This window comes from Cannabis sativa, chromosome 2, assembly GCF_029168945.1.
Source record: "Cannabis sativa cultivar Pink pepper isolate KNU-18-1 chromosome 2, ASM2916894v1, whole genome shotgun sequence".
In the NCBI taxonomy this organism is placed as follows: domain Eukaryota; kingdom Viridiplantae; phylum Streptophyta; class Magnoliopsida; order Rosales; family Cannabaceae; genus Cannabis; species Cannabis sativa.
The window spans coordinates 51,056,374-51,118,234 of NC_083602.1; the positions used below are offsets into that span (position 1 = coordinate 51,056,374).

Here is a 61,861-nt window from a genome sequence, read left to right on the forward strand (position 1 = left end):
CTTTTAGGAGTTAGAGTAGACTTACCCAAAATAATATAATCATATATTATAAAGTTCCGAAAAAAAAAAAACATGGCCGAAAAAAACAAAGAAAAGAGAATAATTATTACTTCTAACCTTTTTCACCATTAAAAGAAAGTAATACATGTACAAGAATTGACCAATTTTTTTCTTTATCCCAAACATCTCTCTGTAATCTTTGTTTTAACCACTTTTAACAGTCTTAAGATTAGGGATTTAAGGCAAGATTATCTTAAAATTTATATTATATTGTTAAGTCAAACCATTAAAATAAAGATACATTATAGATTAGATAGGTGCAGGTGGAGCATTAGAACAATTAGACCACTCCTAACCTAACTCATTGCCACTCCTAGTTTTAAAGTCAAGTTTAAATTAAAAGCTTAAGATCACCAAAGGCAGGCACAGAGTTTAAGGTCGGCCTACTAGAACATAACATTTTTTGCATATAATATTAGATTTGGGTCTATTCAATTCCATTAAATTTTCCCTTAAAAAAAAAAAAAAAAAAAAAAAAAACTCTATTAGATTTTGATAGGTATAAGTGTTACTTTAGTGTAGACAATGCAAGTTAAGACCAGCCAAACCTACCAACTACATTTTAGTTATGGGCCACCACCCCGAATGCCTAGACTCCTCATCTATATTACATGAAAAATCATTTATTTAAGCATGAGTGGTCTATTTTATACATTTTCAAAACCTATTTTCATTTTTCACCATAAATTTTATGATCATAACTTGTGAGCCATGTAGTATGTAGTATGTACCATCATACCATTTAATTATTGCTTCTTTTTTTAATCTAGGCAAACTATACAAATTAAGTTGAGAAAATTAGAGTTAAAAATGTAAAGTTTTTTTCTTATCAAATTGTTAAGTAATTTAGTAAAAATAAGGTATTTTTACAGTATACACCTTTAAAATTAGTATATCGACTCACCCTTTTTTATTTTTAACATTTGAATAGTTTTAATCTCATTTTTTTTAATAGTTATATTGTAGTTACGTAAGATATTTTGTAAATTTTTTAAAAATTAAAAATAATTTACAATATAAATATTAGAGTTCAAATTGTCAATTTCACAAACCTATAGAAAAATAAAAGAGACACACATGCAATACAAGATACTGTTTGAACTTTGTTTTCAGTGCGTTAAGTTATTTTGATTTTTTTAAAAATTTTACCGTGTATCTTAGATAATTACAACGTACACTGTCATATAAAAAAGTTAATATTAAAACTATCTAGTTGTCAAAAACACAAAAGGAGTGTATCAATACACCTATTCTTATGAAGTGTAACATATAATTTCCTAAATGAGGTTATTTTTGGTTAATTAGAATTTTTTTTCCCTGTGACATGCACCAAATTATGCCACCAAAATTTTCAAGACGTTAAAAATTCTTACCGAACGGATGAGATTGTTGGATTCAAGGACTTCTGCAATTTTGTTCAATTTTACTAACACAACAATTATTTATGTACTAAATTGTACCCTTTAAATTTTAATATTTATCTAATTATACCTCTAAATTTTAACATGTACTAAATTCTAATTAACTATTTGTTTAGATGGGGAGGAAGTATTGACTTGTGGTCCTTCATAGTAGGGCTACTAATTAAATTACATTGCACAAAATGTGACACCTTGTATAAATGAAATAAATTACTTGAACTAAATGTTTACCCTAGTAAAAACTCATACACTTATTAATTATGTCCCACACCTAAGATTACTTTACTTCTTCAATGATTTTATCACTTTCTAAACCAAACATATAAACTATGTATAGAGCATATATATTTTATATATTTACTAATTTTTTCATATTGGTGTACTGGTTTTTGTTAGAGAAAATAAATATTTAACATTTTTTTATGGAATTAAATATGTTACATACTTACATAGCCAAACATGCATACAGAAGAAAAGCATTGCCCCTTTTTTTCTTATCTTCACACAATAAATACAGAAATAAATAAATAAATAAATCCCCAACTACGCTACACGTGGCAGGCCCTCATTGGGTGACATGGTTTAGCCCCCACCGGTAACCCTTTAATTGGGCCATAATTCCTCAACCGTATCATTAATATCACCTCCTTCTTACGTAAAAACCCATCTCTTTCTTCACGTAATTACCATTTTCCCGATTATTTTGTATAGCTAAAAACATTTTTATATTATTATGTGTCATAAAAATAAAAATAAAATATAAAAATCAATATAACGAGGAATTACTTCATGTAGATATGTGATTTTTATATAAAGTGATATATAGAATTTAATTGCAATTTAAGATGTTTTATTGGTTGCTACGTGAATTTTTTGTAAAAGTAAAAAAAAAAATAAAGATTTTTTCATTTTTATACTTCAAAATAGTTTTTTTTATTATTATTTTTACAGAATTCTACATAGAAACTCCTATTCCAACTAATGGATCAACTTAAATCGCAACAAAAAATTGTATAGAAACCCACATAGAAATGGATAAACTACTTTAGAAATTTAAACCGTAAATTTAAAAAAAAAAGTTAAAAAAATAGTATATGGAGTAATTTCCTAAAAAAAAACCCTTATAATATTAAATATAAAAATGAGTATTTTTAATATTTGAATAATTTTAATTTCATTTTATGTATATGATGATGTTGTATATTGAAGTTATTTAAGATAATTGTAAAATTTTAAGAAATTTAAAATTATTTACAATATAAAAAATAAGATTAAAATTTTTTATTTCATATACTTCAAAGTAAAATAAGAGCGTGTGTAACAAATAGTTTGAATTTTATTTGCGATAAATTAAATCATTTTTATTATTTTACCAAAAATTATATAATATCTTAAATAACTGCAATAAATCTATTTTAGGAGAGAGGATCATATAATTTTCTATCACTTTTCACTTTTATTAATTTATTTTTAAATTATTACTATTTGCTTTAGCTGAGAAATTGGAATATAGCTATTTTACACCCACCTAAATACCATTATGCATAGTTGTGTTCCTTTAATTTAATTATTAGAATAATTATCTTTTTTACCCTTGTACTTATGACACTATATTATTATGCCCCTTAATCTATTCAGCTTGTTACAAATAGTCCTTGTATAATTTTATATGCATACATTTACTCCTTCTGTTTATTTTGTTTAAAAATACCGTTTGTATTGATGATGTGGTATTATAATAAAGGATAGAATAGTAATTTCATCTTTTTTAGAGGGAAAATTGACTATGAGGTGGCATAATAACTGACAATGAAAGATGATTAAAAAATGATTTCATAACCTTTTAAAAAAAATTTAATAAAAATAATTTTATTAAAATAATTCCAATCGTTTTTTAGCAGTTCAAATTAGAAAAAGGTGTAAAATTAGGATTCTACAGTATTTGAAGAGATGAATATCACTAGAAAGAACATGGGATTTTTGGAAAATTAAGGTAATGATATTCTATTTTTTGGGATGTTATTTTTCATTTTTTTTTCCTGTGATTGTAATTTTTATGACTTGTAATTTATTTTTTTAATGGTATATAATTTTTCAACTACTATCTATGTATAATGCCACATTATTAATTTAACAGTCAACTTTAGTCAATTTAACAGAATTAGATAGAAAGATTATACTATTCCAACTGATATATTTTAGGGGGTATTTTTAACTACACTTATAGATTAAGGGGCATAATAGTATAGTGTCATAAGTACATGGACTAAAAAAGCTAATTATTCTAATTATTATTGAATGATTGAAGTATGCCCCTAAATTGTTATCATTACTAAATTGTGACTTCAAATTTTAGAAAGAGAGAAATACGATTTAGTAATTATAATAATTTGAAGAATTTAAAGATCTTATGTTTTTATTTACACTTTTGTGAATTTTATTTTACATTTTTACTTATTTTTTCAGAAAAAGAAAAATATTATTTTCGTGTTGCTTTTCCAATAACTTCAAAAAAATATCAACAATGTCAAAACAACCATTTTTCAAAAACAACAGAAAAACAACACCCTATACTTTTATAAAAATAAAATAAAATTTGTAAAAAAAAAAAAACAGCTAAAGTCCATAAAAATGTAAAAGTTTTACTATTTTTGTATGTTTACGAAATAATCCATTTTTTTATTGTATTTATACGACCACTAAACATTTTTTTCATCAATATATAATTTGAAGTTTAAATTTTAACTTTACCAAAAAAGTTTAAATTTTAAAAATACAGTTTGCTGTTAAATTATAGAATGATTTTCTTTAGCAAAAAACCCCTAAACTCCATTCCAAAGAGTAAAAACTCTCAAAAACGAAGAAGAGTTAGATGTCATTGAAGATTCATGGCATCAGTCACGAGAGATTGTGTTGTTGAATACAATTTGAATGATTTGACCACAAAATGTAATAAGATTATGAACAACAATATTAACTGACCTAAAATAATAAAAAAAATGGCATTTAAAAAAAAATTAATTATTAAGTTTTCTCTCTGAACTTTGACATATACTAAATTATGTCCTTTGAACTTTTTTGGCCGTTAAAAATTCTCCGAGATTGTTAAATTTAAGGATTTTTATCTAATTTTATTTAATTTTACTATTTCAAGTACTAAATCATGCTTCCAAGACTTTGATATCTACTAAATCATGTCCCTCAAACTTTTATATTGTATTAAATTATACATCCTGAATTTTCATTCATATTAGAATTTTTTCACTAAAATTAGATAAAAGTCTTTAAATTTAACAATCTTAATAGTTCGGGAATTTTTTAACGGCCAAAAAAATTCAAGGGCATAATTTAATACATGTTAAAGTTCGAGGAAAAAAATTACTAATTAACCTTAAAAAAAACTGGCATTTGTAGTTCTTTCATTTTGTACAGACTATTTGATGATTATACACTTTTTGATAAATTATAGTGAGGACAAAAATTTTATTTATTTTAAAAATAAATAATAATAATAATAATAATAATAATAATAATAATAACAATAAATACAGGTGTGAGAAAGATAGTTAGTTGAACAGTGAGCTGAAAAAAAAGAAAAAGACACAATGAATTACAATGGCATTTGTGAAATTTTGATGAAAAACAAGGGTAGTTTCGAAAGGCAAGTTTTGAAATTTTTGAGGAAATAGAAGGGCAAATATTTGGCATCACAACTATATATGAACCCCACTTACACACCTCTATAGGCCATCACCACCACCACCATCAAAATCCTTTGTTGAGATTTTATATTCAAAGAAAGGAAAATGTCACTAGTAACAGAAGAGATCAGAGCCAAAGCTGAGGTATACCGTGGAGATGAAATCTGTCAAGAAAAATCAAAGGAATTGCTAAATGAGATATTCCTTCCAAATGGGTTGTTGCCATTGAAGGACATTGAGGAGTGTGGTTATGTGAGAGAGACTGGTTTTGTTTGGTTAAAGCAGAAAAAGAGTGTTACCCATAAATTTGACAAGATTGGGAAATTGGTTTCTTATGCTAATGAAGTTACAGCCATTGCTGAGCCACACAGGATCAAAAAGCTAACTGGGGTCAAAACCAAAGAGCTTTTGGTTTGGATTACACTCAGTGATATCTATGTGGATAACCCTCCAACTGAGAAGATCACTTTCAAGACCCCTTCAGGCCTTTCTAGGAGTTTTCCTGTCTCTGCTTTTCAGGTTGAAGAAGAACCCAAGAAAGAAGCAAAGGACAACAAAGATGTCAAGGAGAGCACTAAGGATGTCAATGGAGGAGCTGTGGCTTCTCTTCAGGTCAAAGAGGTTTAGGGATTCTCTTCAAGATGAGGACTTGTAGAAAGGAAAATTAAAATCCTATTACCCAAATCTTTGTTGTCTGTTCCATTGGTTTTTCTGTTTTGTTTTTCCATGTTTTTTCTACTTCAAGTTCTACTGCTTTCAAGTCCCTTTTACTAGTGTTTTTTTTTCTTTTTTTCTCTTTCTTTACTTATAATGAAATAAAAGTTTAGTGCTTTATGTTATGACACAATTAAAGAACTGAACTTTTGTTTAATGGGTTATTTAGAGACAAGACAGAGATATTGATTTACAGAGATTTTAAAGCAAAAATTAATGTGTCTACTTTACTAATTAGATGTTTGGATCAAAAGGGTAAATATATAAACATCATGGGAACTTTAGAAGTTGTCATTGGTTTGGATTAGATTAATAGAAAGAATCATTTATCATCATCTTCAATCACTTTCCAATTTACACCAATTTTTGGGTTATGGGAATACTTACTGAACCTTGAAATGATGTCTCAACTGGATGCATTTAATCACTGCATTGCTGGAAACAACCCAGTACAGAAAGTCAAAATGGTACAAAAAAAGAAAGTACAGACTAGTGTAGAGTGTCTATGTTGTAAGACAGATGATATTTAATTTCTTGTATATAGGTAGGTAGCAGGAGTTCTAATTAAGATCTTATTGCAATTTTTTTTTTCTCAATTTTAATGTCTCAAAACATATTTCTAGATATTTTTTTGTCAATTGCATATTATAGTTATAATATTAAAATTATAATTTTTTTTTAAAATTCTAAATAATTATAGAAACACATTATTTTCTTAAAAAAAATTCAAAAAATAAAATAAAGAGATTATTATAAGTATAACGTAAATTGCTATAAAAAGTAAAGAGATTATTTTACAAATACATAAAAACAATAAAAGATTACAAAAATACGGTTGTAATTTTAAATATTTTTATAATTTTTTTAATTTTATTTATTGAAAATACAATATGTTGATGTATTTTATATTGTACTCTTGTTAATTTATTATTGATTTTTTTGTTATTTTTTAGCTGTTTTGATGATATTTTCCTGTTATTTTCATGTAATTTTTTTATTATTTTAACATTGTTTTTATAAAATACTGTAAAAATATATAAAATAAAATTAAACGTAAAAATATAGAAAAATAATATATTATATAATAATTCTAAAAATAAATTAAAAATTATATTCCACCGGAAATTAAAATTAGCATTCTACCAATTATTATTAGGTAGATAACCCATTTAACAGAATAACTTCTTTTTTTTAGGTGAACAAGTAAACCTATAAAGATCTTAACTTTAATGCAAATAAATCAGATAAAGCCAAAGAGTTTAACAATGAAGGCTATTTCTCAATCTATTCATTCAAATTTTGTTATCCCAAATGGTAAAAATTGTGCCTGAGAAAAACTATCAAGTAAGAAAAAGAAAAGCTGGGATTGTATTGAACTTACTTAACCTCGAAATAAGTAACAATTAAGCCAGAAATTTACAGGCATATAAACATGGTTGAAATTGAAAAAGCAAAGAAGCTGTGATCTGAACTCTGTTTTCTTCATCAATAGTAAGTAGAGTTAATGGCTTCAATCAAAACGACAAGTTCAACCGCAATTTTGTAGTAATTTGGTTTGGCCATCAAAACTTTAATGCCTGTCAAGGACAAGTGTTAGAATCCTGGTAATGTACAATACAATTGGAAAAACTTAACTCATAAGAAAGACATTTAAAGCTTGTTTTGTTTTTGGTCAAAGAATATGATATCCTTTTACATCTTTACTACCCCACAATGATTTGCTTTGAGAGGTTTTTAGTTGGCAGTTGAAGCTCTAGTTAAAGCTCTTACTTGTTTATCACATTTTTCACAAATTTCACTGCTCACACTTCTGGATTTGATGTCAGTAAATTATAAATTAGCTCCTTAAGGCTATTCCCAAACCTTCTACAGATTTCTTTCCATTTTTTATTCTTCTTGAAACTATTTGAGGACCAAAATAATAAAGTCTATAGTACATGTGGTCATAGTAGGGCCTAGTAGTTTCACATTCTTCTTATAAAGACTTCTAAATTCCAATCCTTCTTTTTCTAATATATATACACAAAAAAAAGTTCTACAATAAACCCTCTAAAGTGATATTTCAGTAGATTTTCTATCTATTTCGATGGCATTAGAGTTTTTTAAGCCATTTTTTTTCATGATATTTTAATTATTTAGGATCTCTTGTAAATTTTTAAAAAAAAATCTAATTTTTTATAATGTTAAAACTAAGATTCAAATATTTTGTTACACGTGTTACCATTTTTTTCTTATACGTGTGGTAAGTAACTGTTTGAACCTTATTTTTGACACTATAAACTATTTCGAATTTTTTAAAAATTTATAAGAAATCTTAAATAACTACAACATACACAATGGTGAAAAAGAATTAAACTATATAAGAGTCTACCTAAATACTCATTTAGAATAAGGGTATACTGCAGAATAAAAAAGTAATCACTTGAATCTTGTGGAAGCAAACCACATGTTTCACCATATATTCATGACTTTACTCAAATAAGTTATATAACTTTCCACATTGCTTTATTCATGAAAAAACCTTTACATATATATAAATATTTTCATATGATTCATTCCCAGCAGAGCAAGCAAGCCAAGTGTTATAAATTAATAGTTGTAAGAAAACAACTTAATATACAAAAGCCTTGCCTAGCCTCACTTGAAGAATTATTCTGCTTACAAATATAGAATACATACCTGAAAAGTCACAAGCCATTTACCATTAATCCATTCCTGATGAGGCCTCAATTCAGAGTGATGAAATTGCATTTCCTCCTTAGTACTCTTAAAGTAGACAAAATATCTTGAGTTTGTATCAATCTTCGAAATCACACCAACCCACCAGCCATCATTGTAAAAAGCATCAACCTCTTCAAACAACCGAAAACAACCATCCCTTAAAGTTTCTGGTGGAGAAGGTCTAATATGGATTTTATCTATCTCTTCTCTCAGAAACTCTTTGTCATCATCTGTCCTCAAGTTCTGGTACTCCACAAGAAACTTGTCTTCCCCTATTGGTTCAACAATGGTTGCTGTGAACCAAGCACCTTGGAAACCATCTTCATCACTGTTCACCTCAATTATAGTCCCCTTCTCAAACCCAAGCGTTTCTTCCTTTGTTTCTTCAGTAGAATTTATCTCCATTTCAATTTGCATTTTCTGTATACATGAGAAACTAAGCTTGTAAAAGCTAAGCAAGACAATGCAGAAGATGACACTCCCATCATATATATTTGAATGAATGAACAGAGCAAAGATAATAAAGAACAAAATGTGAGTTTGCTATAAGAAAATTTCTTACTATTGTAAGTCAAAAGATATCTGTGGGAAAATAATCTAACTAACAATGTTAATCAAGAACTTAACAGCTAAAGGATTATTCAAGTTAGTAAGAACACAAATTAAACAGAGAAATATACTGGTTCAAGACCATAGATCAATGCAATCCATGGACTTATTCCAGTTTGGGAACACTATCTCTTCTAAGTATTGATTGAGCAATAATCTTTGTACACCACAGTCCAGCAGGAACAACAGCTCTCATAGATTCACTCAAGTGTATCTTTCCTCAAACTCGAAACCGAGCTAGCATATTCATCAACATATGGAGCTCCATACAAAACCCAAGAAAAACCTCTCACTCTTTCTTTGTACCCTCTCAGTTTGCTCTTCTCTTCTCTCTTGTCTCGAAAAGTAGATGAAGTTGGCTATGTATTAGGCGTATGATTTGAAATCCCAGTAGGAAGGAAAGTTTGTTGAAGTTGATTGAAAAACCAACTGTCCTAACGGATTTGGTGGGTTGGATTTATAGGAACTAATACCACAATTTCAAATGATTTTGTCCTCATCTAAGAAGAATATTTTGTTTTGTTCTTGTTCCCCTATACACAAACAAAATGCATCAAACTTCCTAAACACAATGAACCAATCGTTCTCATGTAGAAAATAGTGACATTTGGGAAAAGAAGCCAACATGCGAAAATACAGGAGAGAAAATGTCCAAACTTTAAAGGTAAAGAAAAGTTCCAAACTTGTAAAAACAGAGACAGAGTTGAGTATAAGAGTTAAACCCCATTACGAAAAGCGAAAGCTTTTCAAACCTGTTGTTCATCTTCTTTGTTTTCAACCAACTGTGGAGTCCAAATCCCATCGACCCACTTGCGGTGGAGCCTCATACTCTCCTTGGCAAACTCCATTTCCTCCTTATAATCACCAAAGAACACTCGAAACCTCCCATTTCCCAAGTCCCTTGTCACCGTAGCCTCCCACCACCCATCATCGTGGTACACGTCGACCTCTTCCCCAATCGTGCAAACCCATTTGGTGTCCGGCGGAAGCGCCGGCCGGAGCTGAGCTAAACGCACCACTTCCCTCAAGGGTTGGAACCCATTTGGCGATTCTTCAACCAGGGTTTTGTATTCGACCAAGTATGAGTCAGAAGCTTGGGAACTCACTATGGAACCCAAGTAGAAGGATCCTCGGAAACCTGGCTCCTTGGAGCTGATCTCGACGGCGGAACCGGGAGTAAAGATGCTGTTTTTAGAGGTAGAGATTGGTTCGAGTATAGGCTTTCGAGGCATTTTGGATTTTCTTTCGAGGTTTTAGAAGGGTTTTTTGAGTATTTGACTCTCTAGTCTTTCAAGTCTTAAATTGCATTGGAAAGATTCCTCTTTTCTTTATATCCTTGGGGAATGAGTAAGAGAGGAAAACCATCAAGATATCCCAAGGACCAAAAATCAAATCTTTAATGTCACACACTTACATAATTATATATGTATATGGCTTGTACTATAAGTTTTTTGCCTTATTTTGCTTGAATTGATCCCATTACTCCATTAGTTTATCTAAAAATCAAATCTTTATCTATGAGTTTGGTCCATCTGAGACACCTTTCTTCAGCCATAAAATCTACTCTGAATCACAAGACAACTATAAATGTATCAATCTTAGAGACACACTTGAACAAATGCCAAAATTTCAAGCAATTCAAGCAAGTACTTTCTCAAATGGTCTTGACTGGGTTCATCAAAGACACATTTGCAGCAAGTAGGCTTCTCAAGTTCTCAACTGAGTTACCCTTTATTCATGTTGATTACTCCCTCTATATATTCAATCTCATTGAGAACTCAAATGGGTTCATTTGGAATACTATGATGAGAGCTTATGTACAGAGAAACTGTCCTCAAAAGGCTCTGTTTATGTACAAATCTATGTTGGAGGAAAACATGGGTCCTGATTACTACACATACCCACTTCTGGTTCATGCTTGTGCTGTTCGGTTATCTCAAATTGAAGGGAAACAGATGCATAGTCATGTCTTCAAAATGGGTTTTGATTTAGATGTTTATGTTCAGAACACATTGATTAACATGTATGCTGTTTGTGAAAATATGGCTGATGCAAGGAAGCTGTTTGATGAAAGTCCTTGCTTAGATTTAGTAACATGGAATTCAATATTAGGAGGCTATGTTCAAACGGCCAATGTAGTTGAGGCTAGTTATATCTATGATCGTATGCCAGTAAAGAACACAATCGCTTCAAGCTCAATGATTGCGATGTTTGGTAAGGCAGGTTTGGTAACCGAGGCTTGTCATTTGTTCGATGATATGCCTGAGAAAGACATGGCTTCGTGGAGCGCTGTCATTTCTTGTTATGAACAGAATGAGATGTTCAATGAGGCTTTGGCTATGTTTACGAAAATGAATGCTAATGGAATTAAGTTGGATGAAGTTGTGGTGATTACTGTTCTTTCTGCTTGTACAAACTTGTTGATCGTCCAGACAGGGAAAATGGTCCATGGTTTGGTCGAGAAAATTGGAATCGAAACTTATGTTAACCTGCAAAATGCTTTGATTCACATGTACTCGAGTTGCGGTGAAATAATGGCTGCTCAGAATTTGTTTAATGCAGCTCATCTTTTGAATCAGATAACTTGGAACACCATGCTATCTGGGTACTTAAGATGTGGTTTAGTTGACAATGCCAAGGCATTATTTGATTCCATGCCAGAGAAAGATGTCATCTCATGGAGTGCAATGATATCAGGCTATGCTCAACATGACTGCTTCTCTGAGACTCTGGCGTTATTCCAGGAAATGCAGAGGTTTGGAGTCAAGCCTGATGAGACCACTTTGGTAAGTGTTATCTCAGCTTGTACTCACTTGGCTGCCCTGGATTTGGGAAAATGGATTCATGCCTATATAAGGAAAAACAGTTTAAAGGTCAATCCCATATTGGGCACAACCCTTATAGACATGTACGTGAAATGTGGCTGTGTAGATAATGCAATGGAAGTTTTTCAGGGGATGCCAGAGAAGGGAATTTCCACTTGGAATGCCCTCATTCTTGGATTGGCTATGAATGGGTTGGTAGAGAAGTCACTGCACATGTTTTCAGAGATGAAATCATGTGAGGTAGCACCTAATGAGATCACTTTTGTTGCTGTTCTTGGGGCATGCCGACACATGGGCTTGGTTGAGGAGGGGCGTCGCCATTTCAATTCCATGATTCAAGAACACAAGGTAGAACCCAATGTTAAGCATTATGGCTGTATGGTTGATCTTTTAGGACGTGCAGGTATGCTGAAAGAGGCCGAGGAACTGATCAAAAGTATGCCTATGACACCAGATGTTTCGACTTGGGGTGCCTTACTTGGGGCTTGTAAGAAACATGGAAACCATGAGATGGGGGAGAGGATTGGAAGAATGCTCATTGAGCTTCAGCCAGATCATGATGGTTTCCATGTGTTGTTGTCGAACATATGTGCTTCAAGAGGAAACTGGGATGATGTTCTTGATGTCAGGGGAACAATGATGCGTCGTGGGGTGGTGAAGACCCCGGGTTGTAGCATTATTGAAGCAAATGGTATAGTTCACGAGTTTCTTGCCGGGGACAAAACACACCCCATGATACAAGAGATTGAGAAAAAGTTGGATGAAATGGCGACGAGATTGAAGATGGAAGGTTATGCACCAGAGACTAATGAGGTTTCACTCGACATTGATGAAGAAGAAAAGGAAACTGCTCTTTTAAAACACAGCGAAAAGCTTGCCATTGCCTTTGGACTTATCAGTACCAGTCCTCCAACACCAATAAGGATAATGAAGAATCTGAGAATATGCAATGACTGTCATACAGCAGCGAAGTTAATCTCGAAAGCATATAATCGCGTGATTGTGGTGAGGGATCGACATCGTTTTCATCATTTCAACAATGGTTCTTGTTCTTGCCTGGAGTATTGGTAGTAGAAGATAAGATGTAAGCTAAATGGCCAACTCTTGGAATCAAAACATCATATTGTAAAGATTTGGAAATTACTTTGTTATTTTGAATCTTTAATATTGAGTTAGCAATTATTTGAATTAAGGTCCAAATATGATAAGTACCTGCTACCTGCTGTTGATAGCTTCTCCCACAGTAACAATATCACAGCAACAACAATTAAGAAGAACAATTAAAATGCAACAGATGGATAGAGAAGTAGTGAGCTGTTATTGATCAAATGGAAATAGAGATTATATCTCTTACAACAGAAAGGAAATTATAAGTGTTCACTCTTACAATGGTAGAGAGCAAGAGCCCTCTACTGATGCAAGATTTTACTCTCAAATTGCATAACTAACTCTCAGCCACACCCAAACACTAAAAGGCAGCTCACTTGATACAAAATTACTGAAAAGCCCTCAGCCCACTAACTTAATTGCGTTTACCCCTTCTCACATAGGTAAATCTCACCTTAGGCTTCGGGTGTCCATCATTACCCCCCCCTAAATCTCTAACCTTGTCCTCAAGGTTGAAAGCAGGAAACTGAGCTTGGATGGTGTCAAAATCTTCCCATGTCGCTTCAAACAAAGGCAAGTCCTTCCAGCGAATCAACACTTCAATGGGGGCCCCTTGGGATGATGGCCGCTGACGCACATTCAACAACTCAGCTGGTTCCACCACCAACTCCAAATCCGCAGTCAAAGTAGGTGGAATAGTTGGTGAAGAGTGTGCTGTGCCAACTGTCGCACGAAGTTGAGAGACATGGAACACCGGATGCACAGCAGATGACACGGGAAGGTCCAAACGATACGCCACTGGTCCCACTCGCTGCAGAATCGTAAAAGGACCGTAGAAACGAGCAGCCAGCTTCTCGTTTTTGCGGATGGCAAGAGATTTCTGTCGATAAGGGCGGAGTTTAAGGAAGACATGGTCGCCAACGGCAAATTCCACGTGCCGACGCGACGAATCAGCCGCGGCCTTCATTTTGTGTTGAGCACGCAACAGATGCATCTTGAAATCATCCAGAAACCCATCCCTTTCTTCCAAATACTGCTCCACAGCTAACACAGCAGTAGACCCATCTGAGTAACGGATCAAGGGTGGAGGGTCACGTCCATAGAGTACCCGAAAAGGTGTACAACCCAAGGAAGAATGGTAAGTGGTGTTATACCAATATTCAGCCCAAGACAACCATTTAGCCCAAGCCTTAGGCCTATCCGAAGCGAAGCAACGAAGATACGTTTCCAAACAACGATTGACCACTTCCGATTGGCCATCCGTTTGGGGGTGGTAAGCAGTGCTATGTCTCAGCTGAGTGCCCTGAAGGCGAAACAGTTCAGCCCAAAAATGGCTCAGAAAGACCCGATCCCGATCCGAGACAATGGTACGAGGAAGGCCATGAAGCTTGACAACCTCTCGGATAAAGTGTTCGGCGACCGTACGAGCTGTAAATGGATGTTTGAGGGGAATGAAATGGCTATACTTGCTCAGCCGATCCACCACCACAAGTATTGTGTCGACACCCTCCGACTTGGGTAAGCCTTCAATGAAATCCATAGTCAAATCTTCCCATACTTGAGCGGGTAATTCCAATGGCTGCAGTAACCCCCCTGGTGACATAGCAAGATGCTTGTTTCGTTGGCAAATGTCACAAGCGCGGACAAAGTCCCCCACGCGAGCCTTCATGCCCACCCAATACACATCCCCACGCAGACGAAGGTAAGTGCGGTACTCTCCGGAATGACCACCCACGGGAGAGCTATGATACTCTTGCAAGAAATGCGGAATTAAAGAAGATGTAGCTGCCAAGACCAACCGGTTGCGATACAACAACCGACCCTTTGTCAAAGTGAATCCCGGCACTTCTTTCCCTTGTTCTAAATCTGCCACAACACGTGAGAGGAAAGGATCTTGACTGTTTTCTTGTTCAACCACTGCCCAATCCAGCCAAGTCGAGGTAGTGAGCACACAACACTCCCTAGCCTGCACCCGAGACAAGGCATCAGCAGCCCGGTTGCCCACCCCAGGCCGGTACTGAATGTCAAAATCATACCCTAACAGTTTCACCAACCACTTCTGATGTTCCGGAGTCACCAATCGTTGTTCAAGCAGAAACTTCAAACTCTGTTGATCGGTTCGAACAATGAAGCGACGCCCCAATAAGTAAGGCCGCCACTTGAGGATCGCCAACACGATGGCCATCAATTCCTTCTCATAAATGGATTTAAGCTGAGCACGGGGTTTCAAAATCTGACTGAAGTATGCGATAGGACGACCCTCTTGCATTAAAACAGCCCCTAACCCGTACCCTGAAGCATCCGCTTCCACCACAAAGGGCTTGCGAAAATCAGGCAAAGCAAGGACAGGTACCGTGGTCATGGCGGTCTTCAACGCATGAAAGGCTTCAGTGGCAGCTGTGGACCAGTGGAAGTTGTCCTTCTTCAGTTGGTCCGTTAGTGGCCGAGCAATACTCCCATAGTCTTTGACGAACTTGCGGTAATACCCTGTAAGACCAAGAAATCCGCGTAACTCCTTGAGCGTAGTTGGCACGGGCCAAGATAACATAGCCTGGATCTTGGAGTTATCCACGGCTACTCCGTGTCCACTTACAATATGACCCAAATATTCAATTTGCCGCTGTCCAAACGAGCACTTCTTGAGATTTGCAAAGAACTCGTGGTCAAGGAGGAGTTGTAAAACCATCTCGAGGTGCTGCAAGTGAGTCGTCTCATCAGGACTATACACCAGAATATCGTCAAAGAACACTAACACGCACTCGCGGAGCAATGGCTTGAAAATGGCATTCATCTGAGATTGAAAGGTCGCGGGGGCGTTGGTGAGTCCAAACGGCATAACCAAAAACTCATAGTGGCCTTCGTGGGTACGAAACGCAGTTTTGTGGACATCCTCGGGCCGAACCCGGATTTGATGGTAACCCGATCTCAAGTCCAATTTTGAGAACACTTGAGCGCCATGAAGCTCATCTAACAACTCATCAATCACCGGTATAGGGAACTTGTCCGGTATTGTCTCTCGATTCAAAGCCCGGTAATCCACGCAAAACCTCCAACTACCATCTTTTTTCTTCACTAGTAAGACCGGGCTCGAGAATGGGCTGTTACTATCTTGACAAATGCCGGCTGCCAACATTTCCGTTACCAATCGCTCTATCTCTCCTTTTTGGAAGTGTGGGTAACGGTAAGGTCTCACACTCACGGGTGCTGCATCGGGGCGCAAGTTGATGGTGTGATCGTGTTGGCGTGAAGGTGGTAGCTTCGTGGGCACCTCAAACACCTTGGAGTACCGTGCCAATAACGAAGAAATGTCCTCATTGTAGTGTATCTCTGTTGCCACCACTGCCGCAATGCCGAGTTCAATCAACACTCGTTTTTCAGTTCGCAAAATCCCAAGCATAGCCTTCAATGACACCGGTATCTTATGAAGAGAAGGATCTCCTTGCAACACAATTTTTTGACCGCCCACCATGAACTCCATTTTATGATCTTGCCAATAATGAGTAGTTTTTTTCAAAGTTTCCAGCCATTGTACCCCCAATATTACATCCGTGCTTCCCAATGGCAGAGGAAGAAAATCTTCCCTTATGTAAATACTTTGCAGCTCTAACGGAACCGAGCGACACACCCCAGCCCCTTTTACCGCCCGTCCGCTTCCCATTTGTACCCCATAAGCCTCGCTCGTAGATTGGCAGTTTCAATTTGGTCGCCAACTCAGTGGTGATGAAATTGTGAGTGGCGCCACTATCAATTAAAACCACCACCTCTTGCCCGTTGATGCAACCCAAGAGTTTCATGGTCTTTGGTGATGTCAACCCAGCCACCGAATTCAAGGAGACCTCCACTATCTGAGCTTCAGCCGCCTCCATTGATGGTGTATCGAGGGCGTTGGGAGTCCAATCTTCCGGTGGGTCTTCTATCGGCTCATCTTGTACCACAATCACTTGTAACTCAGCTGATTTACATTCATGCCCCCTATACCACCGTTCATCACACTTATAACACACACCTCGGTTTCTTTTTTCCCTCAGTTCCGCCTCTGTATACTTCTTGAATCGAGTGGGTGAAGTTGAAGATTGAGTGGACTTGTAGCTGGAACTAGACGAAGCTGGGGAAAGAGGAGATGACATGTGAGGTTGCACGTGAGTCCCTTTAGTGGCTTCAGAGTTGAAAAATGAGTTGATGGGTCTTATTGGGCCTGGGCTAGACTTACTCGGCCCAATCCGTGAGTTACGGACTAAAGCTTGGTTGGCTTCAATGGACTCAGCCAGCTCCATTGCCTTGATCAACCCATTGGGCTCCAAGAGGCGTAGTGGGCCTTGCACCTCCATCTTCAAACCATTAACAAAGGCAGCAAGCAATGCCTGATCGGACATCTGCCCCATGGATGCCGCCAAAGCTTCAAACCGGCGTCGATACTCCTGCACCGAAGTCGCCTGCTGCTGTAGTTGGAAAAAACGGTCATACACCGTCCCTTCGTGCGCCGGTCGGAACCTGCGAATCACCATCTCCTTTAATTCTTCCCACGAGTTAATGGGCTGCCTAGAATTTTCCCACCGAAACCATCGAAGGGCTGCCCCTTCTAAGCACAACACCGCCGCCTCGAGTTGCTCCGTTGGGTTTAATCGTTGGAGACCGAAGTATCGATCGGCTCTGAACGTCCACTCATCGGGGTCGTCGCCGGAGAAGACGGGCAACTCAATTTTCCTGGCTGTGAACTCCGAACGGCGTACCCAATCTCCCTCTCTATTGTTTGAAGCGACTGCTGCCGGAGAAGGAGGCCGTTCGTTGATGGATCTCCGGCCCGTACTCGGCGTTGGTCCCTGGGTTTCACGGAGGGATAGCATCTCATCTGAGATTTTTGCTTGACCGTTCAAACACATCCGCACCTGCTCCGCCAACCCCGATATCGTCCGATCTTTACCCATTTGGCTATTCTTGATCTCTCCTAGGATGGATTTGATACTGCTCATATCTGTCTTCAAACTGTTCATATCTAGCTTCAAACTTCCCACATCCGCCTCTATTCCATCAATTCTTTTTTCCATCCTCGTCGACGGCATCCACCAGTGACCGGTGCTCTGATACCAATTGATAAGTACCTGCTACCTGCTGTTGATAGCTTCTCCCACAGTAACAATATCACAGCAACAACAATTAAGAAGAACAATTAAAATGCAACAGATGGATAGAGAAGTAGTGAGCTGTTATTGATCAAATGGAAATAGAGATTATATCTCTTACAACAGAAAGGAAATTATAAGTGTTCACTCTTACAATGGTAGAGAGCAAGAGCCCTCTACTGATGCAAGATTTTACTCTCAAATTGCATAACTAACTCTCAGCCACACCCAAACACTAAAAGGCAGCTCACTTGATACAAAATTACTGAAAAGCCCTCAGCCCACTAACTTAATTGCGTTTACCCCTTCTCACATAGGTAAATCTCACCTTAGGCTTCGGGTGTCCATCAATTATTTGGAAATTACTTTGTTATTTTGAATCTTTAATATTGAGTTAGCAATTATTTGAATTAAGGTCCAAATACCATTTTCATGGAGTCTAGCAAGTTCATCCACAAACCATGATTGTATATAGTTAAACAGATCAATAATAAAATAGCAAGAAAACCAACTTGCTTGTTTTTATTATCACTTTGGTTAACAAATTAAATCAATAGGGTAAGCAGATATTATACATTTAGAATGAATCTTGAAATGTACAAATAATCATTCTGGTTATGCATATGTATTTCTACCTTCAATTCCTTCTTGTTTGTTTTCCTTTAAATCTAACCAATACTCTAAACCCCCTTCTCAACAAAAGATGCATTATTTTTCCTATTCTTCACATTATCCTCTTTGTATAGTGAAAAAAATACTCTTCTGTTCCTAGTTGGTCCACCTTCATGCATTTTGCAAAGATGTTGACAAGAATAAAATGCCTTTTCGGTCTTCAATACCAGCTTCCTTCTTCAAGTTCCATCTTGTAGGTCATGTATTAAGCAATCTAAATTGGGTTCATACTCTGTCTCTCTCATCTGTTGAATCAACAATTCCAAAATTGCATACACCCTCTTTGTATGAGACCCTATTTTATCTCCAACAACAAAACTATACACCTGGTTTCTTACCTCAATCCAACTCCTCCCTGCTTCTTTCTTGTTCCCCATACCTCTAATCAAGTTCATTGTCTTTGCATATTCCCTCCACTTACCATCAGCAGCGTAAATTATCGATAGCAACACATAGGCCTCCACCGTATTTGGCTTCAAATCCAATATTTCGGTAGCAGCCAATTTTCCCAAATGTGGAAGCTTGTGTGCTTTACAAGCTCCAAGAAGAGCACCCCAGACAGACTCATTAGGCTTTATAGGCATATTTTGAATTAATTCATAAGCCTCAGCAACTCGGCCAGAACGGCCAAGCAAATCAACCACACATCCATAAATCTCCTGATCTGGAGTAACATTATAATCACTTGTCATTGTATGGAAATACCTCAAGCCTTCTTCAACAAGGCCAGCATGACTACAGGCACTCAAAACTGCCATAAACACTATTTGATCAGGTCTAATTCCTGATGTTACCATCTCATCAAACAATTCAACAGCTTCTTTTCCAAATCCATGGGATCCATATCCAATCATCATGGAAGTCCAGGAGACTAAATTCTTATCACACATTTCGTCAAAAACTTTGCGCGAGTCAGCTATGTTTCCACATTTCGCATACATGTCAATAAGGGCATTAGTTACTTCCAGATTCTGGTTAAAACCTCGCCGAAAAATCCCACCATGAACCTGTTGTCCACAGGCCAAAACAGCTAAGTCGGCACAACCAGCTGCTACACTGCTAAATGTGAAGCAATTTGGACTAAAGCCTTGTGATTCCATCTGTGAAAACAAATATAGACATTCACTTGAATCTATTCTTTGATATCCGGCAATCAAAGTGTTCCAAGTAATCAAATTCTTTTCACTCATTTCAAGAAAGCATTGGTTAGCCTCTGGCAAACAAGTAAACCTACAATACATATCTAGTATTGAGTTCATCACAGCAAGATTGGATTCAAACCCACATTTGATCACGGCCGCCTGTATTTGCCTCCCAGAAGTACGCGAGCCAATCGAAGCGCAAGCTCTAACTGCAATTGAAAAGCTAAAGGGGTTCAGTTCTGCATCCTCCTGCTAGCCAAGATATTCAAGAAATTCATTAACATGGCAGAAAGCTCCCAAATTCAGTAACACAACTTGAATTCAAGTGATCATTCAATCAAACGTTAGAGATTGTAACAGTCATTTACCTGTAGCATTTGCTGGAAAACTCGAAGCCCCATATAACCATCACCTCTGTGAGTGAAACCAGTGATCAAAGTAGTCCAGGAAACAGCATTTTTCACACATAAATCCCGAAAAACCTGACACGCATCGTCCATGGTAGCACAACAAGTAGCATACATATCCATGACTGCATTTTCCACGTAAATGCTTCCTTCCATACCAAGCTTAATAGCCAAACCATGCACTAAAGCCCCACATGAAAGAGACTTCATTCCCTTACAAGCTTTGAAAACACTGGTGAAAGTAAAAGCATTTGGGGTGACTTCATTCTTTACCATCTCAGAAAACAAAACCCATGATTGGGTATGGTGATTGCAAGAAGTGTAGCCTTCCACCATGGCAGTCCATGCAACCACGTCTCTGTGAGGCATTTCATCGAACACCAAGCGTGCATCTTTGACCAAGCCTTGGTCTAAGTAGGATTTCATTAGATTGGTGGCCAAGATTGATGGTGCTTTGGGCAAGAAGGGTGTGTTTGGTTGGGTTATGGGGTTTTGTAAGGAGCTTCGAACCATGTGTGGGATTGAATGGAAATGAGCTTTGGACATTATGAGTTTTTTAGTGCTCATTTCATTTCAATATTTCATAATCAAAGTTCTGTACCTCTTCTTATTTTATTTTATTTTTTATTTTTCAAATGACAGACCATCAAAGTTACTTGAATTTGGTTTTCAAACGACAATATTATGGAATAAACGACATATATTAAAATGATTCTTTTTTATCATTTTGAACTATGGAAGTTCACATAAATGATTAATTAAAAGTTTTAGAAACAAGGAAACTAAAAAGACTTTTCCATTTTCTTTCAAATCTCTCCAACTAGTAATTAATCTCACCATTAGCCATTGCTTGATTTTTTAGCCTGACTAGGGTTTGCCAGCAGTTTCTTAGCCTTACACTATGGCTCTGGTCGAGTCGTGTTGATTCCCACACTATTTTTAGGATTGTTGCTATCCTTCTGTCTATGAGTTATTTTCTTCTCCATCTTCTTTGTTTAGAGGTATGTCTTAGAGATTTGAGTTGTTCATTAGCTTTGGATTGAATCTTCACTGGTGTTGATTTTCTTATTTTTATTTGCTATGTTTATTTTTTTGTTTTTAATAATGATGTTGTTTCACCACCTTGCTATTGTTATAGTAGTAGGGCTTTTAACATTCATGGTAGAGAATTTTAGTCTTGTTTTTTTTTTTGGACGTTTTTAGTCTTGTTTCTTTTTGGGACATTGGTAAAATATCAATTAGCTCAAGGTGTGTATGTGTTAGTAGCATAATTATCTTTCAAATATGGAAGATTCTCAGATTGTCATTGGCTTCATAGTTTATTATGCGATTGTTAGTTATGTTTGTTATCGCTATGATTAGTCATTTGTTTGCTTCTTTTTATTCTAAATTAAATAATATTGTTGTTTTGCTTAATTTTTATTGCAAAATCTTTAATGTCATGTTCATTTGGATTAGAGATCTAATATTTTTCATATTTTCTTTGATGTTTCAATACCATTATTGTTATATTAATTGAAAGTGATATTGGGTATTCATTCATATTTCGTAAACAAATTTATCTTTGAGATATCATGTTGCCCACTAATGAATTGTTAATAGGGTAAATTGCGGTATAAATACCTAGTGTTTTAGATTTTATACACTTAAATACCTAATGTTTATTTTTGGAGGCAAAAATACTTAATATTACAATTCTCTTACACCGTTACTACCACTTCCGTAAATATAGACACGTGGAGGGCACAAATGCATTACATTTATTTATTTTATTTTAAAATTTAATATTTTTAATATCAAAAACTAAATACTACTTGTTTAAAAAAAAAAATAAGAGAGATACAATACTAAATTACCATAGCTGAGTGAACCAGTGCAGTATATGGAACATGATTATTGAATTGAAGTGTCAATATCATGTGAAAATTGTTATGAGAACTGGTTTTTTTTTCTTTTTTTGAAACAAGTAGCATTTAATTTCTGATATTAAAAATATTAAGTTTTAAAATAAAATAAAAATAAATGTAATGCATCTGAACCCTTCACGCGTCCATATTTATGAGTTAACGGAAGTGGTAGTAACAGTGTAAGAGAATTGTAACATTAGGTATTTTTGCCTCCAAAAATAAACATTAGGTATTTAAATATATAAAATCTGAAACATTAAGTATTTATGCCGCAATTTACCCTTGTTCAAATATATACATTATCCTATTTTTAGGATTATAAATTATTCAAAAATTTTAATTTTTCTTACAAATAGTTTTATATAAAAAAAAATAAAAACAAAAATAAACTCCTAAAGGATGTACTATATGACTTATCTTATTTTTAATTTTTTGAAATTTTAAATTAGATTAAATTTTTAAAAAATTATTTTTTAAATATAAAAATGAAATTTCATATAAAAAAAGGTTATTTTTTTCTTTCTTTTTGAATAATTTAAATTTACTTATGGAAAAAATAATTTTTATGAAGGAGATTATAAAAATATTCATTTAGTACATTGTGTTTTTATAAAAAAAAAAAATATATATTTGTTACCTTATATTTTTAATAATATTTATCTCATATTTTTAAATTGTACATATTTAGTATCCTAGTAAAATTTAATTAATACAATTTAATCAATTTAACCAAATTGTAATCAACTAATTAAATTTGAATTCAAAATTCATAAAATTTTAGACAGCTAAATTGTATTGATAAAATTTTATGAAAAAAAAATTAATTTAGAATACTAAATATATATAATTTTCAAATACAAGCTACCAAATAAATATTATTAAGAGTAAATATTATTTTGGACCCCGTGTTTTACAAAAGTTACAGATTGGACTCTCTGTTTTGTTAAATGACAAAATTGATCCTGTATTTTCTAAAATGGTACAAATAGGAAATAGGATCCCTTCTCTTCTCTTCTCTTCTCTCTCTTTCTCTGTCTGCGTCTGGAAAGAGAAAGAACGAAACGCACCGTATTGGTCAAACTAAGAAAGGGGTTGAGTTGAGTGTGCCGTTACATTTTCCAATATATATTTTTATATTTTTTCATAAATGAGAACCTGTAGTTCGCGCCGTCATTTTTCACATCAAAATTAGTGGATTAAAACTCTTAGGAGAATTCTACCATTCTAACTTAAAAAAAGAGTATACTGATATTGTTAGGTTTTATGCCCTAAATAAAACTCTTTACAATCTGATTAGTTATCAATATAAGAAATTTGAAGTGATTGATGTTTGCATGAATTTTACATGCTAATGGTTTAATATGTTTAATATGTTTATTACATTCATACACACAAAATCAGTTAAATCCAGATCATATGTTTATTCACAATTACAGTATCGTCAACACAGTGGAATGTGATTGTGATCATATGAATCAAAAGTTTTGGTCCCTGTTTCATCAGTGTTATTGGATTTACACTAATGTGATAATCAGCGATGATGTGTACTTACACTTGGAGTAAGTGTTATGTTCTTTCCAGGACATTAGTAAAGTATACTAGTTTCGAATGTATGGAGTATACATTGGACTGGACCGATATTGCAACTAAGTTAAGATATTACAAACTTACCGTTATACATATCTTTCCAAGTCAATATCAGTAGTTGATCTTAAGATTGAAAAGAATCTAAATCCTGATATGCTTGGGCTCAACTCAGGAGTGATATTCATGTTCTTTGATTTATTAGTTAAGCCTACTTTTGGGTCAGGGTGATACGTATATTTTGGGAACATGATAGTATGATTGAGTGGGAGTGCTGAACATAAATATGGAATCTATAGCTTCTACTGGTGTATAGAAGTTAAGTGATGATTCCCTTCGAGCTTAGCAAATAGAAGTAAATGGATGAGCTCTTGTTTAACTGACTAATTATTAGATCACTAAACACCATTTACAGGTAGCTAAGTGTTTTAAGTGGGCAAAATACATTGAGGGTGAGAACGGTAAAGAAATCCCATCTCGATGTAAATCATCTATATAGAGGATCTTTAAATCACAATAAGATTATAACAATGGTTAAATGAGATAGTATATTGGTATCGTGAAACATACAATATGCTCTATATAAGTCTGAGAGTGCAATTCTAAGTTCTAAGAGTGGATTCAACGAAGAATTAATAAGTAGGAATTTACTTGGTAAATTTGGTTCACTTATTGGAAGCTCAGCATATAGATCCATGGTCCTCATTCTAGTTGAGAACATTCTGCTTGTAAGACTCATTAATTGATTCGTGATTGATCAATTATAATTCTAAAGTTAAACTATGTCTGATTTTATGAATTTTCACTAAGCAGGGGTGAAATTGTAAGGAAAAGAGTTTTCTAGGTTTATTTATTTATTAATAGACTTTATATGTCTAATTAATAATTAAATTAAATGACAATATTATTTAATAATGTATTTTAATTATTAAATAATTAGTTTTGGCATTTAAAAGGTTAGAATTGGAAAATTGGCATTTTTGAGAAAATAGAGATAAAATTTGATAAAATTGCAAAATTAAGTGGGGCCCATTACAACACCTATGGCCGGCCACTTATAAGGCTTTTTCAAATTATTATTTTTATTATTTTAATGCCAAATAATTCTAAACTTAAACCTAGTAAGTTGCCTATAAATAGAAAGTGATGGCTCAGTCAAAACACAAGTTTTCAATAAGCCTTTCTGACAGAAATTTCTCTCTTCAGAAAACTGAGCCTTCCTCACTCTCTACCTTGGCCGAAACCTCTCTCCCTCTTTTCCTTCATCTTTTTCGTGACCCTAGTGAAAGAGTAAGTGCCCACACACAGCAAAGAAGTTAAAGAACTCAATCATAGATTGGAAGACTGTGAAGGATCAAAGCTTGAAGAAGAAGGAGATTCGGGCTCAGATCTTGATTATACTCTGCTACAGAAAGGAATCAAGGGTTAGAGATCTGAGTGGAAGGAGACATTTATTCCGCTGCATCAATGTAAGGTTTTCTTAACTTTATATGTGTTTATTTTATCGTTTTAGAAAGTTCATATTTAGGATGTTAATAAACATACTTGTGAGTAGATCTAAGATCCTGGTAAAATAATTCCCAAAAACTGGCCTCAGAGCCATGGTAATTGATTTACTTGCATGTAATTTGGACTTTAAAACGATTGTTTGTATGTTCTTTGGATGGTATCATGTTGTATTGAGTGTTATTTGATGATTGATTGATGATTATGAAATTTTCGTGAAAAATAATTGTTATTTCGGTTCTGGAATTATTTTTATTGGATAGTATGGAAAAAATTGAGCAAGTTAGCCTTTTACAGAACTCAATTTGGATTTTATTTGAATTAGTTATGATTTTTTGAAGATTTGACAAAATCGGGGCTGTGCTGATAGTTTCCTGCGATCGCAGAACTGTCAGTACAGTTTCGAATTTTTTCAATTTTCTTCAATTTTTCATATTTTTTCATGGAATTAACTTCCAATTTTTTGTATGGTTTTATATATATACTATTACTATTCCTAATTCAATTCTAATTATCGTTTTGAATTAATTTAATTTTTTTTAATTTAATTCAAGATATTAGTGTAATTTGAATTTGAATAGAACTAGTATTTATCTTTTTGCTTAAAAATCTATCTTATTTTTAAATTTGATTATTTTTTTTTAAATTTAAGGTCAGATTTTTTTTAGATATTTAAAATATCTTTTAAGATATTTATAATATCTTTTAAGATATTTAAAAATATCTTATCTTTTAGGATATTTATAATATTTTTTAAGATATTTAAAAATATCCTATCTTTTAAGATATTTTAAAAATATCTTATCTATTAAGATTTTTTAAATCTTTTTAGACATTTTGACCTTATTTAAATTTAAAATAAGATATTTATAATCATGTAATTTTAAATAGATATAAGATATTTTGCTAATTTTTTAAATTTTGTTATTTTATTTATTTAAATTAAATTTAAAATCTGAAAAGATATTTAATTTATCTTTTCTAATTTTTATTTAATTTTTATTTTTAAAATAACATTTAATTTTTAAAAGTAGTTAGCAAATTTTGAAATGATATTTAGGTTGGTTGAAACCTAATTTTTCAAATAGTAGGTTTAATTTTAAATATTTATTTAAAAAAAAATAATAATAATAATTTCGAAATTTTAAATTTATTTTATTTTCGAAATTAATTTAATTTTTTTTTATTTTTCGAAATTAATTAAAATATTTTTTTTTAATTATTTATTTTTTTTTTGAAATTATTTATTTAAAATTAAATAAATCCTACTTCCAACTATCCAGCTAACCTTGTTGCAGGAGTATGTGTTTTTAGCTTGTGTGTAAGTTTTAAAAACCTATTATTACTTGATTGCAAATAGCCATGGTTACTTATTGCCAGATCTAATGATCTGATGGCTCCCTTGGTCAAGTAAATAATTTGTAACAGGTAAATTTTACAATCTTCTTTCATCTGTGTATGACCTAGCAACATGATAGGATCCATCCAAAGTGTGCCTGTGTGAGCCTATATGTTTATTTTATTTTAATATAGATACATATAGGTTGTTGCTAAATAAAATGTCACACCATGATAGATTTTATTTAGGTCCATTTAGTTATTGGACCTATTCAATTAATAACAGTTATTCATTTTAAGGTTAAATTCCTCTCTTTTGGGCCTTAGAGTTGGGTGCCATAGAAGTGGGTACGACATACTGAACCCAGCACCCCCTCACATGAACTACCCCAATTGTGAAGGCCCATTTGCCTGATTTGAATAACTGTACTAGGTTAATTATATTAGTTTGACCTAATAAAATTGAATTAGCAACATAATTAACTTTTAAAATATATGAATTTTTTTTTTCAATTTAATATTTTAAAGTTAATTTTAAGAAAAACACTTTTAGTTTAGATATTATTTCTAGACAAACTATTTGTATTTTTCTTGTATTTAATTAAATATAGAATTTTAACTAACTAGATTCTTTCTGGAGCTTATTTAATTAAATATTCTTATTTAAGTTATAAATTAGTTGTATCAACTGATTTTTCTTAACTAACTTAAATTTGAATATTTGATTTAAATTTTAAATCAAGTTGAGGAATCTTAGGCATTAGTTATTAAAGATTCTTAAGATATTTTTTAAGTTAATATCTTTTCAAATATTAACTTGAAATGGAATATCTTAGATATTTTTTTGTTAATATCTTTTCAAATATTAACTTTAAAAGATATCTTCAAATTAAGTGGTTACAACTTAATTTGTGATATTTAATTAAATCTAGATTTGAAATTATTTAAGTTTTAGATTTTTTCTATATAACTTAAATTAGATATTTTTCAAATTTTGAAAAGATACTTAGTCAAATAAGATATTTTCTAGATAGTAAGTTCTAGACTACTTATTATTTCTAATACTTATAGGAAAATATTATACTTTTGTGAAATTAATTATTTAAATAATTAATTTTGGTACAATTTTATTAAGTATATTTTTCCTAGTATTAAATAGAAATTAATAATTAAGGCTTCTCTACACTTAATTATTTATTTCTTGAATTTAATACAATTAATTAAGTTGAAAAATCTAAATATCTAAGTTGATTTTCATAATGATACTTAAATATTTATTGATTTTTCATGACACTTAATTAAATAGAAAATTAATTTTAGGTTGAAATTTAATTTTTCAACTTAAATTTAAATAATTTTCAAAATATATATTTTTCTTTATTTTATTAATCAATTTCGAAAATTGCATTTTAATTATGCAATATTTTCGAATTTTTTTGAAAAATAGATTGAGTTGTAAATTAATTAATTATTTTAATTAATTCTTGGACCAACTCAAGTCAATGATTTTTTCATTTAATAGATTAATTTAAAATAAGTGAATTTAAAATATATATATTATTAGAAATTGAATTAACTAGTCAAAAGAATATCTAGATAGGTGATATTTTTGCTTGAAGTATTTCTTTTCTATTTTTATTATTTTTCGAAAATTGTATATTTTTTTTATACTTAATTTTCGAACCCAATAAATATATTCTCAAAGGAAATTTTTAAGTTGCTAATTATTTATTTAATTCATCTTAAATTAATTTCCTTAATATTTATATTTAAGATTATTACTAAGATGGAAATAATTAATTTTATTTCAATCACCATCTAGTATAATTTTATAAATATTATATTAAATTCTTATTTTTGAATTTTAATTCTTAAATAGAATTTAATGAGATTTATTTATTAGAATAATAAGAAAATACATTTTAAACAATGAGCTTTATTATTATTAAGATATTCGATCTCCATTGTGGGTTTTACACCGCGTTTGTTTTAGTGAGTAATCCTCCCTAATGGAGGAACGTTCATTAGCAATTTCGCACCGTTTAATCTCGCATGATAAGTGGTTTGTAAGTGTTTTATATGGTATAGATCACCCTAATGGTGGCGACCATATTTGACTTGCAAATTGCGAAACAATGGTAGAAGCTCATAAGATAGAATAGCCTTGACTCTCGCCTAAACGGGACAACGCTGGATTCTGATCTTGATCGAATAAAAGGTTGCTAGAATGTTTAACATTTTAGATGAGCTGACAACTCTATTCAATGGATGATAGCTTTGACTCTCGCCTAAACGGGACACTGATATCAGTTTGTTGAAAACCTTGGAAATTATTTAGGATTGATTTTTTTAAGTATTTTCTCATATCATTCCTACTTGCTATGTGCTTATAATTTCTGAATTGATTTTGTATGTTAAACCATTATTAATTTCTATTTGTTGATTTCTATTATTTTGTAGTATCCTGTTTGTCAAAATGAATCCCATGTTATCACTGTTGACTGAAAATAAGCTGAATGGATCTAACTTTAATAAATGGAATGAGAACATTAATATTGCTCTCATAGGAGAAAGTGCCTTGTTTGTTTTAACTGAGCCGTCACCTGAAGTGCCTGGGGATAATGCATCCAAAGCTGTGAAAGAAAAGTATGAGCGTTGGCAGAAGGCAAATGACAAAGCTCTATACTTTATGCTTTCTAGCATGGTTGACACCCTCAAAACTCGGTTTTCTAAAACTGAGAAGGCTGCTGAAGTTATGACGAAGTTAAATGAGCTATTCGGTAAGGCATCACTTCAGTCACGCTTTGACGCGACTAAGAAGTACATTAACGCACGGATGGAACCTCATCAAAACGTGCGTGATCATGTTCTCCTCATGTCCAGTTATTTCCAAGAAGCCCAGGATCATGGTGCTGAAATGGACAAGGCTACTCAAGTAAGTCTTATCTTGAACAGCCTGACTCCAGCATTTCTACCATACACATCAAATTATGTCATGAATAAGAAGGAAATTGACTTTCATGAATTAGTCAATGACCTTCAAACTTATGAAAATTTGATTGGAGGACCCAAGAAGAAAGGGAGTAAACCTCATCCTGGTAATGGTAATGGGACGATGAAACCTGAAGCAAATGTCGCCTCGCTTCAAAGCCCAAATCGAAGAAGAAGTGGAAGAACACCAAGAAGCGAACAAAAGTCATGAAAAAGGCTGCTTCTTCTGGTGATGCTACACTTAAAGGAAAATGTTTCCACTGCAATGAAAAAGGTCATTGGAAACCCCAATGTCCTAAACTTCTTGCAAAGAAACAAGGTATTTCCTTTCATAAACTTTAAGAGTTTTAGTGAATTATTATCCAATTGGATTTATAATTCTGGACTAACTTTGTTTATTTGTTTTCTTCTTCTTATAGGCCAAGCTACTTCAACTCAATTGAGTTGGATCAGCAAAGCTGGACCAAGGGTGAAATCGTCCAGAGAAGATGAAGCTCTTCAATTTTTGAATTAATTGTTTTAGTTTAAAGACAATTTGGATTTCAAATTTTAGTTAGGGATATTTATCCCTGTTTCTCTCATATTGTTGCAATACTTTTTTATTATTAATAAAGTTTTATTTTTTTTCGAAATTCACTATTGCAATTTATGAGATTGAGCTTCATTTAATTTTATCTTCATCAATTATTACCACATTATATTTATATGTTTGTATGTGTAAGTGTTTTTATTATTGATGCAAATTCTATAATATTTACAACTCTTCATAGAGTTATATTATATAAACACTAGAAATTATTTCTATGTTTATCAATAATTGTTAATTCTCATACAATTATTAAGAATTTGTTTAATAAAAGGATCTTATGATCTGATAGGGGTGGAGAAAAGTTAAGAAAACTATGCAGTTCAACGATCTTTTATATCTAATGAACTCTGGATAGTATTCAACTCCACATAAACTCTATCACACAGAGAATCATGATCTTTACAACCTTTAGGGGTGGATCATAATCTCTATATACTTAGGGGTGGAGATTTTCCATAGTACCCTATATGTATATTCTTAGGGGTGGAGTCTATTCCACAATTCCCTATGAAACACATATCTTGTTTAAACATAGAAGTAATATAATGAGTCAGCTATTGTCAATATAAATTCTTGATCTTGATTGTATGTTCCATTTCGTTTTTACTGTTGTAAGTAAAAGCATGATACCTTTGAAAGTTCTTTGTTAAAGTTTCACACTACCTTAATTGAGTGGGAGAATTTTAAAGTTCTATACCCATCTTCATTAGGTTGATAATTGTGATAGGTACTTAAGAACACTACTGAAAAGCAAATCTATCCATTCACATGGATAGATATAGCTTATCAGAATTATGAGAATAAGATAAAGAACTCTAGTTCAGTCCATTCGAATGACTTGAACCAAGAATTCTTAATCCTCATAAAATTTTATGGTATCTTAATTTTGATTACTTTAATCTCTGGCATGTATTTTTCACTTCAAATACTAGTCTGCTAAGTTGATGACTTAGTCTTGACTTAAAGTTTCATACTAATACAAAAGTCACAACTAGGTAACTCTCTAAACAATCATAGGTTAAAAGTATTATTTAACCAGACATCTGCTATTGAGTGGGAGCTATCTGAGATGTAATCAAATAGGGAACATTAGAAGATATTCAAGAAGGATTTATGAAAGTGATCTATATGTCAGATATTAAGGAACTGTGTATCAGTTGTCTTTGTATCACACCATCTAATTTCGAAATTCTTAAGATGGTGCTTACTTTGGGGGTGGAGGAATTATTGTATAATAATTCAAGCTCTACCAGAGAAGAACTATAACTTGGTCTATTCGAAAATACCAGAAAGTTATATCACTGAAGAAAAGTCTACACTGTATTATCTCAATTACATATTTTAAAATATGAGAGATATGTCCTCTCGTTAATTCGTATGTACTTTTAAAACAGTAAAGATTTCAGTATCCCTTGATGAGTAAAGCATATAGTAAAGGATGTTTCATAAGAGTATTTATGAACTAGTTTCCAGAAGTTTGGGTGGATTCAAATATACTACACTTGATCTGAAGATCAAGACATCAGATTGACCTATTTGCGCAGTTTGTTTTATATTAGTGCAAGTGGGAGTTTGTTAGGTTTTATGCCCTAAATAAAACTCTTTACAATCTGATTAGTTATCAATATAAGAAATTTGAAGTGATTGATGTTTGCATGAATTTTACATGCTAATGGTTTAATATGTTTAATATGTTTATTACATTCATACACACAAAATCAGTTAAATCCAGATCATATGTTTATTCACAATTACAAGATCGTCAACACAAAGGAATGTGATTGTGATCATATGAATCAAAAGTTTTGGTCCCCGTTTCATCGTTGTTATTGGATTTACACTAATGTGATAATCGCCGATGATGTGTACTTACACTTGGAGTAAGTGTTATGTTCTTTCCAGACATTAGTAAAGTATACTAGTTTCGAATGTATGGAGTATACATTGGATCGGACCGATATTGCAACTAAGTTAAGATATTACAAACTTACCGTTATACATATCTTTCCAAGTCAATATCGTAGTTGATCTTAAGATTGAAAAGAATCTAAATCCCGATATGCTTGGGCTCAACTCAGAGTGCTATTCATGTTCTTTGATTTATTAGTTAAGCCTACTTTTGGGTCGTGGTGATACGTATATTTTGGGAACATGATAGTATGATTGAGTGGGAGTGCCGAACATAAATATGGAATCTATAGCTTCTACCGGTGTATAGAAGTTAAGTGATGATTCCCTTCGAGCTTAGCAAATAGAAGTAAATGGATGAGCTCTTGTTTAATCGACTAATTATTAGATCACTAAACACCATTTACAGTAGCTAAGTGTTTTAAGGGGCAAAATACATTGAGGGGTGAGAACGGTAAAGAAATCCCATCTCGATGTAAATCATCTATATAGAGGATCTTTAAATCACAATAAGATTATAACAATGGTTAAATGAGATAGTATATTGGTATCGTGAAACATACAATATGCTCTATATAAGTCTGAGAGTGCAATTCTAAGTTCTAAGAGTGGATTCAACGAAGAATTAATAAGTAGGAATTTACTTGGTAAATTTGGTTCACTTATTGGAAGCTCAGCATATAGATCCATGGTCCTCATTCTAGTTGAGAACATTCTGCTTGTAAGACTCATTAATTGATTCGTGATTGATCAATTATAATTCTAAAGTTAGACTATGTCTGATTTTATGAATTTTCACTAAGCAGGGGTGAAATTGTAAGGAAAAGAGTTTTCTAGGTTTATTTATTTATTAATAGACTTTATATGTCTAATTAATAATTAAATTAAATGACAATATTATTTAATAATGTATTTTAATTATTAAATAATTAGTTTTGGCATTTAAAAGGTTAGAATTGGAAAATTGGCATTTTTGAGAAAATAGAGATAAAATTTGATAAAATTGCAAAATTAAGTGGGGCCCATTACAACACCTATGGCCGGCCACTTATAAGGCTTTTTCAAATTATTATTTTTATTATTTTAATGCCAAATAATTCTAAACTTAAACCTAGTAAGTTGCCTATAAATAGAAAGTGATGGCTCAGTCAAAACACAAGTTTTCAATAAGCCTTTCTGACAGAAATTTCTCTCTTCAGAAAACTGAGCCTTCCTCACTCTCTACCTTGGCCGAAACCTCTCTCCCTCTTTTCCTTCATCTTTTTCGTGACCCTAGTGAAAGAGTAAGTGCCCACACACAAGAAGCGCAACTCAATCATAGATTGGAAGACTGTGAAGGATCAAAGCTTGAAGAAGAAGGAGATTCGGGCTCAGATCTTGATTATACTCGCTACGTAAAGGAATCAAGGGTTAGAGATCTGAGTGGAAGGAGACATTTATTCCGCTGCATCAATGTAAGGTTTTCTTAACTTTATATGTGTTTATTTTATCGTTTTAGAAAGTTCATATTTAGGATGTTAATAAACATACTTGTGAGTAGATCTAATATCCTGGTAAAATAATTCCCAACAGATATACCTCTAAACCAATTTATTTTAAATGAATGTGGGTAATTTTTAAATTGATAAGGCTAATTTATTTATGAAAGAGAAAAGCTAAAGGGTATTAGTGGTGTTTATCATTCTTTTATGTGTAAATAATGCTATTGGTCAAACTAAGTATTGGGTCTCATATAATTTAGTATAATAGCTTTTAAGGAGTACCGCTAGCCAATCGCAACGCAGTATGTCGAGAAGGTATTAGGCATCACTGGTGCCCTAATAACAATGCTCTTACTTTTAGTTTGATACGGTTAATTTAAAAATGATACGATAATAATTTATGTAAGAGTATATGCTTTTAAATTTATAATATGTAAATTATATTTTTTTAGTTAAATAAGATATAAATATGTTAAATTCCACATAAATATGTTATAACAAGATTGTAAACATGTTAAGTTTTTTATAAACATGTTAATGAGTTGATAAGTTAACTAAAATTAAGCATGATTTTTTATATAAACAGGTCAAGTCAGGTTAATCCATTTAAAAAACGATTGAGTTTGGGTTTTAATTTTTGAAACGATTAATAAATAGGTCGGGTTTAGGTTTGACATTTGTTTGTAAACCTAAGTCTCGACACAACACTAACATAACCGATGAACACAAATTGCCACCTGTTTTGGCATTCGAAATAACTTTTTAGTTTAATTTTTTCTTCATAGTCATGTACTATAATTATTTAAGACATCCTATAAATTTTTGAAAAATTCGAAAAAATTTAATACGCTGAAAACATGAATATGTTGCAAGCGTAACTCTTTTATTTGTGTGAAATAAACTATTTGAATAATGTTTCTTATATTATGAATTATTTTGAATTTCTCCAAATTTTTAAAGATGTCTTAAATAACTAAAAAAAAAAAAGTAAACTAAAAATTATTTTTAAATACCAAAATAAATAGAAATGCATTTGTAAAAAAAAAAAAATTGTAAAAGTACCCAAAATGTTATTAGTATGAACAAGTATCATTGACTTAAACATAATTGACCTGAACACTAATATAACATAAAAATATAGAATTTTAAACGTTTAATATGGCATTACTAGATTAATTAGGGGTATAATAAAATAAGGGCTTTTTTCATAAATGTACAACAAAAATAAAATAATTACAAAAAATATGCAAAAAAAAAAAAATTATTTGAAAAATTTATACATTTTGAAAACTTATTACATAAAACCATACATTTTAATCATTAAATAATATAAATCATTAATGATTATACTAATTACCATAAATAGATTAATGTAGTTAATGTTTGTAATATTATTTTATAATATCTTATCCTTATGTTTATTATATTGATATTTTAAAAATTATTAATAATAAAATATGTTTATTAAAATTCAAAATAATTAATTCTGTAAAATTAATTAAATAAATAATAAATAGTTTTATAAAAATAAACAAATTAAATACTTATTTTATTAAAGAATAAATATTTATTATCTATTTTAGTATGAATTATTATAATTTAATAAGTTTTTTTACACACATAGAGTGATATAATAAACATATGTGAATATTATTATTTTGTTTATTAAATTAGTATGTTTAATAAATAGAAAACAAAATAAACATATATATACAAAATATTTTATAATATTAGTATGTTTGTTATAATTGTAAATATAAAAATAGACATAACTAATCTATACTATACTAAAATAAATATATTTTCTTTCTATTGTTTCTATATATTCATTATTTTCTAATGAGTTAGTGTTAGGCTATTTTTAGCCTATAATTTGGATCGATGTTATGTGTGTTTTTCACTGTATTAGGATGGAATTACGCTTGTTTTCTATGTTTTCAGGTTCTTTGGAATAATAGAGGTCTCGGGAAGCAAAAATCTAGTAAAAGACGAGCTGGGCCAAGAAAAACACAATTTTGAGGAAATATGCATATCTGGCCGCGACTAGAAACAGCTTGGCCGCGGCTAGATCACGAAGCAGAGAAGCATAGTTTGGAGGCTACAGTCGCCGCGGCGAGATACATTCTCGCCGCGGCCATATAAAAGTTACAGAACCGAATTTTCGAGCACCGATCTAGCCGCGGCGAGATCCCGTACGGCCAGGGGTATTAAAATTAGTTATAAATAGAAAACTGCGATTGGAAGTTAGGGGAAGCGATTTGAAACCCTAAAACACAGCAGAAAAGCGGCAGGAAGAGCAGAGTGATTCAAAGTGAAGATCCAGAATTCATCCACAAACAGTTTCTTTCTCTATTCCTCTTTAATTTCTTTATGTTGAATATTGTTATTGGAATGGTTATGGATTTATTTCTGAACTAAATTTCCCATTTAGGGAGGATGATGATTGTTGTTTAATGTTTTGCCTAGTTAATGTTTAATTGCCATTCCTCCATTCTTGTTTGTGAAATTATCTTTATTTGTGCTTAATTTCATGTTTAAGATTGATCACCTTGTGCATGTTCTATGATCTCAATTCAAAATCTGAAAAGTGAGAATTGAGAATGCTAAAATTGGATAATCGATGTTCTATGTGAAACGAGAGTATTCACATGACTTTTGTGACGAGTAGATTATTGCTTAATGCTGATTTCATGTTAGTTTAATTAAGAGATTAATTAGAGAACATGTGATTTAGAACCTAGAAGATCTGAAAAGAGCTAGGTTAATTTATAATCTGTCATTCACTTCAAGAAAAGGATAGCAATTCGGCATTAACAATTTAGGTAAACAAACAAAAGGATTCTCCTCCCTATCATCTCATCTTGCTCAACTTTCAAGTGTGTTATTTAAGTTTTCTGAATTTCTTTCATTCTTTTGAATCATAAAAACTTTTGATTTGCCAAATAGAATTACAAGTATAGTTTAGTAGTAATTAATCCAATTCCCTGTGGTTCGACCTCACTTGCGTGAGTATACTACTTGATTGCGTGCACTTGCGTAGTATTTAATAAATTTCAGCAACAGTTAGTGAACGAATTTTCTATTGAAATACAATTCTTACATCAAAAAATAAATAAACAAACATAACTTTATAAACTCCAAATATTATTTAATTAGAAAAAATAAACAGGACACAAAAAATTAAAAAAAAATAAACAATTTTTTTTATGTATATTATTTATTTTCTAAAAAATAAACATGACACACATAGAGTGATATAATAAACTTATTGTGAATATTATTATTTTGTTTATTAAATTAATATGTTTAATTAATAGAAAATAAAATAAACACATATATACATACAAAATATTTTATATTATTGGTATGTTTATTATAATTGTAAACATAAAAGTAGACATAGCTAATATCTATGCTATACTAAAATAAATATATATTTTTTTTCTATTGTTTCTATATGTTGATTATTTTCTAAGGGAAATTTGATTTTCTATACTTAGAAAATCAAAATTTTTTTTCCCTAAACCAAAAATTTAAAACCTAAAAAAACTATTCCTTTTTTTTCAAAACCCCAAAAATACCCCCCTCACAATATTCTCTCTCTCTGCATCATCTCTCTCTCCCTCTATCTCACCCCAACCGCCCACCCTCACCCGAACCACCCTCACCCACCCACGTCAACCCCAACGCCGATCACCACCCTCACCCCCGTCGACCACGACCCCAACCCCTCCGACCCCAACCCCAACCCGAAAGAGCAACCCCAGTCGGACCCCGTCTGAAACTTTTTTTTTTTTTTTTCCTGCGATTTGAGAGAGGGAAGAAGACAGAGGTCCGATGGTCGGACCTTGGGGGTCCGATGGGTCCGACCGTCTTTTAAATTTTTTTTTTTTTTCTGCGATTTTGGAGAGAGAGGAAGAAAGAGGTCCGATGGTCGGACCTTCGGGTCCGATGGGTCCGATGGTCGCTAACCAGGTGCTTGGCTACATCGCTCTTGATTATTCAAGGAACATAATAGTCTGTATATGAAAGGAATAAACACCAGAACATGCCATACAAGCTTTGAAAACTGGTTCAAGCATATTAATGGTGTCTATATCGATCCTTCTCTCTTGAGGGATAAGAACCTGTAATAACCGAAAGCTTTTTAGGGAATGTACAAACTAACTCAAAGAAGAATTCATGTAGGTATGACACCTAAGTAAAATATATATACCTCTTGATGAGTGATGTCTTGATTTATCTGAAGGCCCTCCACCTGAATTCAGACACCATTAAAAATCTTAGTTTAATGTATTTTGCTCAAGACAAATGCTGAAAAGGAAATTAAATTGTTGAATATTTGGCGTGAAGTTTACCGAAATTTGAAACTTGTTAGATAAATTACCTGAAGCTCTATCCTTGGAACGATGGCGTCGTTCCCTAGCCTTATCTCTGTCCCTTTCGGGCTCCTCTCTATCTCTTTCTCGGTCAGAATCCCTGCCCCTATCACGATCCCGAGACCTTATCCTATCCCTCTCTCTTTCCCTATCTCTTTCTCTTTCCTTGCTCCTATCTCCACTGACATCTGTTCTACGCTCGGGCTTGGATTTGTGCATCAATTCCTCTCCTGTCTCTCCTTCAGCAGTCACATTCTTATTCGAGTCTGTTATCTTGTCACTGGATACTGATGGAGGAGCCTTGGAGACAGTATCACCATCAACTGATGGACTACTCTTTGGAACAACCTATAGAAGAGAAAGGAAAATATATGTTATTTTTTGTAAATTCAAGACACAAATTTATAGATAAAACAGTACTATGAGAGAATATTTAATTACACAGTGGACACCATCAAATCATGGCAATGCAGTTAAGGAACAGATTGTCTAATGAAACAGTATATTGAGAATCAACATACCGAGAAAGTTAAAGAGAATTACCTTCGGAAGAGGCTGAGAATGAGAATCCCATGACTTGTTAGAAAATGTAAATGAATCACCATCCTTGCACACTGGTAAGTACTGTGCCTTGGGAAGGCTGTAGAGGTGAGCAAGAACCTTGCAAACTTCATCAATCCCTGATTTTTCTGCATCAAATGCCTTCCACCATGGTGGATTCTCAGGAAGGGACACTTGAAACCTACGAGCAGCCGCATATACTACCCCACAAGCTACTACCTCGCTCTTAAATCGAACGCATAAGGTAGTACGTAAGCTGCCATTAAAAAGTGAGATGAGCTATTGTCATGATAGAGAGTGTAATAGTAAAACGCCACAAACCATAGGAGCATCAAAATAAATAAACAGAAGAACAAATGCACAGCAAAGGCCTGAGTGTTAGATCTAATGTTATCAATAACAAAATTTAAAATACTTCATATTCAGAAACCTCATATCCAATCATTAAATTTTATTCCTATCAAATATTTACATCTACAGAAAACTTTTTGCATACCTGTCATTTGCCAGATTCCATGCTTCTTGTGTCAACTCTGGAGGTGTTTCAAGCGTAGCTAGGTAATTTGATATGAACTTATGAGGATGTTCAACATGGCAAATGAAGCCCATCTCTTTCAAGATATGTCTTTCTGTTCTACTCAGCTCCATCTTTAAATCGGAGTATTTCTGGCAAAAAAAAGTGAAACAACTTTACAGGGAGGACATAAAGTATATATTGATATGCATATATTCACCCTTGAAGACCATAGAAACAATAACCTTTTTTCATAATTTCCAGTAAAATAAAACCAATAAACTAACTGTATAAGATTCATACCTTAGAAAAAGGGTCCAAATGCTCTATGGGTAAATTCTCCCTCCTACATTCCATTCTGTGGAAAACAATTATAACCTGTCTGGCTTTTCTTGGGCACTCCTCTAGTTTTGCAGCAAGCCACACACAACTAGCTGCAACTTTCTGCAGAAAATCAAAACAACAACAGACATTTACTCTATTAAATATTGGCTATCCGACTGTGTGTTTTGTAAAATAAGTCATTATGAAATTTTTTATTAGTAAAACAACTTCCTTAAAAATTTTATTAGCAAAATAACAATGTTCAATCCACAAGCGACCATAATGTAAATTTAATGTGGTTATTTTGCTAATTTTACATTTTCATATTGTTAGTTTGACAAATTTCACTATAGCACTGGTAAGTGGCAATTCACAACTCAAAAACAACACGAAATTAAAAGGTTTGACCAAACATAAAATTCTTGTGAAGAAAGGAATACTTTTGAATTTGGACATTAAGCACTCAATTAACCTAATATGAGATTCCCCAAAGTTCAAATTCAAAAAATTAACAATTTTATATACGAATTAAGAAATTAAAGGTGGACAAATTAGAGAAACAAACCTTGACATTGAAGCGAGCAAAAGACTTCTTGCAATAAAAACGATGGAACAAAACCTGGGCAGTCGCCATTACAGCTTGGGGCCTGAAATAATTATAATTGCAGTAAGAAAAAAATCAAAAGCATAACCTAGTTAAGGAAAATAGAAGAGAAAAAGAGCATACAATCGCAGCAAAATGCCGCTTTCTTGAATGAGATCGCAGCCATAGATTCTGAGAGTAGTTTCGGTGGGTTCATCTATATTATCTTTTCTGGATGGAGAATTCTGGAGTTGATCATGGGTGAGATAGAAGGTATCGATCGCAGTATAAATCATCTTCAGCTACACAATTTAAACCCTAATAATCAATCAATACAATACGGACAGACAAAGAACTCTGTATTTGAGATTTGAGGAATAGGAAGAAGAAAATTAAAGAGCATGTTTTTTATTTACTATGCAGGTTTCATTTGTGCAGTAATGTTATGATGATACTTAGGAATAGGATGATTACTTTGTTTGGTTGATAGAAATGGAATGTCATAATTTTTTTTTTTTACATTAATGATTTTTAAAAGAAAATACTAATAATTTAATATATTTTTTTCTTTTTAAATGTTCAAAATAATTTTTATTTATTATTTTTCATATAATTTTATAAAAAAAATTAACAATAATAAATAATTATAAAGAGTAAATATACATATATATATGGAAGAGGTTTAATGGTTACATTTTTATTGTAACCATGGTTACATTTTTTTAAGCCATTCGATTACTATTAAATAGTTGTGATTAATTTGGAAATTAAATAAAAATAAATAATAAATAACTTGTAACCTCAAAGTAACCTAATCATTTATTTCCTTATAAAACTTTAATTAAGATTAATTATACTTTAAAATTAAATTATTATAATTATTAATTAATTTTTTGCAATTTATTACTATATAAGGGATCTTTTAGCAATTTATTTTTTTATACTTAAATTATAAAAAATTAAATTATTTAAAATTTTATAGCAAAATTTTTTATAATTTAAAATTATACACATATAATTTCATAATTTAAATTTTATTATACTTGTAATCTTAATTTTAAAAAATGAAATAAGTTGAAGGATTTTTTATAAAAAAAATGGCTGCACTTGTTATCGATTGATTAGCTTAAGGCCTCATACTTAGTTCATATAATTGTAACAAAATAATTAAATATCATTTAAAAATAATTAATTATTTGAAAATTTATTATAAGAAGAGAATTTTAATTTGTGTCAAAAGAAGTTTAATTTTTGTAAAAAAAATAAATTTTATTGTAAATATTATAATTAAATGGCTTAATTATTAAAATAATTCAAGTAAGGATTTAAATATAAATATTAACTGCTAAAAGAGGTCTTGTTAATTAAATATTTAATTAATTATTTTAAGAAAATAGTTAATTATAATTAAATAATTCTAAAAAAGGAATGTCTATTTAATTAATTATTTTAAGAAAATAGTTAATTATAATTAATTAAATCTAAAAAAGGAAAGTCTACCTATTAGTAACCTGCTATTACAGGTTAAAGAAAAATGTAACCGTATGGTTACAATAAAAATGTAACCATTGAATAGTCACCCATATATATATACTAGTAAAAAGCTACGTGCGAGGCACGTATACTAAATTTTATGCTAATTTTTTCTATGTTAGTTGAAAGTGATACAATTAAAAATTAAAGAAAAAATATTATTAGTTATTAGGTGAGATTATTATTATGTGTATAGGAAGAAAATCACAAATTAATTAATCTTATAATCTTAATTTTAATCAAATAAAGTTCTAGATATATGAACAATAAATAACGTAAAAATCAAAAATAATTATTTGAATAAAGAATTCAATATACACAGTTATATATATGAATCTCATTAATCAAAAATAATTATTCAATATATGAACAATAATTTGTCACGCTATATGTTTCCCAATAAAGAAATCCACCTCCTCATAGTCAAAAATAAATAATATATGTAATACGGATCTTTGTAATAGAGTACCTAAAAGAAACAAAACTTTAGTTACCATAATCTGAAAAGGTTTAAGTGAACTAAATAATAATTAAGAAGATCTAAATTACAAAATGAAAATAATATGTCTATATGAGTATGATTTTTTTGCTATATGAGCATGATTGATCTAAGAGAAAATAGATAAACCTATATAAACATATAAATATACTTAATATTAATTTTGACAAAGAAATAATTCAATTATAAACAATTCTAAATATCAGCTTGACAATTTCAACACACTAATTACTCATTAAATAACCATAATGTATACATCATGATAATTTTATTTTATTTGATATCAAATGATAGAGATTATTGAGGTTTTCAGCCATGGAAAACACACTATGATAAAAAAGTAATGCTCATTAATTGTATATTTCAAAGAAATCCAAATTTCTATGAATGTCCCTAATAAGATATAAACAATAAAGTTGTAAATTAAAAAAAAAATAGAAAAATTTCAGTTAATATAAGAAATTGAACAAATTGAAGATTTATACAATACTGGAATTTGAACTCTTGGAGGCTATTAGCGAAGGGGCGAAACTCGTTAGATCCCCTAGTAGAACATTACCTTAATGGTCTGAACACAAAAATTGTAGAAATCAAAATATGAATAAATTAGCATCATCAACAAAAAAAAAATTAAAAGGAAAAGACTTAATAATTACTTTACAAATAATTATTAATTGAATTATTATATTTACTACGATACAAACATACTATATGATGGTGATCGAAACCTACAAGTAAATCAGTGATCATTCATTCTCATCTAAACCATACTTAATATATATATTATATGAACACCCTACTGATCTAATACAATTAGTCTTATTTTCAATCAGGAAGGCCAGCCGGTTAAAGTTAAACACACATGCTTGAAGAAAAGCTGGGTCTAACAATTTTAACATATGCCAGGCATGTTATTCCAATAACAAGAGTCCAAACTCCGTTCACGTTTACCGGTGTTCCGCACTGGAACAGACGAAGAGTCCTGCTCCAACACCACGTCATCTTCATCAACCCCCCTTGTAAAGCTACTTGTTACGCTCGATTTTTCCAACTTATTATTACAATTAATGGTTTCGGTCACCAGATCCACCGTACCAATCTAGAACCGGCATCGATGTCGAAAAGTTGTTGAGCAAGCTGATTAGGTCATCATCCATGGAGTTCACATCCACTGGCTCCTCTTTTTGTTCTATCCTTGTACAAAACTAAATATTAATTATAATAATAATAATTATTATTATATAAAGGAAAAAAAAAACCTAATCAATCGATTAACACTACGTAGTCGTTACTAAATTACACAAAAATCAAATATGTTGAATTGTACACTAATTAAATTTGATCAATCAATCTTATTGATATATTTTTTTTATAACTTACCAACTGATGAAAAGGGACATAGTTGGGCTTGGGCTGGTGGAATTGGGATGAAAACGACGAAGATGACGAAGAGGAATGCCTTTAAGAGTTGTCGTTTTGGTAGTGTCGGATGTCATGCGGGTAGAGTGGAAGTCCAACTATTTTTGGTTGGATTTAATAGAATTTATTTTATTTTATTTTATTATATATAAATAAAAAGCAACACATGAATTTCTCATAAACCATTTTATTTTTAATAATAAACTATCTTATTTTTAATATAAATAAAAGATCACCCATAAATTTCTTAAAAACCAAGAATTCTGTTATATAGGTACACTTATATGGAACTAGAAGAAAGTTACGTGCGAGGCACGTACAGTTAATTTTATGCTAGGTAGGTGGTTTTTACTTTATTTAAAAATTATACAATAAATAATTAAAGAAAAAATTTATTATTATTGTTTGAGATTATTTTTACATATATTAAATTAATCTAAATAATAGTGTTACAAATTAAAAGTAAATTGAATGCAATATATTAATGTTTAAAAAAACTTGATAATTTAACCGCAAATTATTCTTAAACTAATCTAAAAATAAACTAAAAATTAATATTCATATAATAAATCGAACACAATTTAATGAGTTTGTTATTGCTAAGTAATTGACACTGTAATCCTTGATGTTATAAAGATAAATATACAATAACTACGATCCATCACACCCAAGAAAAAATGAATTAACTATAACTATTTTCAAAGCACATTTGCTTTTGTTTTTACTTAATAAAATATACCAATAATTACGATCATTAAACTAAGGAAGAGCAGCACCGAATTAATAAAATGCTTTAATACATATTCAAAGAATTTTTTCTGTACAAATGAACTACTTCCACTATTAGACCACATTAAAAGGTAAACAATCAGAGCAAGTTGTGAAAGTGAAACTGGTTCACATCCAATAGATGATATATTGCTCTGGCATAAAGCTATCAAAAGATAGATGAATGATACATTGGGGAAGATCAAGAGGATGTATGTTTCTAGTGATTTTTCTAGTCGACCAGCTTTCGATGAAAGGCTCAATTTTATAGCTGAAATTTGCATCTCTCACAGATATTCTTTTATTAGTATATAAATGCTAAAGACCAAGGATTGTTGGAGTAGAATTTCTTCCATAAATTTGGTTCTGGTAGTTTGTAAGTATTGCATATTTGGTTGCCACATTGCTAAAGAAAAAAGTCTTGTATCCAAAAAAATATATGGTGAAACTTCAATTTTCCATCATCATAGTGAAGTAAAGAGTAAATTCAGTGAGTTTTGTGATTTGATTGAAAGTGGTGGAGGAATCACTTCTACTTCAGCTGAATTTCTTTCAAATTTATGCTCTTGTGTTGATCAAATAGCAGAAACGATAAACAAATATTTCATTCAAAAGGGATAATCTTAGCTCAGAAGATCGGAGCAACTATAAAGCCTCACTCACTAAACGAACAGCTGCTCTACCCAACTTTAACACTACTGTAATAGGGTAACTAAGCCAACGTGAATAACTTTCAATTTATCACTTCAATTTCATATCATCACACACATTTGACACAATCATAGAATGTAGTGTTTTACAGTTGAAAAAGTTAAGCATCTGTACTCAATTTCAAGTTTCTTTGAAACGGGAATGAAAGAGACTACCTGCGTGAAAGCGAGAAACAGTGGGATGCTCAAGTACAAAGTCGCAGAGGTCCACACTCCCAAATATATAAGCTCCTTTCTTGTATCTGAATCAAAAATTAAAATTCAGCTATGCACCATTAATGAACAACAGAAAAGTCCAATTCTTCCACGAATGAAAAGAAAAGGACTTACACATGGACTTGATTTGTCATAGAACCTTCCTTTAAGTATAAATTGTGGCCGGGAGGTTCACTCCAAGAGGGAATCGTGTACGGAATGACATGTTGATGGGACTCATTGCAACTCTGCTTGCCACCGAGTTCACCAGTTTTTGCAACTAATGCTACTGTACATTTAGTTCAAACTAAGTCTATGAGCTATTTTACAAAAGTTTTAAATGCTACTGTACATTTAGTTCAAACTATTGTTATTGTATTTCTTACACAAGTTTCATCATATTCTGCTCTCATAAAACTCTTTTCTAAGAATAATATAGTATACCATGCATTAGAATCCAGAGAGCAAGGGTTATATTAGCAGAATTGGGTAAAGTAGAAAATGCTTGGATGGGAGTGGAGCAGATCAAGACATGGAAGCGTCTTGACGATGACAATTTCAGCAAGATAGATGAGCAAATTCTATGGAGTAGCGATCATGGTCGAGATTAATTCGATTGGGAAACAGGAAAACTCGAAGCAAACCATGCCAGTATGCTGTACATACTTCCAATGCAGTTTTTTTTGTTTACACATCAACTTATAAATCCTGCTTGATATGATGATCATACAAAAGAAAAACAAAGCAGAAACCTTATTATTGTTCAATTAAATCAAATTCAACTTCAATCTTTACACAAAGTGCTTCAGCAAAATTAAATCAATCAACTCAACTAAAACATTAATTTAACAAATTTCAAAGTATAAAAAACCAAATCAATCTTGATTTCTTCTCACGAAGGCTTCGAATCCGTTTTGTAAAGCTTGTTATAATCCTCAAGTTCATCGTAATAAATATCCCATACGCATCGAACGCAGCCGCTTCCGCAACAATCCCCAGGCAACGGTTTTTCCGGCGGAGGAGGCGGCGGAGGTTTTTCTGATCCAGTAGCGGGAGGTTCGCCACCATCTTTACCGGCGACGACTGGGGGCTTTGATTGGAGCTGTTTGGCGGCTTTTTTGAGCGAATCGTCCGCCATGGATTCCTTCTGGGTGGAAATCGTAAGGAATCGGGTTTGGTGAAATTGCGTCAAAGAGACGATGGTTTTGTAAGTAGATCCGCCAACAACTCCCAATCTCATGGACGAGACTGTTTGGTGGTTTTCTGACTAAAATAAAAAAAAATAGAAATCAAACACAAAGAAAGTGAATTGGAAAGCAGAACTTCAATGTAGTAAAGATCAAGGAAATAAGCAGTTCAAAAATGGAAAACAGAATGCTTACTGAGATAATCTTCACATTCTTCACATTCCACTTGAATAACGCCAAAACAAACTGCGCTTGCCTAGTGAAGAATAATCACCTTAATTAAATATCTCACTATATTGTAAATAACTACTTATATTTTTTTTTCTAGTTTTGCAGCCAAAGCAGCTACCATATTCAAACGCCATCGTTTCACTTGAGATCAGCAGGACTTAGTGAGTGGTATCCCAGTTGTTATATCCATACAAAAATGCCTAAAATGGCCAGGCAATGCAGAACTTCAGTGAAGGTATCCAATTTTTGGACTTTGATATATGATGTTGTAACCACGCATTAAATTTCTTAGTAACTTTTTGGGGTCAGATTTATGCAGTGAGAAGGAGAAGGATATATGAAAGCTCAGAAACTTATGTACTATTGGAACCAGGAGAGGATGAGAAGTTTGTATCTGAAGAAGAATTGAGGATTAAGCTAAAGGGTTGGCTGGAAAAATGGCCAGGCGAGTCTCTGTTTGCTAATTGAGGTGATTGTTAATATCAGTTCAAATTCAAATATTTAATTTAGGATATTTATTATTATTTTATTATAGATAAATAATATTTTATTATTTTATTAAATAAAAATTAAAAGTCACCCATAAAATTCTCAAAAACTAAGAATTTCAGTTATATAGGTATACTTTATATAAAATAGATATAAGAATGTCAATCAGGTTGGTTCGAGCTCAACCCGACATTAACCCGATCCGACATGATATCTCTTTTACCATTCCTATAAATATACTTGTCACAACAAATAATTGCAAATTTGTTAATAATTTTTCAAGAATCAATAGTTCAAACAACAATAAAAGTTCTTTAACACATAATAGTATAATTCAAATATTGATTAAAAATTTGCATAGTATCTAGTTTATAATCCAAAATATGGCATATTATTATATTGCCAAAAGTTTCATCTAAAAGATGATATTAACCGACCAAAAGTTTCATAAAGTCACCCTAATAGTATTTTTCGAAATACCATCAACTATTAAATCCCACCTTACTTAAGCAAACCAAGAACGAATGCGAACTTGTATTTTTTTTAGAAAAAAAGAGTAAATTAAGGAGAGAAGGGAAAAATAGTTTTAGAGTGATTTTGAACCGTCACGTCACCGCCTCATACTTCTCCTTTATATAGATATATAGATTCTTTCCAAGGTATTTTTCTTTAACCATCATGTGTCTTGTCTTATGATAAGACCCGAGATCTTTCGCTCAAGAACACAACAAAACAGTAGCAATAATAGGAGTAGAACAATAGCAAAACAATAGAAAATGTGTATTGAAAGTAGGAGAAACTCAATTACAAAGTAAGGGAGCCCTTAGGCCCCTTTGAAGCAATTAGAGATTTACTCAAAACATTGCATACCACTCAATTCCCCTTAATATTCTATATATACTATTGAATTCCCTCCAAAACACTACCCTCAATACAAAGACTCAATTACCCTTTTATTTAATATATGTTAGAACACCACACTAATCCTAGGTCCTAACATTACCGGCCGCCCGAGTTTCACCTTGTCCTCAAGGTGATTGATGAATTCACTCAAATCTAGAGCCCTATGTTGTATGCGACCTCTGTCAAAGAACCAAGTTAGTAATGTGGTATTTTGACGTGTCCTTGATGCACCCTTGGTTGGCTGGAGTAGTGTTTGGCGCCCTCTATCAAAAACCCAATACTTGAATGGTACTAGTAAAGCACCAAGGTTAAACTTCTCATCCACCAAAGATATTGTATTTTTGCCTCCATTAACATGACCACCTTCACCATTTATGAGCAAAAAAGTCACTTTCAAGTGTTCTTTTCCATCTCTTGTCTCATGATTGTAAATGTAATATTTTGGGTAGGACATCCATAGTTGCACTCCTTTAGAAATAAAATGGCTTATTTCTTTGTTTAGTTGGGCCATGACCACAACTTGGTCAAAGCAATATAATCTTTGGAATGTCTGGGCTTAAGATGGAATAAAGAAAGGAGTTTGGTTCCCAAAACCCTCACTTACTAAACTAGACATAGGAAGAAAGTGGATGGGTTCCAATTTAATTAATTACAAGTGACCCATTGGGTTAATTTTTCTCTTGTGGGCCAAAGCTGAATTAAGTGTTAAGGAATTGGGCTTGGGCCTTACTTGGTAGGGTTTGGGTGAAAAGAAGCTCCTCCCCACCATCTTCTTCTTCAACCGTCCAGCTTGTGCGGCTGTCCAAGTCTTCACGCTCTGAATCTCCGGCGAAACCACCAGCGACCTCGTCTCTCTCCTCTCCGTCTCCGGCGAAGACCTCCGCGGTTGGTTCGGCTCCGTCCCCGCCAGCGACGTGATCGGCCATGGCACCACCAGCGACACCACCAACGATTCTTCTTCCTCCGCCGCTAGCACTAACCACGGTTCTTCTTTCTTCTCCGGCGTCGACTTCATCGGCGTTTTCTTCTTTGGCCGTGTGTCTTCTTCTCCTCCAACATTCTGATTCATCTCTAATGCCGTTCGTTGCTGTTGTGCGAGCGAACCCCATGGGCCAACTTCCAGATCCGGCACCGTCTCCCACAAGTCTTTCTGCTCAGACGACTCTACCAGCAGCCGCACCTCTTCCTTCCTCTTTTTAGGCGGCGAATCTCGTTGCTGATTTTTCTCTAGCCATTTATCTTCATCTCCATCGGAGATGATCTTCGCAACATCGAAAATCTCAGGTGATGCCGCCGAAGGCAGAGAGTCTTCATTTAGGAACTCCGATTGTATTGCTGCCTGCTGTTTGTGTTTGCTGAAACTGTCGAGTCTAGCAAAGGCTCGTTTGTGTTCCCGTATTGCCATTTCCATCTTTTTATCACATTCAATCTCCGTCTCTAGTGGTGAAGGAGATCCAGAAAGTAGATTCGGCGCGTAGCAGTTCCGTATTCCTTCTTGTTTGCGAACCCGGACAGATTGCACAGCTTGGTGGATCCACTCATTGAGTTCGTTGTCCTCCGATCCTGTTGTGACATGACTTCGGAGATCGCTGGAGAGGCGGAGTAGCCTTACTTGCCCAAGAAGTACTTGATCCAAAAGCGAAGCAAGGTCCTCCAGTGTATTAAATTCAGAGGGACGATCATAAGCCTCCGATCTCCACTGTTCCTCTAATTCCTCCATTCGAGTAGTCGGCCTCCACCGAAATCACTCGCTCTGATACCAATTGATAAGACCCAAGATCTTCCGCTCAAGAACACAACAAAACAGTAGCAATAATAGGAGTAGAACAATAGCAAAACAATAGAAAATGTGTATTGAAAGTAGGAGAAACTCAATAACAAAGTAAGGGAGCCCTTAGGCCCCTTTGAAGCAATTAGAGATTTACTCAAAACATTGCATACCACTCAATTCCCCTTAATATTCTATATATACTATTGAATTCCCTCCAAAACACTACCCTCAATACAAAGACTCAATTACCCTTTTATTTAATATATGTTAGAACACCACACTAATCCTAGGTCCTAACATCTTACTATCATTTTTTTTTGAAGAAGAACAAAGCATTTTGTTGCTTTCATTGACAAGTTTGAAGTGCACCACAACAACAAATCTTATTAAGAAAGAGGCTAGAAAACATAAATTCAAACCAAGTAAATGTAGCCATTTTTTCTGCATTTGAAAGTCAGAATATTCCTGCTATAGTTGCCTGAACTATTAAGGCCAAAGAGAGACACACATAAACTCATCATTATGCACTTCAATTTTCTGCATTTGCTTGTTTCCGAGCCTCTTCTCGCATCACTGCTCTAGTATATATTTCATAGCAACAGCCTGCTACAACAACTATAGTGAGTACATCTCCCACTCTCATAAGTCGCCTCACATTAGGCTTATGTGACTTGAATCGCTTTAAAGATGGGTCCTCAGCCAAGAGAGCTAGTTCGCGCTTTCCTGGTTCTACATGAAATTGGCGACGCGAGAGGGAAAGGGCATCGTTTCTTGCTCCCTGAAAGTGAGAGCGCAATTGAGAGGCAACAGTAGTTTTGTTGAGGATGAAAGCCATGATTGGTGAAGGGTAAAGGTGTAGGGCGAGCGAGAGAGAAAGAGAAGACCGATCAAGAGAGCCTCGAAGTACCGAAATCTCTATCAGATATTCCCACTTCAACTTCAACCCCTATGCTTACTATCATCATTACTTAGATAACACATAAACACTAAAATATACATGCACATATACAAACACATCAGCACAAAAACTTGAAAGTTTTTGTAATTATTTTTTATATCAAAACAAAGTATAAATAAAAAGGGAGCATGTAGATATAATATCCATAATAAAAAATAAAAGTGAGGTTAAATTGAAACTAAGATGCTATATTTGAGCACTTATAACTGCGTGAATTGAACAATTAGGAATAAATAATAACTCCATATTTAAGTTGGCAACTAATTTTACCTTATTAGAATAATAGCAAGTGCAAGTTTCTCAGAGACCATTACAACTCTGACATCAATCGGTGCTTCACTAGCATCAAATAGTACTTTGTCTCTATTTATATTTAATTTTATGAAATTCAATCTACACATGTTCATAAAACTAAATAGTAAGTGCAAGTTTGCAATGATGACCCGATTTTGAAGGCCTATAATGCTTTTTTTGGTTGGCCTTGTTGCAGGTATTTAGCTTAGGGATGTTGTCTAGTTTCTAAAGCAGTCTTGAAATAAAACATATGTTGATTTATAAAAAAAAAAACACAAGTTGTGAGAAGTGCTAACAGATAACAAATATCCACAAGCAAACAGCTACTAAATATAATTTACCTCTGGCTTCTTAAAGTTAGTATACCGCCATTTAAGAAGAATAGCAAGTGAAAAGTACTTTAAGGCCAATCTAAGAAATCATATTTGAATAACAGTTTATAAGCCCCTTAAAATTTTAATTGCTTATAGCCAAGTATAAATCGTAACCTTGTAACCAAATATACAAGGCAATAATAAAGCTATTGAATCAACTTTGGTCTCTATTTGTTAAACAACACAAAAACCTGTAGCATATGCTTTTATTCATTTCATTTTTTTGTTCTTTCTTTCTAATCTTTGTTATGAATTACTGTTGAATATTTATGTATATGAGGCTGCTGTATTATTGTGATGATGTGCATATTTAAAACCTTTATTAATTCATCATCATTGGTGCCATGAATACATATATATATGTGTGTGTGTATGAACAGTGAGCTCTCTTGATGAAAAGGAGTAACCAAAATCATGATTGTTATTTGACTAAACACATGGACTTCTATTTGTAAGATTTATATATATATGGAGTAACCAAAATCATGTAGACAAATAATTACGAGACATAATTAATTTCTGTAGCTGGTAAAAATATAATTTGATAGTAGATTAGTTATTTTAACTTATTGGTAATATGGGAAGTGGTAGCTCCACTACAGGGCCACTACTTTCTAAAGATTATATATTTTGGATAACAATACAAATCCATTGAAAGATGATAAATTTTTTGGTTCAAACTTCAAAAGCTCTGATACAATTTGAGAGGGTCTACGTCCCCAAGCAAACCAGCACAGGAAGCACCACACTTCCTAGCCCAATTGACCAAGATATGAGCTAAACTATTGTCTTTTCTCCACGCAATTCATGAAATTCATACAAACACAAATATATTCAACAAAACAAATCTCAGATTCAATTCAATAAACAAACATACCATCACAATTTAATGAAACAATCAACAAAAGCATCTCATCTAGAATCTTTCACTTCCCAAAACCCTCATCCCCAATTAAATCACACAACCAGAAAATGAGAGAGAGAGAGAGAGAGAGAGAGAGAGAGAGAGAGAGAGATACCTGATTTAGCAAGAATTGGTTGATGGAAGGAAGGAGATGAAGAGCAGAGGCGGGTAGACTTCACGATTGTTCTTCCTGTGTATCTTCGGTAAGCTTTCCTTAGAAATGAAACTCTTGTGTTATCAAGAGCTGAGGTGAGGTGGATATTACCTCAACGTTGAGCCCATAGTAAAATGAATTCGTTAAAATAATTAGATAAGACATCATTTTTTTTTGGTAAAATATTTACATTTTTACGTTCAAAAAATATTTTTTTATATTTTTACAGTTTTTTAAAAAATAACACAAAAACAATATAAAATTAACAGAAAACAACATAATAACATAAAAATAACATCAAAATAACAACAAAAAATAACATACATATAACAAAAAATTAACAACAAATGAACAAAATTTTAACATAAAAGACCGTATTTTATGTAAATAAAATGAAAAAAAAATCGTAAAAATATTTAAAATTCCGTGAAACCGTATTTTTGTTATTTTTTTTTTTGTTTTTGTGCATTTGTGAAATTAACTCAGAGTTAAGATGCAATACTAAACATGGGCTGGGCTTTAAATTCCTAATCCTGAGTTACCAAACAGCCCAGGGAATATAGGCCTAGAGTAAAGGGTAATATAGTATTGTGAGAAGAGAAAGACACACACGTTGTAAAATAAAAACAATCGGGTGCGAGAGCGAACAGGGGTTATACAATGCGGACGTGTGGTGGTATAAAAATAATCGAGTGAAAGCTGTACACATTCATAAGCAGCGCCACAAAGTACAAACTCCTCTCCTTCGCCACCCCCGCCTTCTTTTCTTTTCTTTTTCTCTCATTTTCTCGCACTTTCTTTCTTCATCACCCAAACACCCAGGTCACTTCCTCTTTTTCTTTTCATCTCCTACCTTTCCTTATACTGATGATGATGATAATAAATTAAACTTGTTACGGCAAAATTTTCATCCACCCATTATTTTTTAGCTTATTCTTTAAAACTTTCTCAGCAACCAAACAGGATTTTTTTCTCTCTCTTAAAGTTGGCTCCTTTTTGATCCTTTATTTCGTGTTTCTATCAGGTTTTTTCAGTTGTTCGTTGTTTTGTATGTCCATTTGGTTTTTCTGCACTCCTTCAAGTGCAGGCAGTGTTAAAGTTATTTGTGTTAAATTTTTGGCATTAACAATGGGCATTTGTTTCAGTATTTTCTGAACTTTTTCATTCTTTTATTCAGAAAGAGCTTGGTTTTAGGTCTTCTGCTCTGTGGGTTTTTAATCTGATTTTGTTTTTTTTTTTTAGGAGAGAGAGTTGGAGTCACCATTGTTGAGTTATAGCATTTGAGAAAAGGAGGAAGGCCATGGCAGACTTGGAAAACTTGCTACTGGAGGCAGCGGGAAGAACAACAGGAGCCATGAGAAACAGGCATGCAATTCCACCATCTAGAAGGATACCTGTGGATGATGATGGAAGTGATTCCATGGATGAAGAAGATTCAGATATTGATGCATCTGAATCTTCTTTGCAGAAAAGGAAGGAACCTACTCAAGGCAGTGAGAAAGGCAATGGCGAAATCAGTTCAGATGAAGGTGAAGAGTCTGATGCTGGGAGTGATCTTTACAGGAATGAGGAGGACAAGAAGAGGCTTGCAGAGATGACTGAGCTTGAAAGAGAGATGATTTTATCTGAAAGAGCAATTAAGAAAGATGACAAAAGTTTAAAGAAGAAATTGAGATTGAAGTTGCACATTCCAAGGTCAATGGTATCCAAAAAAGATACCTTACCTCCTACATTGTCATACAATTCACGTTCATCTGCAAGAACTGTTGATAGGACGGCTGCAGTGGATGGTGCTTTGAATCAGTTGAGAGTTAAACGTCTGAAACAGCAGGATTCAAAGGGTGTTGGAAGCTCAATTACAATTAAGAAGAAAGCTCCTATTTCAGAGGGTTTGAGTAGCTCCTCCTCTAGTGATGGGGAGAATCTAAGTGGTTCTGATAGTGAAGATGACAAAAGGGTTGACAGTGATGATGAGAGGGGATTTCCTGGTTCAGAGCCACCATCATATGATGATATAAAGGGCATTACCATTCAAAGGTCTAAGCTAGCAAAGTGGCTTATGGAACCTTTCTTTGAGGATTTGATTGTTGGTTGCTTTGTGAGAGTTGGGATTGGGAAGTCTACAACTGGACCTGTCTACAGGCTTTGCATGGTGCAGAGTGTTGATTCATCACACAAGAACTCAGAGTACAAGCTAGAGGGAAAAATTACACATAAATACTTGGTTTGTTTTTGGGGCAATGAAAGTTCTGCTACCAAATGGCAGATGGCAATGATTTCGGATTCTCCTCCAAGTGAAGAGGAGTTTGAGCACTGGGCTAGAGAAGTAAAACGCAGTGGAGGGCGGATGCTTCTAAAACGAGATGTGTTAGAAAAGATGGACGCCATACAAAATGCTCACTCTTTTGTGTACTCAGCAACTACTGTGAAGCAAATGTTGCAGGAGAAGAAACATGCCTCATCAAGGCCATTAAATGTTGCTGTTGAAAAGGATCGACTTAGGAATCGGTTGGAAGTTGCTGAAAGTAAATCTGATTGGGTGGAAGCTGAGAAGATCAAGAACAGGCTCCAAGAACTAGAAGCATCAAGGCAAGCTGGAGTTAAAGATGTCAAAGCTATTAGACTATCTGAGATGAACAAGAAAAACAGGGCTGAAAATTTCAAAAATGCCTCAGAATTGAGGCCAGCAGGTACTAGTTTGAAAGCTGGGGATGCTGGATATGATCCCTTTTCAAGGAGATGGACCAGATCAAGAAATTACTATGTTGCCAAGGCTGATGTTGTGGAGGAAGTAACTAACAAAGAGAACCAAGTAACAAAAGAAATTGGCATTGAAGCTACAACAGCAGCATTAGAAGCTGCAGCTGATGCTGGAAAATTGATTGATACTATTGCTCCAATTGATCAAGGGACAAACTCAAACATGTTGCACAACTTTGATCTGTCAATATCCTTGACGATGCTTCAGAAGTTCGGCGGACCTAAGGGCGCTCAGCTTGGATACTTAGCAAGAAAACAGAAGATAGAAGCAACAGTTGGATGCAGAATCCCAGAGAATGATGGGAAGGGGCATCCTCTAACTTTGACAGTCAGTGACTACAAGATAAGACGAGGGCTCCTCTAAACATGATGGTGCTTCGGCCAAGTAAGGTGATGGTTTTGGTTTTAGGCTTTTAGCATGAAGAAGTTGAGGCCATCTCAACTCAGTAATAGTTTTGTTTTCATTTTTTTTAGAACAGTTCTGTATTCTCCAAGATCAGCTAGCACCACATTTTCATAACAATGATGCTTAAGCATTTACATGAAATAATAGTCAGGGCTATATTATGGATTAACAATCAATCAACATTGAACAGAAAATAAAGCAAATAACTATTAATAAATATGTGTTACTATTAATAAACAATCTATGTACAAATCTTACACCACCAAGTCCAGGTGCACAATTCAGTACATTCAAAGTGAAACTGAGTATTACTACCAACACTTTACTGCAATTGGATCAACTAGAATTTTGATCGAATCGCCAAAGGATTTATTCTAGTACAAAATGTGTATCAGAAGTATAATTATTTGAAAATGTTAAAAATTGTTCTTTAGCAAATCTTTTTTATACCCTACACTCGAATGTGTGGCGGCTGTACAGTAAAGACATTCTACCCTTAAAAAGTAGAAGAATGTCATATATGGCACCATTGTTGCTACTACCCATGGTTGTGTGAGAAGTCTCCACCAGCCAAATCTGCAGAGATGGTGCCCAAAGAAGAAAAAAAGCATTGCCCTTTAAAGAATTAGTGTCACTAAACAAGAATCTGAGACCTAGCAGCAACCCTGGAGCACTTCTTCCTTCCAGTCTTGCCAAGTCCACAAACACAAATCTCGAGAAGCTCATAATCTTCTTCCCAGAATAATAAGGATGCCATCTCTGGATTATCAAGGAGCATTTTAGATGTAAGGTACCCAGCAATGGTCCATGTTTGGTAAAGTCGGGATTGCTTTCCGATAAATTTCCCTGTTCTGGTGTCATAATATTCAGGCCAATGGTCAACTAAAAGCCTCTTCTCAGCCAAAGCAACTGCTTTTCGAGCTAGATCTAATTTTCGCATCTTGATACAAGCCAGTGTGAACTGCAAACATAAAAAAGTTATGGTGAGATTATGGCTTTGCTAAACACAAAATAACAACCTTTCTGTTCCCGCAAGGTCTCTATCTCTAAAGCAAAAACAAACTATGGATGCAAGACCTTTTGTTCTCACAAATTAAAAAACCAACAAAGGCAAATGGTTACATAAGCTGTTCATGATCAATATCCAGCTAGAGGAAGTTAAAAACCAATGGATTGAGTAATACAAATCAATTGTGTATCAGGAAAAATTCATAAAGGTCCCAATTTCTAAATCCATCTACAAACAGAACTGGTGTAACAGAAACAAAATCCAGTCTTACCTGCCACAGAAGTGTTGGCCAAGACCCGCCATTGTGATATGACCAAGGGCTGTATGAGACGAGCATATGTTAGTGTAATGAACAAAAATCAAAGCACTGAAATCCTTTAGCTGTAACAAATATGGATATGATGCCGTAAGCTTACGTGTTCTTAGGGTCACTGCCAGTTATTATACGCCAGTCCTCAGACTCGAGGGCAGGATAACAAATCTTAAGGGGCATATGACACACAAGATCATCCCATTTGGCTTCAATTAGATTTAGTATAGCTTCATTCTGCCTAGGAGTACCCAAAGATGAAACAATGGACCAGAGATTGCCAAGGGTGAAAAACCTAAAATCCATATGAGCTGGTTGTAAATTGCCAATGAGATATCCACCTTCCTCTGGAATCCAATCCATTAGCCATGAAGGAATTTGTTCAGGGTAGATATTGAACTTATTGGTAGCATCCAAAGAGTACTCTTCTGTTTTGTACCGATATATCTCATTGATCTTTCTCATATCGACCCAATAATATTCTCTAATGTGGAATGACAGAGCACTTAGCCTGTTGTTGATGGCCCTCACCAAATTCTTGGATCCATCATTCACAGAAAGCATCTCACGGGAGCAGCGTAGAGCTGAGTAAAATAAGGCCTGAAAGAAGTCATCATAGAAAAAAGTAAGCCAAAATTCAGATAAACATCATTTAGAAAGATATGTTACTGTCCATTACAAAGGCATGATTAGTAATAGGAACAGGCAATGCAAAGGCACAGGTAAACATTGTAAAGGCAATTAAAGTATTAATTCAAAATCCATTGCCAATTACCCACCCTAAGCTCCTTATAGGATCTTCATAGAGCAATAAAAAAGGAATAATTAAATTAACTGTAAAATCATTGGAAAGAATAGAGCATTTAGTAATGTCTCAAACAGCTAAAAATGTGTTAGTTAGCAGCTCAAAGTGAAAGAAGTTACAACTATGAGAATAAAATCAGAATATTAAAAAGTGTGGAAAATTAACATTTGAAGAGAACAAGAACAAGAACTAAACCCACTTCAGTCCCCAGTAATGTCTAACACAAACTATCTGACCATTTGAAAAACAATTCATACAGAAGGAACTCACTTGGATTTCAAGTGGGTGACCATGAATACCCATGCGCCGGTCAATCATGCAGGACCCATCAGTGACCAACAGTGAAGGAAACATGTCAAAACCATCAGTTAAACACAAGTTCAAAATCATTTTTAACCCTGTTTGAACATCTACCCTTTCTTGTAAAGCATAGTCACCAGTGATTTTTCCATAAGCCCTCAATAGAATAATCCACCATAACCCTATAAGGACGTATCAAAACAGAAATAACAAGTCAAAACACATCCAAAATTACATGGTCAAGTATATGTTAAACAAAATACATTTTCAAAAAGGGCAATTTTAATCAGTACAAAATGACTATCCCATTACAAATTGCTGGGAAAACATGGTTTGCAAATCAGACAATGACAAAAAATAGTTTATTAGTATAGCACACATATACTAAAACTCGCATACACCAACCTGAATCTACAGGAGCAACACGACCAATTGCAGATTCACCAAAATCTGGATCAAGAACTTCTTCAAAATTATTGCCATCAAGAGGAACAGTTCTAACTTTGAAACTTGCAGGCATCAACCCCTGCCCTGGGCTATAGCAGTCAACTGTTTTTTCCCAACTCTACAGAAAGCCAAAAAAAAAACACTTAAAACATCAGAACAGGAGAAAAAAACCATGATTGATATAAGAAAGATAACAATATATTAGGCATTAAAAACTACCTGCAATTGCAAGGTATGGAGGAGAAAGTTCCTAACAATCTCTCCTTCTCCTTTGAGCAAGAAAGCAAGTGCAGAAGGAACAAAATCCCTAATAAAGACTTGGTCATAATTCAATGGCAGCTTGTCATTCGGATCATTTGCAGCCACAGTTCCCACAGGGCTCCCACAATATGTAACAACCGCATCCTTCAACAACTTCCATGCTTCCTTCTCAATTTGAGATTCCTCCCTCTTAGGACTTTCAACCTTGAGCTCCCCTTCATTCTCTACATTCAATTTTTCACCAACAACTTCTGCCCCAGAATCTTCTTCTCCTCCTCCAACAACATTCTCATCTTTATCAATTCTTTCAACACCTAAAGGTTTCACATTTACACCACCCTGAACATAAATCCTCTCAAAATTGGATTCATTAACACGGGTTTCGACCGATGTTGAGAAATCCCTAAACCTAGAAGATGAAGCATTAGCAATAACAGAAACAACCCTATTTCTCATCCCAACATCATTAGACCTTGATATAATAACCCCAGATTGGCCAAAACTCCAATTGGGTACCCGAAACTTTTTGCGGGCATCATCAACAATACGTCGAAAACCAGAAAAACTATGATAAGGACTGGTGTGAAATTGGGCTTTCCGCTCAAAATTAAGGCATAACTTGGCTGAATTTCCATTAACGCATTTTGCTGGCGGGAACCCGAAAATGGCGGAGTTTCGACAATTAAAAAGGATTCTACAAGTGGGTTTCATTGTTGAATGTCCAAGAAAACTGAGAGTACTCATAAAGAAGAATAAGAACAAAAATTACTCGATAAAATCGAATGGGGAAACGAGGTAATGGGTGCTACAACCATACATAAAAGCTATACAAAATTATTATGGAGGATTGTAATGAGAATTTGAATCTGTAGAAGAATTGAAAAGAGCAAGACCGTTAATCAATCTGAGATAATAGTTTATAAATAGAAAGAAATGTGCGTTGAGATTTTGGAAAAGCAAAGAAACAAACAATGGCTTCAAATAAAACGTTAGGCGCTCGCTGCCTTTTTCAATTGACGCGCAGAAGAAGAAAGGGTCAGTTTGGTAATTTCGTCTTTGGAAATTGACCCTCAAGTCCATCTAGAAAAAAAAAATAAAAAACATGAGATAATTAGAAGCTTATTACAACCTCTTTCTTAATTTTCTTTTTTTAAAATAAATAAAATTTTATTTAAAAAAAAATTAGCTTTGAGTACATAAAAAATTCTTCATTCATATTAGTTAACCATCTACCCTAAGTCTACATGCAGCTAATTCATGCATAGCTATATTGGTCGAATAATTTGTATGAATTAAGAACGTCTTAGGATTAGACAGTAAATTAAAAAAAAATACATCAAATAAAGAGCCTAAATCATTATAGAAAAAAATCTCTTAAAAAAACAGAAATTAAATCTAAATAATTAAGCTAAATGCTAAAAAAGAGGAAGTCTAATTCCAGTAACCAATGGAATGCTAAATGCTAATTAAGCTTGAAGACATCAAGCTTGTCAATGTCAATGGTACAATGAAGGTTAGGGTGCGGATGAATATCACTGAACCTCTTAAACGAGGGCTGCGGGTGGCGGTGGATGAGCTAGGTAATGAGGTTTCACTCTTATTTCAATATGAACATTTACTTGACTTTTGTTTTGATTGTGGTATAATTGGGCATAAGGCATTGGACTGTCCTTTGAGGGACTTTGTTGGGGATAATCCCAGGCCCGATCGTGGGAGGTATGGATCTTGGACGTGTGCTCCGAGTTCGCCACCGCGTGATCGATTTCGGTATCAGAAAAAGCGTGACAATTCTCCGTCTAATAGGCCGATCATGTCTATGGGAGAGGCCTCGAGAATTTTATGTGCTGTGGAGAGAGGTCGGGTTTGGTATTCGGGTCCTACATAGGAGGAGTTGGCTCCCACGTCTGTGTTAGAGGGTCGTGAGCGTGATGATGAGGTGAAGTCTGGGCATGCGACCGGTCAAAATGTTTCTGTGGCTCCTGGCGTACCGTCGCCCACAGATGGTACACAGTCGGGTGTGGCTCTTAAGACTGGTAGTGAGTTGGGGAAGGTGGTGCCAACGAGTGAAACAGTTGTGACAATTGAGTCATTGGGTGATGAAATAGCTAACTAAGGTGCGGGTGGTGAGTGTTCGTTGATGCATGCTTTACCCGAGTGTGGCAAGGGTAAGTGTATGATGGAGGGGGATTGTTCTATGGATGTGGCTAGTGGCTCAGTTGATGGGAAAGAGGCCGAGAGTGGTGTGGGTAAAATGGTTCATCATAGCATGCATGGATTGAATAGTGTTGATAAGAGTAAGGGTGTATTGGACATTTCGTCTCAAGTGGAATTTTCTTTTACCCAAGCTCTACAACAAACATTTGAGCCGCTTATGTATAAAAAATACATTCCAGTAACATTTTCTTTTAACCAATGGAATGCAACCGAGCTAAAAAAAAAGAGGGTTCAGATGCATTATATTTATTTTTATTTTATTTTAAAACTTAATATTCTTAATATTAAAAACTAAATGCTACTTGTTTAAAAAAAAAAATATTCTCATAACAATTTTTACATGATATTGACACTTCAATTCGATAATCATGTTCCATATACTACACTGGTTCACTCACCTATGGTAATTTAGTTTTTGATATTGAGAATATTAAATTTTAAAATAAAATAAATAAATGTAATGCATTTGGGCCCTCCATGTGTCCATATTTATGAATTAATAACGGAAGTGGTAGTAACGGTGTAAGAGAATTGTAACATTAGGTATTTTTGCCATCAAAAATAAATATTAGGTATTTAAGTGTATAAAATCAAAAACATTAGGTATTTATGCCGCAATTTACCCTATAAAATTTAATTAGCACACTACTCAATAGTAATATTAAAATGAGAATTTTTATTTAAACGAAAAATATTTCGAAATATTATATTATGAAGAAAAAACTTATCTTTACTAACTGCGGAACAGATTATGTGTCACTGCTGTTTCACGACATTCTTAAGATAAACACAAAAC

General features: G+C 33.3%; 8 protein-coding genes across 16 annotated transcripts; 3 read left to right on the top strand and 5 right to left on the bottom strand.

Annotated features, from left to right (window-relative positions):
* Positions 1 to 5,200: 5,200 nt before the first annotated feature.
* Positions 5,201 to 6,029, top strand: LOC115721346 (uncharacterized). Its single transcript, XM_030650625.2, has one exon. The coding sequence runs from the start codon at positions 5,288 to 5,290 to the stop codon at positions 5,807 to 5,809; it is 522 nt and encodes a 173-aa protein (XP_030506485.1). The 5' UTR covers positions 5,201 to 5,287; the 3' UTR covers positions 5,810 to 6,029.
* Positions 6,030 to 7,154: 1,125 nt separating this feature from the next.
* LOC115721344 (protein AGENET DOMAIN (AGD)-CONTAINING P1) lies at positions 7,155 to 10,974 on the bottom strand. The gene is made up of 3 exons (XM_030650619.2): positions 9,979 to 10,974; positions 8,576 to 9,037; positions 7,155 to 7,473 (listed from the first exon to the last, which is right to left on the bottom strand). The coding sequence occupies exons 1-3, from the start codon at positions 10,456 to 10,458 to the stop codon at positions 7,459 to 7,461; spliced, it is 957 nt and encodes a 318-aa protein (XP_030506479.1). The 5' UTR covers positions 10,459 to 10,974; the 3' UTR covers positions 7,155 to 7,458.
* Positions 10,744 to 18,809, top strand: LOC115721340 (pentatricopeptide repeat-containing protein At3g62890). Its single transcript, XM_061108835.1, has 2 exons — positions 10,744 to 13,244; positions 18,694 to 18,809. Exon 1 carries the CDS (start codon positions 10,744 to 10,746, stop codon positions 13,120 to 13,122), a length of 2,379 nt encoding a protein of 792 aa, XP_060964818.1. The 3' UTR covers positions 13,123 to 13,244; positions 18,694 to 18,809.
* LOC115721341 (putative pentatricopeptide repeat-containing protein At1g56570) lies at positions 18,767 to 21,879 on the bottom strand. 2 transcript variants are annotated; one of them, XM_030650616.2, is made up of 2 exons: positions 20,461 to 21,879; positions 18,767 to 20,341 (listed from the first exon to the last, which is right to left on the bottom strand). In XM_030650616.2, the coding sequence occupies exons 1-2, from the start codon at positions 21,064 to 21,066 to the stop codon at positions 19,130 to 19,132; spliced, it is 1,818 nt and encodes a 605-aa protein (XP_030506476.2). In that variant the 5' UTR covers positions 21,067 to 21,879; the 3' UTR covers positions 18,767 to 19,129. The 2 variants fall into 2 exon arrangements, with proteins under 2 accessions (XP_030506476.2, XP_030506474.2); XM_030650614.2 differs by having other exon boundaries at positions 18,767 to 20,344.
* Positions 21,880 to 37,748: 15,869 nt separating this feature from the next.
* On the bottom strand, positions 37,749 to 40,652 carry LOC115721343 (cyclin-L1-1). The gene is made up of 8 exons (XM_030650618.2): positions 40,309 to 40,652; positions 40,147 to 40,228; positions 39,561 to 39,701; positions 39,240 to 39,409; positions 38,726 to 38,999; positions 38,191 to 38,530; positions 38,020 to 38,061; positions 37,749 to 37,930 (listed from the first exon to the last, which is right to left on the bottom strand). Exons 1-8 carry the CDS (start codon positions 40,458 to 40,460, stop codon positions 37,887 to 37,889), a joined length of 1,245 nt encoding a protein of 414 aa, XP_030506478.2. The 5' UTR covers positions 40,461 to 40,652; the 3' UTR covers positions 37,749 to 37,886.
* Positions 40,653 to 46,022: 5,370 nt separating this feature from the next.
* LOC115721345 (succinate dehydrogenase subunit 7B, mitochondrial-like) lies at positions 46,023 to 52,671 on the bottom strand. Of its 7 annotated transcripts, XM_061108838.1 has the most exons (4): positions 52,515 to 52,671; positions 46,825 to 46,906; positions 46,671 to 46,721; positions 46,023 to 46,555 (listed from the first exon to the last, which is right to left on the bottom strand). In XM_061108838.1, exons 2-4 carry the CDS (start codon positions 46,825 to 46,827, stop codon positions 46,181 to 46,183), a joined length of 429 nt encoding a protein of 142 aa, XP_060964821.1. In that variant the 5' UTR covers positions 46,828 to 46,906; positions 52,515 to 52,671; the 3' UTR covers positions 46,023 to 46,180. The 7 variants fall into 7 exon arrangements, with proteins under 7 accessions (XP_060964821.1, XP_060964820.1, XP_030506480.2 ...); XM_061108837.1 differs by lacking the exons at positions 46,023 to 46,555; positions 46,671 to 46,721; positions 46,825 to 46,906 and adding an exon at positions 47,955 to 50,815 and having other exon boundaries at positions 52,515 to 52,656; XM_030650620.2 differs by lacking the exons at positions 46,023 to 46,555; positions 46,671 to 46,721; positions 46,825 to 46,906 and adding an exon at positions 47,955 to 50,824 and having other exon boundaries at positions 52,515 to 52,656.
* Positions 52,672 to 53,123: 452 nt separating this feature from the next.
* Positions 53,124 to 55,917, top strand: LOC115718994 (protein RTF1 homolog). Of its 2 annotated transcripts, none has more exons than XM_030647828.2 (2): positions 53,124 to 53,375; positions 53,796 to 55,917. In XM_030647828.2, exon 2 carries the CDS (start codon positions 53,854 to 53,856, stop codon positions 55,675 to 55,677), a length of 1,824 nt encoding a protein of 607 aa, XP_030503688.2. In that variant the 5' UTR covers positions 53,124 to 53,375; positions 53,796 to 53,853; the 3' UTR covers positions 55,678 to 55,917. The 2 variants fall into 2 exon arrangements, with proteins under 2 accessions (XP_030503688.2, XP_030503687.2); XM_030647827.2 differs by having other exon boundaries at positions 53,124 to 53,577; positions 53,796 to 55,860.
* Positions 55,914 to 59,932, bottom strand: LOC115718993 (alkaline/neutral invertase A, mitochondrial). The gene is made up of 6 exons (XM_030647826.2): positions 58,810 to 59,932; positions 58,549 to 58,708; positions 58,114 to 58,325; positions 57,145 to 57,638; positions 57,000 to 57,048; positions 55,914 to 56,680 (listed from the first exon to the last, which is right to left on the bottom strand). Exons 1-6 carry the CDS (start codon positions 59,593 to 59,595, stop codon positions 56,354 to 56,356), a joined length of 2,028 nt encoding a protein of 675 aa, XP_030503686.2. The 5' UTR covers positions 59,596 to 59,932; the 3' UTR covers positions 55,914 to 56,353.
* Positions 59,933 to 61,861: the final 1,929 nt, after the last annotated feature.

What these genes read in the sequence shown, in the direction of transcription:
- LOC115721340 (XM_061108835.1), top strand. Translation starts at nt 10,744, where the DNA reads ATGAGTTTGGTCCATCTGAGACACCTTTCTTCAGCCATAAAATCTACT.
- LOC115721343 (XM_030650618.2), bottom strand. Translation starts at nt 40,460, where the DNA reads ATGATTTATACTGCGATCGATACCTTCTATCTCACCCATGATCAACTC. An exon ending in ATTTGGACCCTTTTTCTAAG is followed by an intron (nt 39,410 to 39,560) that starts GTATGAATCTTA and finishes TTTTTTTGCCAG; the next exon opens with AAATACTCCGATTTAAAGAT. An exon ending in TGGAATCTGGCAAATGACAG is followed by an intron (nt 39,000 to 39,239) that starts GTATGCAAAAAG and finishes TTTTAATGGCAG; the next exon opens with CTTACGTACTACCTTATGCG.
- LOC115718994 (XM_030647828.2), top strand. Translation starts at nt 53,854, where the DNA reads ATGGCAGACTTGGAAAACTTGCTACTGGAGGCAGCGGGAAGAACAACA.
- LOC115721341 (XM_030650614.2), bottom strand. Translation starts at nt 21,066, where the DNA reads ATGAGCACTAAAAAACTCATAATGTCCAAAGCTCATTTCCATTCAATC. An exon ending in TTTTCCAGCAAATGCTACAG is followed by an intron (nt 20,345 to 20,460) that starts GTAAATGACTGT and finishes TATCTTGGCTAG; the next exon opens with CAGGAGGATGCAGAACTGAA.
- LOC115721346 (XM_030650625.2), top strand. Translation starts at nt 5,288, where the DNA reads ATGTCACTAGTAACAGAAGAGATCAGAGCCAAAGCTGAGGTATACCGT.
- LOC115721345 (XM_061108837.1), bottom strand. Translation starts at nt 49,818, where the DNA reads ATGGAGGAATTAGAGGAACAGTGGAGATCGGAGGCTTATGATCGTCCC.
- LOC115718993 (XM_030647826.2), bottom strand. Translation starts at nt 59,595, where the DNA reads ATGAGTACTCTCAGTTTTCTTGGACATTCAACAATGAAACCCACTTGT. An exon ending in TCCATACCTTGCAATTGCAG is followed by an intron (nt 58,709 to 58,809) that starts GTAGTTTTTAAT and finishes GGCTTTCTGTAG; the next exon opens with AGTTGGGAAAAAACAGTTGA. An exon ending in GTCACCCACTTGAAATCCAA is followed by an intron (nt 57,639 to 58,113) that starts GTGAGTTCCTTC and finishes GACTTCTTTCAG; the next exon opens with GCCTTATTTTACTCAGCTCT.
- LOC115721344 (XM_030650619.2), bottom strand. Translation starts at nt 10,458, where the DNA reads ATGCCTCGAAAGCCTATACTCGAACCAATCTCTACCTCTAAAAACAGC. An exon ending in ACAAAGAAGATGAACAACAG is followed by an intron (nt 9,038 to 9,978) that starts GTTTGAAAAGCT and finishes TCATGTATACAG; the next exon opens with AAAATGCAAATTGAAATGGA.